Here is a 61206-nt window from a genome sequence, read left to right as displayed (position 1 = left end):
AGAGAGTGCGGAAGTGCTGTGGCTGCTGTCCTGGTGAAGTTTTTGGAGAAGTGTGACCAAGTGAGCAGTTCGACCCTCCGACCCACCGTAAGTACCTTTTTGGGTCGTCTGCCTGTTTTGTACCGGTTTTGGAATCGCCACCCCCGAGCGAAAAACCGTGTCACCGTCACCGCGTTTTTTTTGTCACCGTCGAAAGTCGACACCGTCGTGCACGCGTCGTTACCGTCACCGCGCTCCCCTCCCGGGTCGCCGTACCGTCTTCGCGCGATTTCCAGGTTCAAGGTCGCCGCCCCCAGAGCCACGAGGAGCCCGGCCTGAAGGAAGTCGCCGCCCAGGAGGAACGACCGTGCCGGGCATTTAATTATTTTTATTTATTTGTCTGTAGTTATTTAAGTTGTTTAGCCGTAAGTTTTATTATTTTAGAACGTGTAGCTGGTGGCAGGGAATAAACCCTATTTTTGTTATAACACATCCTCGCCGTTTTATTTCTTATTTTCGAGTTTTCGCGGCGGCTCATCACCTGAATTCCGTGTCTCCGGCTTTAGAGCACCCCGGCGCTCCCTCCCCCGGAGAGGGAGCTGGCGCCCGAGCGACCGTCGCTCCTGACCGAAGGCGCCACCCCCGGCGGCGTGAAGGTAGCCGCATAAGCTTGGTCGACCAGACGTGTTTCTGATATCAGCGATACTAGTCGACCCAAAGCTTGGCACTCAAGTACGCTGCCACCCCATACGTTATCGGCGAGATTCCGGACCGTCACCGGACCGCCCGTCCCGTCCCATCCGGAATTTCGTCGCAATGTTTAAAATGGAAAATTTGTATAAGGGAAAATATAAGCCCCGCCCACCCGCCCTGTCTCAATTCTGATGATTTTGTTTATTCGTCGTGAGCCGAGGGGCGAAGCTTAATTGTAAAATCCTTATTTTTCTACCAGAAATTACTATATGAAATATGTTCTTAAGTAATCGTGTTATATAAAGAAAACTAAATGTATTTTATTAATTAAAAAGGAGAACCAAAAGAGAGGCTCCACCTATCTGTCTGGATCTCAACCGTGATGAATTTTTCATTCGTTGTCAGACCGAGGGGCGGAATATAGGAATAACTGCAAAATCGATATTTCCCTATACAAATTCATCATTTTAAACATGTTTTAAGTTTTTTGTTGTGAAAAGATAGTCGAACGTCACCCCAACGGTGTGCCAACTTTCAACGGTTACATCAACGGATGATATAAACGACGCGCAACTTCGCTGCGACAACGTCAACGTCAGCGGCAAGTTTATAAATCGACTTAATCGATAACACCGATTGTTATTGTGGTATTTTGCTTTGTTATATACATAGATGTTTATTTTTATAAGATTGTTGAAACATGTAGAAGTAGGTATCACGTAAACGAGTAACGAAATTTCAGTAAAATAGTTGATTTACTTAGTTTGTTCGTTTTCTTTAGTATTGTTAATACGTATTCAAAAACCCACTCTATGGCGTTTTCCCCTACAGTCTGTAATAAGTCTATTTATTCCACAACAACTAGTCCAACTGTTTAGTGGAACTTTATATTCAACTATTCAATTGTTAAGGGAGGTATCATGAATGCTTGCCTTGTATAGGCCAGTGCCGAAGCCTTTGAAAATGGTAAAAAGTGAAAAAAAATTAGAACAGGATGATACCAATTAGAAAAGGAAGAAAATATAACAAAAATAAAAGGAAAAATAATTTGCGGGTGATCTGAGGTCGGGAAGGTGTAGAGGGTTAGAGGGTGAGCTTTTAAGCGTAGAAAACGGTTTATCACGATTTCCGGCAAAACTACAAGTCCTATCGCAAAAAGTTGGGTAGCAAAGTTGTAGGTAATAAAAAGATCTACAACTTTTGTATGTACACTTTCTTTACATAACCTCAAAATTTTGCGGAAAATGCAAATAACCGAGTTTTTGATTTTTTATTATGTCCCACAAAAAAAAATTCACGAAATTTGGTGAAAATTTACGTATTTATGTCCCAAACTCACTGTATTTTTTTTTATTCAAAATATTTATTTTCTTCCCTTATTTTGATTTAATATCGAAAAACCACCCTAATTTTCAATCGAAAATTCAAACGTCAAAATATTTGCTTTTTTAAAAAATCGGTGTGCTTTTTGTTCGATGAAATCTCTACTTTCTGATGGTGTAAAAAAAAATACATTACTATGGCAAATTTTCGCAGAAAATGCAAAAAAAAACGAGAAAACTCGACTTCAAAAATTTGTTTTGTAATTATTATGTAAAATTTGGTGCTATTTATAAAAATGTACACGTTAATTACTCGAAAAACGTAAGATTCCATGCTACATTGATAAATTAGAAAATTGCAAATCGAAATATACTAATATAATTAACAACCAAATAAGTTAATAAACTTAATACTTTATAAGACATCTACAATATTTTGTTAAGTTGAAGGATAATTTTTAAATTATATGCATAGGTGCCTATTTATTGCTATTTTAAGATAACTTATATACCTGAATGGTTTACGGAAAATTTTAGCCCACCAGAAGAATGAACAACATCGTTTATAACACGTTCAGGCTGAGCTACTTGAAGAGAATCGTGACAAATTGACTTATTTAAAAGACATTTTTGGAATCTACAGTCACAAGGATTTTCCTGTACCTACCTGAACAAGCAGAAGAAGAGACTGATGCTGGCATAATTAAGATCTCAATAGAAACTGCCAGAGATACTAATAAAACTGTCATAGTTGTGGGTCAAGATATTGATCTTTTGGTCCTTTTGAATCAATTGAATTCAAATAATTGACATTTATTTTCTCAAACCAGGTTCTGGAAATGTAAAAGATCTATTTTTCACGTCCAATAGTTTCAAATATGAATCTTTCAAAAATATCGTTGCATTTCTGTATTGTTTTTCTGGTTGCGATACAACATCTGGGTTTGCCGGAAAAGGAAAGAAAAACATCGTAAATTCATTGTCTTCTAATTAGTCCAGTCATTTTAGGATAAAAAAGGGATCAATCTCGGAATGAGAGATAATAAGCTGAATTTTTGTATAAACCTTAATTTTGGCGTTTTAAAAGTTGTGTCAAAAGTCTCATAAAATCTCGTGTCTGCGTCGTAAGTTATTCAAGGCCAAAGATGAAGAAAAACAGTTTTTTGCGATTATCTCGGTTTCTATTGCTCCAGTGATGTTAACATTCATTATCATAATTGTAGAGCACAAAATTTGGGACAAATTTTATTTGAAACATTTTTTCATGCGCTCAATCGTTTTTGAGATAGAGAGCAGTGAGCGCGCAGCGCTCATCCATACGTACTGTAATGCAATCAACCGTGAATATCTATGAACGCTACCTTGAATTTTGAAAAATTTGTATTATTTATCAATTAATACATTGTATTTAAACATTTTACATAATTTCAACATATTCATTGAATAATACTTACCTACCTTGTGTAATTAAAAACGCTTTTAATGAAATATTTATTGTAAATCTCAATTTATTTATATCCTTAAAATGCGTAAGGTTTTAAATACTTATTTTTCTATCATGATTATAACTGGAAGGTCTGGAAACAACGATTTAGGGCACCGAAGATGATAACGATGAAACAGAAATTCCCGAACATCCAGAAGATGACGGTGAAGAAGAAGAAAATTAATACTTTTGTTCTTTAAATTATTAAAGATTTCTAGATTTTCACTGCAATTTAATTTCAATCGTAAGAAATGTACAGGTACTGAACAAAGATAAAATTAAAATACATTAACTCGTTTTACTTCCTTAAATTTTTACTTTGAAAAAATTAATATAACTTTTAGATATATAATAATATAACAAGTATAATATATTATCTAATATATAAAAACTTACACATTTGAAAGATAAAGTACTTAATTATTTTTCTACTTAAAATCTACTTTCACTAAATTAAGATATACATACAATAAGTATTTCATTTAAAGAGTTTTTAATTCCACAAAGTAGGTAAGTATCATTGTATTGAAAATATGTAAAATGTTATTAAATGCAATGTATTAACTGATAAATAATACAAATTATTCAAAATTAAAGGTAGTATTCACAGATATTCACGGTAGATTGCAATACAGTACGTATGGATGAGCGCTGCGCGCTCACTGCCCTCTATCTCAAAAACGATTGAGCGCATAAAAAAATGTTTCAAATAAAATTTGTCCCAAATTTTGTGCTCTACAATTATGATAATAAATGTTAACATCATTGGAGCAATAGAAACCGAGATAATCACAAAAAACTGTTTTTCTTCACCTTTGACCTTGAATAACTTACGACGCAGACACGAGATTTTATGAGACTTTTGAGACAACTTTTAGAACGCTAAAATGAAGGTATATACGAAAATTCAGCTTATTATCTCTCATTCCGAGGTTGATCGCTAATTTGACTGGACTAAATATATAAAATTCGTGTCACAGTGCGTGTAACCAAACTCCTCCGAAACGGTTTGACCGATTTTCATGAAATTTTCTGTCTATATTCGGTAGGTCTGAGAATAGGTCGTAAACTATTTTTTATACCCCTAGGTGATAAGGGTGGCTCACCCAAAATTTTATTTTTCGGCCAAAATTTTTTATTTTTATTTTTTTAAGATTTGGCTTCAAAAAATACATATAACCCTAAATTTTCACCCTTCTACCATCAACCCCCATTTTGTAGTAACGATATTCATATCTTTACTTTCATCCACAGATACCTACGCAATAGGGTTCAAGATGGCTGTTGAATATAATCCGTACGTATTGCCGTACGATAAATTTTTATGTATAATTTATAATTTAATTTAATTATAATTTATTTATTTATTTTAATTTAATTTTTTATTTAACTACTAAAATATTCACTAGAAATAATTTATATGGCAAAATAACGTTTGCTGGGTCTACTAGTTAGACGATAAATATTTGTCAAATTTGACCAATATTTTTTATAAAATACATGCAAACAAAGAAAATATCGCAAAAAATGGATTATAATTAATCAAATATACGTATTTATAAATGTAAAAATGACAATATAACACTAAATCAATTAAGATTTCGAAAATCAATTGGCAAGAATTAAATCATATTTCATATTGACAAATCTCCCACCAACAGAAGGCGTTTGTTTAATGGATTTTCAATTTTTTAGTTTATCAATGTAACATGGAATCTTACTTTTTTCGAGTAATTAAAGTGTAAGTTTTAATAAATACCTCAAAATTTTAGATGATTAAAAAAAAAATTCGAATTCGAGTTTTTTCGTTTTTTTGGATTTTCTGTAAAAATTTGCCATAGTAAAGTATACTTTTTTTTACACCATCATAAAGTGGAGATTTCAACGAACAAAAAGCACAACGATTTTTTTAAAAAAGCAAACATTTTGACGTGAGAATTTTCGATTAAAAATTAGGGTGGTTTTTCAAAATAAGGGAGAAAAATAAATATTTTGAATAAAAAAATTATAGTGAGTTTGGGACATAAATAGGTAAGTTTTCACCAAATTTCGTGAAAAAAAAACTTTATTGTGGGAGATAAAAATAAAAAACCAAAGCTCGGTTATTTGCACTTTTCGCATAAATTGTGAGGTGTTATTTAACTTGTTTCGATAGGACTTGTAGTTTTGCCGGAAATCGTGATAAACCGTTTTCTACCCTCTTCCACTTCCCGACCTCAGATTAGATTTTATTTTTGTTATATTTTCTTCCTTTTCCAATGGGTATCATTCTGTTCTAAATTTTTTTGTTCTCAAAAATTATCGGTCCTGGCCTATGTAATAAATGAAATAAAATCAAATTATACAGAAATAAGAATTTGCTGTTTCTTTAAGATAGGCAGCAGAGGCATTCGATTGGAATTATTGGTTGCCTACCTAAACTCAAATTATATTACAAATACGAGTATGGCAGAGTGCGTAATCATTAATCATCACAACAAATCAGGACATTTTCAGAGTCAACTTGATGTACGATTTTTTTATAAACATCTTCTATTTTAAACCATTTATTTTGGACATTTAATGTATATTTTAAATCAGATATGTTATGGAGTAATTTAGTAATGTTGTCTTAATATAGGTAGGTATGTACATGTTTTCTCTTGTTCTTCAAATGAGCCCCATGTATTTTATCATATTTTCAGACTTGTCTCTAAGGTGGTTTTCTTTTGATATCAGGGTTTTAGGTGGCCATTTGAACGATAAAAATAAAATATTGTAAAATTGTGTGCAGAGTTCCAAATCGCTATATACATCAGCGAGTTGAGAATTTGCGTGCCAGTTATTTATTGATCAAAAGATCTTTTTTAATAAGAAAAATATATGCAGCTGGTTCACTTAAAATAAAACGAATTCTACACGAGACGGCGAATTTTTCTGGTAAATAATTCACGGTTGGAACATCCTATATTATGAAAAAAAATCTCAACAGTATTCACTATTAGACAACACAAAATACATGTAGGATCGATAAAAGTAAAAATAATGGTAAATGTATAAAAATTGCTAAAAAGTGATATTGCTTTGTTGTAGAACCGTACGAGGATAACATATTTAAATATTTTTATAAAACGATATATATGATTTAATTAATAGAAAGTATTTCAAAAGCGAAGATTTCAGTTTTTAAAAAACCAAATTCATTTTAGTATTTAAAATATTCTTTCGTTACAAAGCTAGTACCCCTATGTCGCGCAAACTGAGTCACCCAAATCAAGTGCGATGGTGGTGTAATGGTCAGCATAGTTGCCTTCCAAGCAGTTGATCCGGGTTCGATTCCCGGCCATCGCAACTTTTTTTTTTTTCAATTTTCTTACCTTGTATTCCACCGAACCACCACAAAATCACGTGGGATATAATAACTAAGCCCATCTTTAAAATCTGCAACTAAAGCACTGGACGCCCCCAACTTTTCCCCAAGAAAAGTAACATTAACACTCTCCACGTCCTGCAATACAAAAACAATTAAAAAATATTAAATAATAATAACATAAATTTTAATTAGATTCACTCACGTCTGCAAATTCTTGTCTTAATAGAGCCAAATCGAGCGAAAAAATTCCCCTCTCCTCGCCTCCCGTGACGTATAAAACATCCTCCTTCCTCGAAAAAGCGATAAATTTTGTGGAAACCGACAAAATACTGTCTTGTGGTTCCAAACGAATCCTCCACCATTTAAACTCGTTTATGGAAAAAACCAACAAGTCTGACAACCCATCGAAACTTATGTAGCCTCTAGCTCCATTTAATTTAGGACTATTATCCACTACAAGGCAGCTGAATTTTCTCCCAGTCTCTTCAGGTGCATCCAGGGAATAATTAACCCTTTGGAATAAATTATAAATTACGATTTTGGCGGGGCACTCGATGCTGCCCTTGTCCAGAACCCACAGTCTGGGTCTCATCGGCTCCATGTCTACAGAAATCACGTCCTGGAGGTGTTCACAGTTTTTCCACGTTTGTGACTCCAGGAAAAACGGTGTTCTTCTGCGGGAAAGCGTTGTAAATCGTGTCGCTCTGCAATCGTACATACCCGAAGAAAACTGGTTGTTCGTTGTACCATGAAGCTTCCACCAGTGTTGGATTTGTGTTGTTGTTGTAGCAAGAACTTCGTGGGAGGGCCAAAAAAGCACGATTTCCGTACACAGCGATACTTGATACATAATAATTCGAAGAAATGTTGTAGTTGGTTAAATCCCAGCCAAAACTTAGAAATGTAACCGCGTTGAAAGAACACAACAATAGTAGAGGGTCTCGCATATTCGATGACTTAATAGGAACGAGTGAATTTGCTTTTGTCATATTTTGCTTAGTAAGGTGTGATTCGTGCTTACGCAGGAAAAACGCATGTAAAAGTTTTTATTCATTTTATTTTATTTTTCTGGTAGAATTACATACTAGCATAATCTATAACCAGACTTTTTGGAATTTGTGAAGTTTCAAAGTTGGTGATATGTAGACAGGTATGTTGAAAAGTCTGTACCAAGTTGCCCGTCAAGTATTTGGCAACATTGCTGTTGAATATGTTCTAGATTGTCTGCGTTATTTGGATTGGACTTTATATTCGTCTCGTCGATTAAATCCTGGGTAGATTCATCAACTGTCGTAGGTTTATTAACTTTCGCAGGTTTATTAACGGTCGTAGCTTTCAAAATAATGTCGACCGCGTTCCATATTTTCCAGACTTTTTCCAAATTTGGATTCCCCCTCTTTTCTAAGAATGCTTTCAATATCTCTCTACATTCTTCATCTTTTAAACAAAATTCAATTTTCTCGGCAAATTTACCCAGCTCGTCTTTTGTCCATTTTCGTGATCCCATCTAGAATTAAAAAAAGCAACAATATTTTAGGTATTCGAATGTAGAAAACAGTACATTATCACAGAGTTAAAAGCGGAGAGTTAAAATTAAGGCGAACTAAGAAGTCACTAGTACCGAATTGTATTAGGTACATAGCTTGATGGTCTGGAATTCTGCAAGTTTTTACTTACCTTTCTTTGACAAACTGTAAACTGCTATACGTCCTGAATGACTGAAATTTCTACTACTATGCCCAGTATATAAGTGAAAATTCCAAGATCAAACGATTAGGTGGATTAAGTAGATTAAATACCTATTGCTACAATGGACCAGATTAAATCAAATTTAAGGACGCATTGCATCATCGATTGTGTAATTCCTTTATGGTTTCTTTATTTTTACTTCCCGAACTTAAGATAAGGACGTATTGTAATCGGGTCCATATGTTTTGTTTTGTTTTTGTTTTTTTTTTTGTATTTTATTATTAGTATTATACTACACGTGTCGGAATTGACATACGTGTCCTTGTTGAAATAATATGTATTGGTCGGAAAATTTTCAGTTGGAAACACCCACTAATACAACCTTACTTTATCAATTCATTCATATTTTTGGAGCAATCGTTAATCCATTTCATATCAAGTGTGTTTTCATAACATAATGAAATGGCGAAATATTGTATGTTGTGCAACCGGTCATACTTTGCAAGTGGAGTTCTTGTTTAAAAAAAAAATGTTGAAAGTGACATTCAGTTTTTCAAATTGTCAAAAGAAAAAGAAAGTATTCAGTTTATTAACTGATATCTAAAATTTAACAATACGGGCTGTATAGTGAAACAATGTTTAATGTAATTAATAATAACTAGACCTGGGATTTTATGAAAAGTGCATATCCCGTATTTCTTGCATATTTTACATTAATTATTATTTTCGTTATTTGGCTATTTTTTTTCTGACCACTGTGATTCGACAAGGTTTTCCCGTTTAATTCTCAAGCACCTTAAACCTAAATCCGCTTATCTGACCCTCGAGGTCGTTATTTTAATGATAGTTTTAAAATTTTCATTGTTAATTAAAGTTTAGGACCGGAAAAAGGTACTTTACTATATCCATGTAATTAAACTAATCCCCTTACTAAAATTTTCTTGGAAAAATATTAAAATGTTTCTATTATTATAGATATAATTGTGTTTTTGTTTTTTTTTGTTTCGGATTTCATCAAAAAAATGTTTCCACTTCTAAACGAGTTTATTAGTAAAGTTAAAAATTGCCCAATGTACCACTCCCTCCTGAACCAGTTGTGACCCGATGGGGTCCATGGTTGGAGGCGGCTACTTTTTACGCGGATCACTTTGAAAACATAAAACTGTGTTGTGCTTTACAAATGAGTAAGAAAATTATTGTTTCTAGAGAACTGAAATAAATATCAATTGACATTCATAAAAGCAAATTTTAGTTTTGTGTCAAAAATAATTGTAAATTTAGAACAACACAATTTACCTCTATGTGAGCCTGTAAATTTAATTAATCATTTTGAAGACGTGTGTAAAAATGTTGGCGGCGAAATTGGAAAAGTAGTGCTCGGAAAATTCGATTCAGTTGTAGCAAAAAATCCTGGGTTCCTGTGATTAAAAAAATTGTAAATATTTTTATTATGTTTAATACATTTATCACTGTATTTAAAAATGCGCCAATAACGTCTGCAGTTGCCGAAAGTTGCGTATTTTTTGGTAAAATTTTTGCAAGGTTTCTCTGGATAAATTCCTAAGGCTGTTAATAACAATAACAGACATTGTCACCCTAGGTGCGTATATTTGATTCGAACCTAAAAAAGTCCCTGTATCTTACATATTTTTGAAATCATTTTCATTACCCTCTCTGCTGGTGTCGGTGCCTGTAGCGAGTGTACAAAATAAAATGTGTATTTGGGGCAGGCCTTCATTTTAATGTGCCGTTTTATTTCTAACGGTAATTATTATTTTCGGAGACTAAGTAGGCAACCCAATATACTTTATAGCATGGGCGGTTTCATCATTACAATCTTAAATGCAGTCGAGTTCACAGATAATTAGTAAAAAGTTAAATTTCGCAAAGTAAAATTTTGTAATTTTTCGTACAACAAGCATGGACTTTTTATCGAAGTAACCTTGTATTAATTTTGTTGCATAGTGACACCTTTGCTGTTGTTCTCATTTTTAGTTTTTTTTCTGCATTATTATTATTGTGTTCGCAGCTTAATTTTTTAATTTTACTAAGCATGTTTTCTTTTCTTACTCTTTTACTCATAATTCCTGCTTTTATAATTTTTGAAGTAACACTTATTCTTCTTTCTTTTTTTCATTTGCTAGATCTGACTTCACTTCACTTTAAACCAAAACCTTCTTTAAAAAATACATTCATTCATTATTAGGACGTTATAAACTGCATAAATTACTAGCTCATTAACATCGTTTTCTGAAGTTATGAAGTAAATACAAAATACATGCATGCACGATGCATTTTGTTTAATAAACAATGGGAAGTCCGGAAAAATCCTGACCTGTTTGCTCTTGCAATTCACAATAACAATGACAAGCCAATTTATAGTTGTAATTTTTTAAATTCATACTAACACGTGTATGTAAAAACTTACAAATTAATTTCACCTATGAATTAAAGTAAGATTTCTATAGTAAAATCTCATGATTAGAGAGCAAAACAAAGAAAGATGCACTAATTAATAATTTAATAATACACAACAATTTCATTAAATTGGCTAAAAAAGTCACACCAAAAATACATTTTCTCAGTTTTTTTAAACAAATAAAATATAAGTACGATAGAAAAATTGGTTGAATACTCTAGACACTTTAATTTGACATTTGTAGTTTAAATCGACAGTGGCGCCTCACAAGTCAGAAATGGCTTCATTTCTGACCGCTTACGTGTCACGGCTGACTGCTTTGTTTTTAACTATGGTTACTACTTTTTTTTTGTTCTAATAATTAATGAAGAACTGAGGAGCACCTTATTTACTTACCCTGCATGTATCACTAAAATGAATAAACTATCGCCATCCTTGCAAATATTTATTGATTTTACCAGAGGAAATTGAAAAAAAGCTTATAAATTTATATAACAAAGAATAGAAAATTGATTCAATAATGGGTTACCTTAACAGTGTGCCATCGGTCGAAAATAAGAAAATAATGGGTTCTTCAATTACCGTGGGTTACTGGTGTAATTTATGTTAATAAATAGTTTTGCAACTTTCTTTTCTAAAAATCTCTCTTTACTGCATTAGTGCGGTAATAGATTTCTTTACCGCACTTATGCGGTAAAAAATAACTTTACAATACTAAACAAAAACCTGTAATCTGACACCTTACAGAGTAAAAGTGGATAAAGATTATTAGAATTGACTATAGTTGTTATAGATTAGAAGTTCTATTCGTCATATTATTATTATTATTATTAAGACCCACCACTGACCCGGAAATAACCGGCATTCAGGCAAGACTTCTATCATTACGGGTAGTAAGACCAAGTAATGATATGCATTGATTAGGTTAACAAAACAACTTTCAAGATTCTAGAATTACAGCATACAAATTAGTCTGCTATTATTCTCTAATCTCACCCCATCCCCAAAAGTCTAGCGTAACTACCGATCATTTATCCGCGCATCACATGAAAAGTGACCTAAACTACTCTGACCTACTGGTGCTAATCTAATCTGACTGACATGATCAGACTGTTCAAGAAACTTACGAACAATATGACATGTTCCTAACAAAACAGCTTTTTGAATTTTGATAATTATTATTGAATCATTCAAATGCAAAGACTTTAAATTCTCAACTAAGCTATTTGGAACTACACCTACATTAGAGATAACTAGTGGTAGAATTGAAATTTTCTTAAGATTCAACATGGATTTCATTTCTATCGATAATTGTAGATATTTTGAAATCTTGGTGTCGTATGTTTGAATAATGTTGTTTGTGTTAGGAATAGCAACGTTAATGAGAATGGCTTCGTTCGTGTGTTTTTTGATAAGTACGATGTCTGGTCTGTTAGCTGTAATGTTTAAGTCTGTAAGTATTGTGCGATCCCAGTATAATTTGTATTTGTTATTTTCAAGGAACGGAGATGGAATGTAAGTGTAATAGGGTGTCGTATCTTCGATTAAGTTCATGAGTGTTGATAATTCTTTATGAATGATTCTGGCTGCGTTGTCGTGTCTAGCTTTGTAATCAGTTTGTGCTAGGATGCTGCAGGAAGAGATTATGTGCTTGATCGTTTCAGGTTTTGCTTTGCAGAGGCGACAGCAGTCGTTTCTTATGTTCGGATCTTTGATGATGTATTTTCTATAATTCTTGGTATTGATTACTTGGTCTTGTATAGCAAACACAAATCCTTCTGTTTCGGCATACAAACTTGATTTTTTTAACCAAATCAATGACATCTTCTTATTGACATGAGTTTCTTCTAAGTCTTTGTAGAATTTTCCATGTTATTAAGACCCACCACTGACCCGGAAATGACCGGCATTCAGGCAAGACTTCTATCATTACGGGTACTAAGACCAAGTAATGATATGAATTGATTAGATTAACAGAACAACTTTCGAGATTCTAGAATTACAGCATACAAATTAGTCTGCTATTATTCTCTAATCTCACCCCATCCCCAAAAGTCCAGCGTAACTACCGATCATTTATCCGCGCATCACATGAAAAGTGACCTACACTACTCGGACCTACTGGTGCTAATCTAATCTGACTGACATGATCAGACTGTTCAAGAAACTTACGAACAATATGACATGTTCCTAACAAAACAGCTTTTTGAATTTTGACAATTATTGAATCATTCAAATGCAAAGACTTTAAATTCTCAACTAAGCTATTTGGAACTACACCTACATTAGAGATAACTAGGGGTAGAATTGAAATTTTTTTAAGATTCAACATGGATTTCATTTCTATCGATAATTGTAGATATTTTGAAATCTTGGTGTCGTATGTTTGAATAATATTGTTTGTGTTAGGAATAGCAATGTCAATAAGAATGGCTTCGTTCGTGTGTTTTTTGATAAGTATGATGTCTGGTCTGTTAGCTGTAATGTTTAAGTCTGTAAGTATTGTGCGATCCCAGTATAATTTGTATTTGTTATTTTCAAGGAATGGAGACGGAATATAAGTGTAATAGGGTGTCGTATCTTCGATTAAGTTCATAAGTGTTGCTAATTCTTTGTGAATGATTTTGGCTGCGTTGTCGTGTCTAGCTTTGTAATCAGTTTGTGCTAGGATGCTGCAAGAAGAGATTATGTGCTGGATCGTTTCAGGTTTTGCTTTGCATAGGCGACAACAGTCGTTTTTTATGTTCGGATCTTTGATGATGTATTTTCTATAATTCTTGGTATTGATTACTTGGTCTTGAATAGCAAACACAAATCCTTCTGTTTCGGCATACAAACTTGATTTTTTTAACCAAATCAATGACATCTTCTTATTGACATGATTTTCTTCTAAGTCTTTGTAGAATTTTCCATGTAGTTGTTTTTGTTTTAGCCCACTTATTATTTTATCTATTGTGTGGGGGGTGTGGATTTCTTCGGTGTTCGACAGATTTAAGGGTGTGTGGTTCAAATCTGCTCTTGTGATGGTGCGAAACATTTCATTTCTTTCCGCTCGTTTCAAGAAATACTTCTTCAAATCTGAAATTTGTATCTGATATAAGTTTTCTAAGTTCTGGAAACCCCTTCCTCCATTCTGTCTTGGTAATGAGAATCTTTCAATCGACGATTTTGGGTGATGCCTTCTATACTGTGTGAAGATTTTCCTTGTTGCGATGTTTAAATTTTCAAGATCAGTTTTGGACCATTTAATGACTCCAAAAGAATATGTTAGCAGTGGAACGCAGAATGTATTTACTGCTTTCATTAAATTTTTTCCATTTAACTGTGTCTTCAATATTAATTTTAATCTTGCTACGTATTGATCTTTCAACTGTGTTTTCGTTTTGGTATGATTGATGTGGGAGGATTGACAGAAACCCAGATATTTGTATGTATCGTTTCGTTCTTGGGCTTCAATTATTTCCTTATTCTGTGTTATATGTGGTACTTGGTGAAACACGCCTTTTCTGATTGCTTGGGTCTTACATTTCTCAATACCAAAGGACATACCAATATCACCGGAAAATTGTTCAGTCAGATTTAATAGGTTTGTTAACTGATTTTGTGTACTTGCATATATTTTTATGTCATCCATATACAGCAAGTGACTTATTCTGTTTTCTCTTTGTTTGTTAATTCTTATATTGAACCCATAATTACAGCTGTTCAGGATATCGGAGAGGGGATTTATTGCTAAGCAGAACCATAACGGGCTAAGAGAATCGCCTTGAAAAATTCCTCTTCGGATCATTATTGGGTCTGACTGAATTGTTTGTTCATTTAAGGTTATTTGGAGTGTGGTCTTCCAAAATTCCATGGAACATTTGAGAAAAGTGCAGATTTTAGTATCAATCTTGTATAATTCCAGAATTTTGCATAGCCAGGAATGAGGGACAGAATCGTAAGCTTTCTTATAATCAATAAAAGCAGTATATATGTTTCGGTTTTCTTTTCTAGCTTGTTCACAGATGATGGAATCTATGATTAATTGCTCTTTGCAGCCAAAGGATCCTTTAATACATCCTTTCTGTTCTTCATTAATGATGTCAGAGTTAAAACAGTGTTGATAAATTTTTTGTGTAATGCATGAGGTTAATATTTTATAGATTGTCGGTAAACATGTGATAGGTCTGTATTTTGATGGATTTTTTGTGTCGTTATCTTTAGGTTTTAGGTGTGTTACACCATGACATAAGAATGTTGGAAAGGAGGATGGGTCAAGAAGGAACTGATTTAAGTGATGTAGTAAATGAATATGTACACAATTTAATTTTTTTATCCAAAAATTATGAATTTTGTCTGGTCCTGGTGATTTCCAGTTGTGTGTCTTATTGATAGTATTTATTAATTCGGCAAGTGTTATCTGATGATCATTCATTGGTGTAATTGTGGATAGTTTATTATGTATATGAGGAATCCATTTGGCAGATTGGTTAAATTCAAATTCTTGAGACCAAAGTTTTGACCAAAATGTTGTTACATCTTGTGAACTTGGTAGTTCACCGGATAATTGAGTTTTGCTTGAATTAGTTAAATGTTGATAGAATAGTTTTTCGTTGTTTAAAAATTTTGTGTTATGAATTTTTCTGAGATGTGATTGTTTGTATCTTTTAAGTCTTTTGCTATATAAGGAAAGCTTTTGTAATAGTGTATCTTTAATTTCGGATAGTGTTGTGTTGTACTCATTGTAATCAGTTTGATGAAAATTATTGTTGGTCAGTATCGAATGCATACATGTCATGATGTGTGGTGTTTTAACTCCTCTAAGGTACTGTGTTATTTGACCCAGTTGTCTTCTAATGTTATTAATTTTATAATTTAACCGTGTTTCCCAATGAGGGGTGGAGGGTATACGATTGTTGTTTGTATTTATTATGTTATCTTTACATGTGTTAATTTGAATACAAGTTAAAGCTGCACAGTAGATAATTGTATGAAGTTTTTCAAAAGAGATCGAGTTTGTGAGATATTTTGGTAAAATGAAGGAGTTCATTATTTCTACAATTGCCAGAAACTTTTTAGAATAACACTGGCGGGGAAGTGATTGTCTATCATTTGGTTTTAATTTAGAACATGTTTCGAAAGTTAATTTAAATTGGTCTTCAATTTCATTTTGGAAATTAATGTGAAATTTAAAATTTTTGTTTACAGTTTTGATTAATGTGTCTTCTGTGTTGTAGTACGTGTTTTGTAGATTATCTGTGATGTTAATTTGGTTTTGGATTGTTCTTGATAAATTGTTAAGTGATTTGTCAGTTAATGTGTTGGTAATTTGTGTTATGGTTGTGATCTTATTTTGAGGTGTTTTGTTTAATAAATCTTTAGTAAATCTGTCAGTTCGTGTCTCTGGTGTATTTGATATACTACTGTTACTATTTTGTGGTATAATTGGGATCTTATTTTGAGATGTTGTTTTTGACAAATTGGTGACAGATGTGTCAGTCAGTAATGTATTTGGTACTGTGTTGTTGATATCTTCAGGAAGTGGATTAATGGTTTTAGAAAGTTCATTTTTTAATTGTTCTAGAGTAAGTTGAGGTATGTAGTTATTTTTAACTATTGCTCTACGTTGATCTGCTAAATTTTGAATGGTAACTGGAAAATTTGGGTACTCACGGCTGAAGGCTTCGTGTAGAGCTGTACGATAATTACTTACATCAGTTTCATTGTTTGTAATTTTATAATATAAGCGCATAATATGTAAATTCATGTCTAGAGACCATTTTTTACGCTTTTTCGGTTCTTCTCGTCTTCTAATGGTCTGAGGCTGATTTGTCTGAGAAACATTAGAGACTAATACGTTGTTAATTGTCCTTGTGGTAGTATTTCCCGAGGTGATGCCACTTGCTCCATCGACCTCTTCGGAGACTGCAGTAATAGGTGTTCGTCGGATTTCGAGTTGAACATTCTCCGTTGTAGGCGAAACAATTTGGTTTAGACTCATTTTTTAGTTGGAAATGTCAGCGTTGACAGTTGATTATGAAAAAAGGAAATTAAGTGCAAATATCGAGTTAAATGGGTGGTTTTAATAGTAAATACAGTACCTTGCACTATTATGAGTCCTTTTGAGTCAAATAAAGGTATTGAATCGAGTTTTATCCAAAGATTCCGCCTTGTTAAGAAATTTACGAACAACCAAAGGTCACTCTTTTTTTTTTTTTTTTTTTTTTTTTTTTTTTTTTTTTTTTTTATTATTAAGACCCACCACTGACCCGGAAATGACCGGCATTCAGGCAAGACTTCTATCATTACGGGTACTAAGACCAAGTAATGATATGCATTGATTAGATTAACAGAACAACTTTCGAGATTCTAGAATTACAGCATACAAATTAGTCTGCTATTATTCTCTAATCTCACCCCATCCCCAAAAGTCCAGCGTAACTACCGACCATTTATCCGCGCATCACATGAAAAGTGACCTACACTACTCTGACCTACTGGTGCTAATCTAATCTGACTGACATGATCAGACTGTTCAAGAAACTTACGAACAATATGACATGTTCCTAACAAAACAGCTTTTTGAATTTTGACAATTATTGAATCATTCAAATGCAAAGACTTTAAATTCTCAACTAAGCTATTTGGAACTACACCTACATTAGAGATAACTAGGGGTAGAATTGAAATTTTTTTAAGATTCAACATGGATTTCATTTCTATCGATAATTGTAGATATTTTGAAATCTTGGTGTCGTATGTTTGAATAATGTTGTTTGTGTTAGGAATAGCAATGTCAATGAGAATGGCTTCGTTCGTGTGTTTTTTGATAAGTATGATGTCTGGTCTGTTAGCTGTAATGTTTAAGTCTGTAAGTATTGTGCGATCCCAGTATAATTTGTATTTGTTATTTTCAAGGAATGGAGACGGAATGTAAGTGTAATATGGTGTCGTATCTTCGATTAAGTTCATAAGTGTTGCTAATTCTTTGTGAATGATTTTGGCTGCGTTGTCGTGTCTAGCTTTGTAATCAGTTTGTGCTAGGATGCTGCAAGAAGAGATTATGTGCTGGATCGTTTCAGGTTTTGCTTTGCATAGGCGACAGCAGTCGTTTTTTATGTTCGGATCTTTGATGATGTATTTTCTATAATTCTTGGTATTGATTACTTGGTCTTGAATAGCAAACACAAATCCTTCTGTTTCGGCATACAAACTTGATTTTTTTAACCAAATCAATGACATCTTCTTATTGACATGATTTTCTTCTAAGTCTTTGTAGAATTTTCCATGCAGTTGTTTTTGTTTTAGCCCACTTATTATTTTATCTATTGTTTGGGGGGTGTGGATTTCTTCGGTGTTCGACAGATTTAAGGGTGTGTGGTTCAAATCTGCTCTTGTGATGGTGCGAAACATTTCATTTCTTTCCGCTCGTTTCAAGAAATACTTCTTCAAATCTGAGATTTGTCTCTGATATTATTATTATTATTATTATTATTAATATTAATAATATTATTATTAAGTGAATATTCTACAGGGTCAGACCCCAATTATAGAATATTTTATAGTCTAACCAAAGTATCCTAAAGTTTACTGTAATCAAAACCACGTACTTCTCTAAGCGATGATGAAAAGAGATCTACTTCACGATGGAACACATTACCGATTCTGCACATGGTAAACATCGGGGAAAACTTAGCAATATCCGTTCTTGGAACTGGCAAATAAAACAGATCATAATAACGGGACAGGACACTGCGCGAACTCACATTAAATGTAATTTGTGATAATATGATGGGACAATCTACACCATTATTAAGAAGTTTAAATAGAAAAACCATGTAAAATTTTTTACACGTATTCAAAAAGCTGGTAAAATTATATCTATTTAATAAATCCTGCTGAGGCATACCAATTGGAGGATACACTCCGTCTTCCCGATAAGACAAATACTTCAAAAATTTGCGGATGATACGTTCCAAATTAATGACATAAATGTTATGATGGGGGCACCAGATTAAACATGCATAATATAATTTGCTTTCCAAAAAGGATTTAAAAAGGCGTGTGATGGTGTGAGCATTTTGAAAATCTCTAGCATTTCTTATTATAAAACCCATCGTTTTCATGCAATCAGAGATAAGTTTATTAATGTGGCTTGCAAATGACAATTTGGGATCAAAAATAACACCAAGGTCAGAAATTGTTTCCGGTCTGCTCAATATAATTGCATCTAACGCATAGTTAAAAAGAAGTATCTTCTTTTTCAAAGAATATGACATCGCACGACACTTCTCTTTATTTAAAACTAGCTTATTCAAATCACACCATGTTGTATTTTTATTCAGATTTAACTGGAGTTTAATGCAGTCTTCTACTGTAGCAATTTTGTTAAATATTTTAACATCGTCTGCATAAAGAGAATAGCTTACATTCAACTCAGCAGTTATGTCATCAATAAACAGTAAGAAAAGAAGAGGGCCTAGGACAGAACCCTGCGGCACACCTGATGTAACATTTATACAGCCAGAATTATGTCCAAAACAATGAACATATTGTTTCCTACTTTGCAGATACGAGGCAAACAAGTGAATCAAATTAGGTGTAAAACCACGCGAATATAACTTTTTAATCAAAACACCATGGTCCAGCCTATCAAAAGCCCGACTGAAATCAAGATATATAACATCAGTTTGTAACTCGTTGTCAATGGAATTTGCAATAAAGCCTGTGATATCAAAAAGATTTGTAGTCGTAGACCGACCTTGGATGAACCCATGTTGATGCTGTGAAATGGAATGTGATACTTGAGGATATAACTGATTGTAAATAATTGCTTCAAAAACTTTACTAAAGTTATTTATGATTGAAACAGGTCGATAGTTTTCAACAGCACTACGACTCTTGCCCTTATAAACTGGAATTATCTTAGAAACCTTGAATTGATCTGGATACGTTTCAGTAGAAATACTTAAATTAAAAAGAATTGATAATGGTTCAGCTAAAACAGATGCACAATCCTTGATAACAAACGCCGGTATGCCGTCAGGACCCTGAACATTGTTAGATTTAAGTTTATTAAGAACCGCTAGTACTTTATTTTCGTCAGTCTTGTGCAAACTCACACAGAACCCCATATGATCAGATTCGAATTCATCCACCCTGCAGGTCGAAGTTGGAATATATATAGATTCATAAAATCGGGCAAAGGCATTAACTATATTTTCTAGTCCTGATATAGTAGTATCATCCAAGGTCATACAAGCTGGAATGCCGGTGCCGCGTCTTTTATACCGTATATATTGCCAAAATTTAGTTGGATCAGTGTTAATTCGATTTTCAGCCTCATCAACAAATTTTTTGTGAGCCGCTAATGTCTCTCGCTTAATTTCACGCCTTAGTTCTTTAAAAATCAACTCATCAGCAGGATTTCCATACTTCAAGTATTTTTTCCTTGTCTTATTTTTTAAACGAATTTTACTGATAAGTTGTGGGGTAAACCAAATAGGGTAGGCGTACTTCTTTTTTTTATATTTTGGCACATATCATATGTAACTACCAGTGTTGGGGACAGATACTTTTAAAAGTATCTAGATTGTAGATTCAGATATAGATATATGGAAGATAACAGTATCTAGATACAGATTGTTTTCGATTTTTTCGAAATGTATCTAGATACAGATACAAGAAAACAGATACTTTTTGAAGCTTTAGCGAATAAAATAACTGTAAACATGTTTATGTATTTTTTTATGTATTGTTTAATGATTTTTTTAAAATTAACAACATTTCGAACGTATTGTCACCTAAATTATTTCTTCTTGGTGTCAGAAGTTGGTTTTCGCTACTAAACACCCGTTCCAAAGGTGCAGAAGAAGGGATTGTGGTATTAAATTTAAAAAATAAACATTTTACTGTAGCATAGTTATTATAGACTGAAAAATCTTTTCTTTTTTCCTGCAAATAGGCCATCGCTTCACTATTTGATGTGTCGCAAATTGTGCAATATTTATTACGTACGCTTACAAAGAATTTTTTTTGTTTTTATTCCCATACTACAGTGTCCAAATTGTGTTTGAGTATATCTAATAATTATCTCCAGCATTAAAATTAATATTTCAAAAGAATACCGGAAATGATTATTCTGTGCTGAAGGTCTGTTGTCGGCAACCTGTCATAAATTATTATTCTTCAATATCGACTTACGATGTTTTTATGACCATGTCCGGTAATCGTCTATCCCGGTGCGGCAGGTATATACATTTTAGGAAGAATTGCTGGTTCCGTTTAAGGCAAAATAAGTACAGTTTCTTAGAAAGGTATTTAAACTCTTTATAGGATCAAAGGCTGCCTGGCAGGCCGGAATCACCAGAGTGCAACTTTAAATTTTTAGATTTTTGTTGAAACTCATTTTATTTTAATTTCGTTTCACGATTTCTGAGAAAATATCACGATAAATTATTCTACCGAGGGTTGTAAAAATATTAATTTTATTGCCCAAGATAATTACACTTAAACATAATTGGCACATTCTAGGGCAAAACGGACCTGCCAAGCCCGCCTCGCGTTAGGTCCAACAATGAAAAATTGAAGAAATGACACATGTGGCAACAGGAAAAGAGGCTACATTTGTCTGAAAAATAAAGGTATAAAACAGTAACAAATATGCGATTTATGCGAGAGAAATGTATGTATTGAACATTCGATTAGTCGATTACAGAACTAATTTGTGCTAATTGAAAAAATTAATCATTATGTAACACGCAATTATTATTTTCTAAAAATAATAACATACCTTAAACAAATATTTTTACTATTACAATTACTCTTTTTTAATAACACAAATACAACCAGCGGGCCTACCGGACCCGGGTTGCTCTGGTACACAGATAAAATGCATTGCCCCGATAAGCGTAAAACGCAGTGAATAGTGAATTGTGGTTTATGGTTTTTAAAATATCATCTTACCATGGCTTAGATTTATTACCCCTCAGGATTAGGTATATTTAAAGATGTATAAGTACTGAAGGCTACAATGTAGGAAATGATGGTATTTAAAATATGAAAATTTCTGTGACAGAACACTATAAGTGGACCTCTTACCTCTATTTTTGTTTATGTGACCAAAATCACCACCATGAAGTATCAAAAATTACTACTAGTATAACTCAACTAATAACTACTGAAAAAAAAGTGAAATAAAAAAATGTATCTGTATCTGCGGCATTAATTTTGTATCTAGATACAGATATTTTGTACTTAGATTCGATACTAGATACCCAAAAATGCATCTAGATACTTTATTTAGATACAAGTGTCTAGATACTGCCCAACACTGTTAATGAGGAATTGAGTAGCACCTTACTCAATCACCCGGCATGTATCACTAAAATTAAATTGAATAAACTATCGCCATCCTTGCAAATATTAATTAATTTTACCAGAGGAAATTAAAAAAAAAAACTTAGAAATTTATATTACAAATAATATAAAATTGCAGCAATTAAATAATGGGTTCTTCAATTACTGTAGGTTACTGTGTAATTTATGTTAATAAATAGATCTGCAAAATAACTTTACAACACTAAACAAAAACCTGTAATCTGACACCTTACAGAGTGAAAGTGGATAAGGATTATTAGAATTGACTATAGTTGTTATGGATTAGAAGTTCTGTTCCTCATATGTCAAATCACAAGGTTTTGGAATTCCAATGTGAACTACTTTGCCTAAGAAGAAGTATTGCTTGTGCACGAGAAGTAAACTGTAAACTGCAAATTCATCGCAAAATTGAACTTGAACAAAAAAAGAGGTGGTGCTTAAGAAGATTTATTGCCGTAATTTAAAAATTTGCAAGTTATTCCTAATTGTTTTTGTTTGGTCAGTCTCTCAACAAAAAAAATTGCCAAACAAGGGACCACTACAAAATCTAGTGTTAAAGATGCAATGAATAGAGACTGCCTTTAAGACAAATCGATAACATGATTCGACATAATAACTTCCAATCACAGTGTAACAACTACTACAAACAAAACTAATAACTTTATTTTTAACTAGCTGACCCCGTGAACTTCGTTTCACCTACAATTTAATTTTGAATCTGCAAAACCGAATGCTTTGAAATCTTAGATATGTTTTAAACATATGATAGGCATAATAAATTTTTATTCAAAATATATTTACTTATCCCCTCCAAAAATTTGATGACGTCAGCCCAAAATTTTGCCAAATGAATCCTATCTAAAATGTCCAAAATAGGATGAGACTATACTTGTGATTTATCATTCCATGCATATTTTTTAGTTTTGCTTATAGGGGGTGTCTCAAAAAAAATAATCACTGAGTCAATTTATTTTATTGATTGAATCAAGAATTGCAAAACTGAATTTTGAAATATTGCAGACGATATTGAAGTTACTGTTTGACATGGTAGGTTGTTAATGAAAATATATCTGTATATCAAGCGCAAAAACTTGATGACGTCATCTCAAGATTTTCCCGAATAAATCTAAAATGTGCAAAATATCATCAGTATATTTTCGTAATTTATCGTTGCATTCATATTTTTTGGATTTGCTTTTACAGTGACTCAAAAAAATATTTGAATCAGTCAATTTATTTTAGTGAATAACTCAAGAGTTGCCGAAATGAATACTTTGAGATCTTGCAGACGTTTTAAAGTTATTGTAAGCATGGTAAATTGTTAAGAATATATATTTATTCCCCCCAAAAAATTGATGGAATGGTTCACTCGATTTTCGCAGATAATTTTGGGAATACAATACAGTTATTTTTAGTATTACACTGCACCAATCCAAGGTGGTATACGTGTTGATCGTAAATGTTGTAAATGTATTTTCATCACAAAATTGTGTGAAGAAAATACTCAACTCGAAAATGCTGAATATGTTTCATTATACTTTTGGTGCGAAGGAAGTTCTGTCGAAACAACGTTCGATCAATTTTTTTTTTGATATAAATAAAATTCGGTAGATGCTCGAAATACGAAGTATCTACTCGAATATCAAATCAAAATATTTTTAGTTTTTCTAGATGATGCTAATACTTCAGTAGGTAACAGTTGATGCTCAAGTAGCATCTCGATACAACAAAAAAGGAAAACAGTGACAGTGTTCAACCATCAAGGCAAAAATCGAGCCACCAAAATATAAGTTAGTATGGTGTAGACACCTTGAGATGGGAATCTCTATGGCCAGTGTTAGAAAAAACGCACTGCACAATCTATGCATAAATAAAAGTTAACTACCTGAAAAGTTTTCGATATTCCCGCTCCTAATGTGTTTTTCAAACCGAATGCATCTTTTGACGACGTTCCACGTTCATGAAAGTCGCCATATTTAGTCAAAATTCACACTTACAACGATTCTACTCGTTTTCTAAGCTGCTTTACAGACAGCTCAGTAATTTGCCACGCCGATGCTCATTTTTAGATTAAATGCTCGCAAAACGCGTAGATGTTCAATTTGTGTCCAGGGACATACAGTGTTTCTAAGTAGGTACTCACTACATAGAGTAGATGCTCAGGTATATAAGAGTAATAATGAACTAGGTCCTTCGTACTTCGAATATGAGTATCTACTAAGTTTTATTCATACCACCCAATGTCTCGCTTCAATGTTTGATTATGTCGATTATGAGCACAACGCTGATCAACCATATCCGAATTATCCATGAAATAAATCATTGCGGTTTGCACCTGATGTAGTTCGTTGCACATTTGATAGACTTCGTGGACCTATGTCAGCTTGTCGTCTTCTCGGCATTGTAATGAACTTCATAAAACGACACAGAATTATTTTCGCAGTCAATCAAATCTGTAAATTTTGTCTTGAGAATTTTAAAATATTGAAAACTTCAAATTAAATCCTCGAATAACGGTAAAGTTTGAGGTTTTGTCGAAACCAACAAAGTGAATATAGGTAAATAGAATGGCAGATCAAAATTAATAAGAAACTTTCGCAATGTGTAACTAAATTCACTTTAACCAAGACTGTTCTTAAAATAAACGACGTTTTTTTTTTACGAAAAAACAAAGAACGATTTGAAATGCAATATACTTTTCACAATCGCACGGAAGAAATAGTTTTGTATGACACGTCAGTTAGACGACAGGTCCGTCAGGAACGCCAACTATTGAAATTAATTCGAAGTGGCGATTCCCATACAAAATTTTTTGATTTTTTTTTATTTTTAGCTGTTCGTTTAAGTTTTCCCTATTTTTTTATTTATAAACCATCCCCGTAATATAAAAAATACTTCAAATCGGTCAAGCCGTTTTTGAGTTTTAGCGAGACTAACAGGAACAGCAATTGATTTTTATTATATAGAAGGTTAAAAAATGGGGGTTGGTGGTAGAAAGGTGAAAATTTAGGGTTATATCTATTTTTTGATGCCAAATCTTAAAAAAAAAATTGTCCAAAAAATAAACAAAAATTTTTTAGGGTGGGCCACCCTTATCACTTAGGGGATAAAAAATAGTTTACAACCTATTCTCAGACCTACCGAATATACATACAAAATTTCATATAAATCGGTCAACCCGTTTCGGAGGAGTTCGATTGCAAAGGCTGTGACGCGAGAATTTTATACATAAAGCATCATTATTTTAGAACAAATTTCATTACCATAAAAAAGGTTATACTGAGTCGACTTTAAAAGATAGACATATGCTGTGGCGGTCTTTTCTTTAGAACTTTTAGAGGGGAACAATTTCATCATACACAGTGTTGGGCAGTATCTAGATACTTGTATCAAAAAAAAGTATCTAGATACATTTTTGGGTATCTAGTATCTGTATCTAGATACTAGATTAAGCACAAAATATATGTATCTACTCGTAGATACAAAATTAATGGCGCAGATACAGATACATTTTTTATTTCACTTTTTTTTCAGTAGTTATTAGTTGAGTTATACTAGTAGTAATTTTTGATACTTTATGTTGGTGATTTTGATCACATAAACAAAAATAGAGGTAAGAGGTCCACTAATAGTGTTCTGTCAGGGAAATTTTCATATTTTAAATACCATCATTTCCTACATTGTAGCCTTCAGTACTTGTACATCTTTAAATATAATCCTGAGGGGTAATAAATCTAAGCCATGGTAAGATGGTATTTTAAAAACTATAAACCACAATTCACTATTCACTGCGTTTTACGCTTATCGGGGCAATGCATTTTATCTGTGTATCTGGGCAACCCGGGTCCGGTAGGCCCGCTGGTTGTATTTGTGTTATTAAATAAGAGTAATTTTAATAGTAAAAATATTTGTTTAAAGTATGTTATTCTTTTTAGAAAATAATAATTGCGTGTTACATAATGATTAATTTTTTCAATTAGCACAAATTAGTTTTGTAATCGACTAATCGAATGTTCAATACATACATTTCTCTCGCATAAATCGCATATTTGTTACTGTTTTATACCTTTATTTTTCAGACAAATGTAGCATCTTTTTCTTTTGCCACATGTGTTATTTCTTGACTTTTTCATTGTTGGACCTAACGCGAGGCGGGCTTGGCAGGTCCGTTTTGCCCTAGAATGTGCCGATTATGTTTAAGTGTAAATCTTGGGCAATAAAATTGATATTTTTACAACCCTCGGTAGAATAATTTTTCGTAATATATTCTCAGAAATCGTGAAACGAGATTAAAATAAAATGAGTTTCAACAAAAATCTGAAAATTTAAAGTTGCACTCTGGTGATTCCGGCCTGCCAGGCAGCCTTTGATCCTATAAGGGGTTTAAATACCACCTTTCTAAGAAATTGTACTTATTTTGCCTTAAACGGAACCAGCAATTCTTCCTAAAATGTATATACCTAACGCACCGGGATAGACGATTACCGAACATGGCCATAAAAACATCGTAAGCCGGTATTGAAGAATAATAATTTATGACAGGTTGCCGACAACACACCTTCAGCACAGAATAATCATTTCCCGTATTCTTTTGAAACATTAATTTTAATGCTGGAGATAATTATTAGATATACTCAAACACAATTTGGACACTGTAGTATGGGAATAAAAACAAAAAAAAATTCTTTTTAAGCGTACGTAATAAATATTTGCAGCAAAAAAGAAAAGATTTTTCAGTCTTTAATAACTATGCTACAGTAAAATGTTTATTTTTTAAATTTAATACCACAATCCCCTCTTCTGCACCTTTGGAACGGGTGTTTAGTAGCGGAAACCAAATTCTGACACCAAGAAGGAATAATTTAGGTGACAATACGTTCGAAATGTTGTTAATTTTAAAAAATTCATTAAACAATACATAAAAAAATACATAAACATGTTTTCAGTTATTTTATTCGCCAAAGCTTCAAAAAGTATCTTGTATCTGTATCTAGATACATTTCGAAAAAATCGAAAACAATCTGTATCTATATAGATACTTTTATCTTCCATATATCTGTATCTGTATATAGATACTTTTAAAAGTATCTCTCCCCAACACTGATCATACATGATTTTTACGTAACTTTAACCGTTTAAGCAACGTAAGCACGGAAGCTGTCAAAGGACGAATAATTTTCTCGTTTTTCCGAAATTTTCATTGCTACTTCGCTCCTCTTGATCGTAGCGTGATGTTATATTGCCTATATGTGGATACAATAAATGGACTATCCAACACAAAAAGATTTTTTGAATTCGAACCAGTAATGTCTGAGATTAGCGCATTCACCCAAACAAACTCTTCAGCTTTATAATATACGTATAGATTCCATAAAAATATTGTATTATTTTTTAACTAATATTATAGTCGTATATAAATCGAAAAAAGCAACAATATTAGATTTGTACAGTCTGTATGACACAAAATTATCGTTGTAAAACGTTACATTGTATCACAATAAATGAGTTCTAATTAAGAAAAATGACAAAACGTTTCCTGACATTCGTTCATAAATTATTCAGCGTATCCGTTATTCATAAAAGGGACTTCCGTACGCACTTTAAGAACACCTCGCTTTCTAGTACGACGCAACCATGACACCCGACAACAGCCAAATCAAACTTGTTTTCAAAAATCAAACGATTTTTTTGACCGGGGCAACAGGATTTCTGGGCAAAGTCATGATCGCTAAACTATTGAGAGACTGTGAAGATATTAAAAAGATCTACATTCTGCTACGATCCAAAAAAGGGAAGAACAGTGAGCAACGCTTTGAAGAAATTTTTGAGCAACCTGTGAGTATTGACAGTTTTCTGAAAATTCTGTACATTCTGTTCAGTGTTTTGAGTTCTTAAAATCAAAAACTAGCAACTGGAAGGAAAAAGTTTCGGTGGTTGAAGGGGATTGTGAGCAACCTTTCTTAGGAATAAGCGACGATAATTTGAAAATTTTGAAGAATGAAGTTAATTTTATTATCCATCTTGCGGCAAATGTAAGGTTTGATCAGAGCCTGAAAAAAGCTGCTAACAATGTTAAATGTACTGCAGATCTTTTGGAATTGAGTAAGGACATAGTTAATTTAAAGGTAGCATGCTTTTACAGATATTTTTGAAAAATGTAACTTTTGAGTTTCAAGTGTTTCGTTCTTGTATCGACAGCTTATTCCAATTCCATACATTCTCACATTAAGGAAGAGATATACGATCCGCCCATACAGCCCGAACTTTTGTTGAGTATGGTAAATGGCCTAGACGAGAGTGTTTTGACAAATTTAACTCCCGCGTAAGTGTCTTTCAGTCGTTAATTTAAAGGTTGCTTAGGTTTCCTGTTTTCGTTTTGAAACAAGTTTTGCCTTCTATTTACAAATGCAACTTTTTTTTAGATTATTATCAAAGAAATGGGCGAACACTTACGTCTACAGCAAATGCATTTCTGAATATTTAATGAAAAATGCAACCAAACATTTTCCAGCTGCTATAGTTCGGCCATCAATTGGTAAATGACGTTCGTGTGTTAAAGTAGTAACCAAATCTTAATTGATATTATAGTGATGAATTCAGTAAGAGAACCAGAATCAGGGTGGATTGACAACATATATGGGCCCATTGGTTTAGTGATAGGAGTAGCTCTTGGTATCATTAGAACTTTGCATGGAGATGATAAGGTGTCGGCACATGTCGTACCAGTGGATTACGTTTGTAATTGTATTTTAGCAGCTGCGTGGAAAACCACAAAAGAAAGAAAATCTAATACTAAAGTTTTTAATTACATTGGATTTCAAAGGAAGCAGCTTAAATGGGGTATATGTATATTGGGTGCGTAAATAAAAATCTGGTCAAAAGTTTTAAGCTTTTGTGTTGTAGAGGAAATTCTAAAAAAATGGATTTATTCGGACAGACAAATATATTTTGATCAAAAAATTTACCATGCTCACGATAAATTTAAAACGTTGGCAAGATTTCAAAAAATTCGGTTTTGGGTAAAAATTCAACATAGAGGGAACACATGCGGGACTATGTTATTTTATACACATTGAAACTCACCTACTATGTTAACTAATTTTTAGGTGATGCCATCACATTGTTGGTAAGAGTGCTTAGATTGCATGATATTCATAATGTACGTATAAAATTTCACAACAATCGGTCCCGTAGTTTCGGAGTTATCCGTCTAACAATAATTGACACAGTGGCAGACAGACAGACAGACAGACTGATAGACAGACAGAAATGTGAGACCCATTTTGTCGTTCTCTTGGGGTCCCGACACTTCGAGAACATATGAAAGTCATCCAGTGAACTCGATTACAATACTTTCTTAGCTAAAACAATAAAATAGGACGCAGCCCTTTAGACCAAATTTTTAATTAGACACCGGCTACCTATATTTTGCACAAATTAGACATTTTATTTTAGGACAGTTTGGTTCCTACATGAATTCTTTGTACTGGAGAATGCCCCCCCAGGATTTAATTTGGTATAGTGATGGCAAACACCACGGAAAACTGTATAACCAGATTCACACGTTCCTGTTGCACACGATTCCAGCATACCTTATTGATGCCTTTCTGTATTGTATAGGAAAACCAACCATGTAATTTTTTTTAAGTAACCTACTTAATTCTCAATTTTATGTGTAATTTTAGTGCTGTCAAGGCCTACGCCAAAATCGATAAAGTTCTTAACCTTCTGTCGTATTTTTCTACCAAGAATTTTGATTTTGATGAACATAACGTGCAAGATTTGTGGACGGAAATGAACGAAGACGACAAAATGTTTTTTAATTTCTCAATGGAAAAGTTACAGTGGAAAAATTATTTTTACACCTGTGTTGTAGGATTCAGGCGCTACATCACAAAAGATCCAGCTATCGTCAGTACAAAAACATACGTAAAATTGTTCACTTTTATGATAGCTCATTATCTAGTTATCGCAATTTTCTATTATTTGTTATATAAATTTGTTATGTTTTTTTTTAATTTCTTCTGGTTAAATTAATAGATTTTGATATGTATAACAGCGACAACGTACAAGTTTATTTTCTTACTCTGAACTGGAATGCCTCTCTCAATGATTGGTACCCTCTGTCCTCATGTTTTTGCTGATAAAAATAGAGAGACAAAACCAAAGAATTTTTAAAATTCTCGATTTTTCTTTTTTTAATTGTTCAACAAAAGGACAAATTTATTCAAACTGAAGTTTTGAAAAACCGAAAAATTGTAACACTGAAACATCAAAAAACAAAACAATTAAAAATCGAGAAATTGAAAAAATCAACAAAAAGAAACAATTTTTCAGTTTTTCGGTATAAAATTTTTCAAATTCTCAATTTTTAGTTGTTTATTTGCTCGATTTTTCATTTTTTAATTCTTCAACACAAGGACAAATTTATTCAAACCGAAATTTTGAAAAATTTTAAAATATAAAAAATCATAAAATTGTAACATTGAAACGTCTAAAAATTACAAAATTGAAAAATCAAAAAATTTAAAAACTGAGAAGTCGAAGAATCGAAAAAATAAAAAAAAATTGAAAAAACCGAAAAAATGATAATCAAAAATTGAAAAATGAAACTTGAAATGAAAAAATTGAGAAATTGAATTGGAAAAATCGGAAAATTAAAACATTGAAACCTGAAAACCCTGATTAATTAAAAATCGAGAAAGTGAAAAATTAAAAAATCAAAATCCAAAAATTTTAAGGTGAAAACCGGAAAACTAAAAAGTTAAATAATTGTAAAAACGAAACACGGAAATATTAAAAAATTGTAACATCGAAAAAGCGGAACAGTTGAAAAATCGAAGAATTGAAAAATACAGAACCTGAAAAATCGGATAATGGAAAGTCAAGAATTGAATAATAAAATAATGAATAATAAAAACCCGAATAATTATTTGAAAAAAAGTGAAAAATTAAAAATCGGCGAATTTAAAAATTCTAAATTTGAAAAAAAAAAATTAAAAATGGAAAAATTGAAGAAATGAAAAATTGAAAATCGAAAATTGAAAAACCAAACTTGAAACATCAAAAAATTGAAAAAATTGGCAAACTGAAAATTGGATAACGAAAACTGCAATTAAAAAAGGGAACAATTGAGAAAAAGATAGAAATTGTAAAATCGAAAATTTGTAACATTGAAACCTAAAAAAGTGATAAATTAAAAATCGAGGAATTGAAAAATGGAGAAATCAAAAAATGTGAAAACGAAACACGGAAAAATCGAAAAATCGAAAAAATGTAAAATTCAAATATGTAGAATTTAAAAACCGAACAACGAAAAATCGAGAAATCGAAACTCCTAAATTTAAAAAATCGGATAACTGAAAAATCGAAACATCGAAAAACCGAGAAATCGAAAAATCAAAAGATCAGTCGAAAAGTCGAACAACTTAGAAACCGAAATAGGCCAAAATCGAAAAATCGAAAAGTTAAACATTGAACAATTTATAAATTGACAAATTGACAATCAAAATGTCGAAACATCCAAATCTCGATAAATCAAGAAATCAAAAAACTTCAAAATTCGAAAAATTGAAAAATTGAGAGATTGAAAGACCAAAAGAACGAGAAATTGAAAAGTGATGAAGTCGAAAAATCGAAAAATAGAAAAATCGACAAACAAAAAGTTAAAAGTTGAAAAACTGGAAAAGCGGAAAAATCAGAAAACGAAAAATTGAAAAACTTATAAATCGAAAACCTGAACAATCACATCTCGATAAATCGAAAGATTAAGAAATACTGAAAAATTAAAATATCAAAAGATTGAAAAATCTAAAATTTAAAAATCCAAAAATTGAAAAATCGAAAAAGTAAAAAGGTGGACACATCGAAAAATCCAGAAGTCAAAAATAGAAAAGCCGAAGAATTGAAATATTGCAAAATCCTAAAACTGAAATATATAAAAACTGAAAAATCGAAAAATCAAAAAAGTGAAGTCGAAAAATAGAAACCTTAAAAAAATCGAAAAATTGAAAAATCAAAAACCTGAAAAATCAAAAATTTTAAAAATTGAATAACAGGATAATCGAAACACTCGGAGGTCAAGAAATGGGAAAATCAAAATATGTATCGATTAATTGAAAAATCGAAAAATTGAGAGTTTATAAAAGTCAAATTTGAAAAAGTAAAAAAAATTGAAAATTTGACAAAATGACAATTGAAAAACAGAAAATCTAAAACCGTGAAGTCGAAAAATCAAAAAATTAAAAAATTGAAACATTTGAAAAATTCGAAAACTTGTAAAGAAAGGAAATATCGAAGAACTGAAATGAAAAATCGAGAAATCGAAAAATCTAAAATTTAAAAAAACATCTAAAATTTAAAAAACGAAAAATTGAAAAATCGAATAAGTAAAAAAATTGACACATAGAATAATCCAGGAGTCAAAAATCGAAAAGTCGAAGAATCGAAATATTGAAAAATCCTAAAACTGAAATATCGAAAAACTGAAAAATGAAAGAAAAACTAAAAATGGGAAACTAAATCGGGAAGTCAAAATATTCAAAAATCGAAAAATTTAAAACGACAATTGAAAACAGAAAAATCTACAACCGGGAAGTCGAAAAATCGAAAGATTAAGCAAACGAAAAAGTAAAAAAATCGGCACATCGAAAACTCCAGAAGCCAAAAATCGAAAAGTCGCAGAATCGAAATATTGAAAAATCCCAAAATTGAAATATCGAAAAACTGAAAAATGAAAGAAAAACTGAAAAATGAAAAACCAGGAAAATCCGAAAACTGAAATATCCAAAAAACGGAGAACCTAAAAAGTTGAAAAATTGAGCAAGCGTGAATTCCAAAAAGTGACCTCGAAAAATCGAAACCTTAAAAAACTAAAAAATGAAAAATCAAAAACCTGAAAAATCGAAAAACTAAAAAATTGAAGAACAGGAAAGTCGAAACCCTCGAAAGTCAAGAAATGGGAAAATCAAAACATCGATTAATTGAAAAATCGAAAAATTTGACAGTTTATAAATGTCAAATTTGAAAAATTGAAAAATCGAAAATTTGAAAAAACGACAATTGAAAAACAGAAAATCTAAAACCGGGAAGACGAAAAATCGATAGATTAAGAAATCAAAACATTTGAAAAATTCGAAAACTTGAAAAATTGAAATATCGAAGAACTGAAATGAAAAATCGCGAAATCGGAAAATCTACAATTTTAAATATTGAAAAATTAAAATATCAAAAAACTGAAAAATCTAAAGTTTAAAAATCGAAAAATTGAAAAAACGACAATTGAAAAACAGAAAATCTAAAACCGGGAATTCGAAAAATCGAAAGATTAAGAAATCGAAATATCTGAAAAATTGAAATATGGAACAAATGAAATGAAAAATCTAGAAACCGAAAAATCAAAAATTTTAAATATTGAAAAATTAAAATACCAAAAAACTGAGAAATCTAAAATTTAAAAATCGAAAAAGTAAAAAGTCGACACATCGAAAAATTCAGAAGTCAAAATTGGAAAAGTCGAAGAACAGAAATATTGAAAAATCCCAAAACTGAAATATCGAAAAACTGAAAAATGAAAGAAAAACTGACGAATCGAAAAATTGAAAAATCCCAAAACTGAGAATCTAAAGAATCGAAAAATTGAGAATCAAAAAAGTGAAGTCGAAATATCGAAATCTTAAAAGAATCGAAAAATTGAAAAATCAAAAACCGGCAAAATCGTAAGATCGAAAAATTGAATAACAAGTAAACTGAAAAATCCCAAAACTGAAATGTCCAAAAACTGAGAAATTAAAAAATTGAAAGATTGAGAAATCGAAAAATCAAAAAAGTGAAGTTGCAAAATCGAAACCTGAAAAAATAGAAAAATTGAAAAACCAAAAAACCTGAAAAATCAATTAATTGAAAAATCGACAAATAAAGAGTTTATGGAAGTTAACAATTGAAAAATCGTAAAATTGAAGAGAAAAACTGAAAACCGAGAAATAGAAAAATTGAAAAAAATCCAAAAAATTGAATAATAAATAGGGGTAAACTGAAAAGTCCCTTTGTAATTCGTGTGATCTGAATTAAAGTGAAGGAAACAGTAAGCAGCTTGTAATACTCTGGTAAATCTAGTGTCAATTTGTCCAAAGTAAAACGCGTCGTTAAAAATATTATGATATTTTGCCAACAAAAGTCGAGGAGTCCTCAACCGTCATTTAATTTAAACTATGACGCTTCTCTATGTTCTCTGGTTATGTTGAAACATCGGTCGAAAATAAGAAAATATTTAATGGGTCTTTCAGTTACTGTGGGTTTAACAAATTCTGTTCCCCATATGTTAAATCATGCTATCAATTTGTCTTAAGGGCTATTGGAATTCCAATGTAAAATAATTTGTTGTTTTCTTATCGTTTACGGGTTAACATGATACGACATGGAGAGTAGAACTTCCAATCACAGTGTAACAACTACTACAGACAGCTCTAATAACTACCTGCATGCACAATGCATTTTCTTTTATTAAACAATGAAAGTGTGGAAAAATCCTGACCTGTATGCTCTTGCAATTCATGATAACAAATTAACAATAACATAAATTTACATACAACGCAATTGTATGTAAAAACTACAAATTAATTTCACTTAACTATTAATTAAAGTAAGAAGTATTTAGTAAAATCTCATGATTAGAGAGCAAAGCAGAGAAATATGCACTGATAAACAAATAATTTAACATTAAAGTACACCAATTTTACTAAATGGGCTAACAAAACTCACAACAAAGGTACACTTTCTCAGTTTTAACAAATAAAATATACGAGAGAAAAGTTGGTTGCATAGTCTAGATACCTTAACACACCTTAATTAGACATTTATAGTTTAAATATTCACTCACCTTGTATGTATCACTAAAATTAAAATGAATAAACTACAGCCATTCTTGCAAATATTTATTGATTTTACCAGAGGAAATTTAAAAAAACCCTAATAAATTTATATAACAAATAATAGAAAATTGCAACAATTAAATAATGGGCTACCATAAAAGTGAATACTTTTACATATGTTTTTGTGCTGGCGACAGGCGGTTCCTTTGTAATGTAAAGCTTGAATCCTAGAGCACAGTTGTAAAAATACTTTTCCCAATGTAAGTCTTCCATTGAGAAATTGAACAACGTTTTGTCGTCATCGCTCATCTCCGTCCACAAATCTTGTACGTTATCTTCATCAAAATCAAAATTGTGAGTAGTAAAATATGATATAAGCATGAGAACTTTATCGATTTTTGCGTAGGTTTTCACAGCACTAAAATTACACGTAAGATTGGGGTTTAAGGAGGTAATTTTAGAATAATTTACATGGTTGGCTTTCCTATACAGTACAAAACAGCATCAATAAGGTACGCTGGAATTGTGTGCAACAAAAAAGTGTATATCTGGTGATATAGTTTGCCGTGGTTTTTGGCGACTCTGTACCAAATTAATTTCTGAGAGGGCACTTTCCAGTACAACGAATTCATGCAGGAAGAAAACTGCCCTGAAATAAAATTGTTTATAGCTACCAAGTTTAAGTATCAACTATATATACCCCAGTTGAGCTGTCTTCTTTTAAACCCAATGTAATTAAAAACTTTAGTAACCGATTTTTTTTCTATTGAGGTTTTCCACGTAGCAGCTAAAATACAGTTACAAACGTAATCCACTGGTACGACATGTGCTAACACGTTATTGTCGCTGTAGATAGTTCTGATTATACCAAGAGCTGCACCTATCACCAAGCCAATAGGCCCATAGATGTTGTCAATCCACCCTACTTCTGGTTCTTTAACTGAATTCATCACTATAACATCATTTAAAATTTGGTTAGTGTTTTAATACGGGAACGTCATTTACCAATTGATGGCCTAACTATAGTGGTTGGAAAATTTTTCGCTGCACCTTTCATTAAATGTTCAGAAATGCATTTGCTGTATACGTAAGTGTTCGCCCATTTCTTTCGTAATAATCTTCAAAAAAAAAAATTGAATTTATAAATAGAAGCGAAAAATGGATTCAAAACAAAATTAGACTTCTTAATGTAACGTACGTAACCTTTAAATCAAGGACTAACAAGCACTTACGCGGGTGTTAAATTTGTCAAAACACTCTCATCTAGACCATTCACCATACTGAACAAAAGTTCGGGCTGTATGGGCGGATCGTATATTTCTTCCTTAATGTGAGAATATATACAATTGGAATAAGCTGTCGATACAAGAACGAAACACTAGAAACTGAAAAGTTACATTTTTCGAAAATATATGTAAAAGCACGTTACCTTTAAATTAACTATGTCCTTACTCAATTCCAGAAGATCTGCAGTAGATTTAACATTGTTAGCAGCCTTTTTCAGACTCTGATCAAACCTTACATTCGCTGCAAGATGGATAACAAAATTAACTTCATTCTTCAAAATTTTCAAATTATCGTCGCTTATTCCTAAGAAAGGTTCCTCACAGTCCCCTTCAATTAGCGAAACTTTTTCCTTCCAGTTGCTAGTTTTGGATTTTAACAACTCAAAACACTGAATGGAATATACAAAATTTAAACAAAACTGTGAATACTCACAGGCTGCTCAAAAATTTCTTCAAAGCGTTGCTCACTGTTCTTCCCTTTTTTGGGTCGTAGCAGCATGTAGATCCTCTTAATATCTTCACAGTCTGTTAGTAGTTTTGCGATCATGACTTTGCCCAGAAACCCCGTTGCCCCAGTCAAGAAAATCGTTTGGTTTTTGAAAACAAGTTTGATTTGGCTGTTCTCGTGTGTCATGGTTGCGTCCTACTAAAGAGAGCGATGTGTTCTTAAAGTGTACGAAATTCTCTTTTTAAAAAACGGATATGGTGAATAATTTATGATTGAATATAAAGGAACCTTTTGTCGTTTTTTCTTAATTATAACTCGTTTATTTTCATACAATGTAACGTTTTGCAACGATAAATTATGTCGAGTTATACAGACTAGACTGTACAAATCTAATTCCCGTGTACTTAAAAGCGTCGTCATGATTGCTTGATATATTTAAGGCGAAAGAATAATGCGGAAATAGTTACACAGCAGGTTTTGCTGACGTATTTCAGTCGAAAAATTCAAAGTCATTCTCATTATGTTGTATATATTCCAAGTTAAAATATGTGTATACTTCTCATTAAAACGATGCTGACATTAGTAAGATTTTCTAAACTTACTGCATTTTTGAAGAATTGTTCAGCTGGTTATTCAGCTGAAAATCTTTAGTATTTCCGAAGAAGCATTTAATACATTTTTTGAGCACGGCTACCTCCTCATGAAAGTGTGTGGTTTTTCTTATTTGCTAAAAAAGTTCGTTATAAAAATTTGGTTTTAGGAAGTTGCAAAATTTTTAAGTGCCACTTCACCTACTCTCCCAAATTATGTTTGAGATGCTTCTGTTGGAAATAGTATTAAGCATTGGCGATGCATTTCGGCACACAGTCAATTTTCATAATAACCTAAAATGTTTCATTTAATTTAAAATTACACAACAAAATTATGAATACCACTAAACGAACCTTTTTTATATCGTCAAAATGATCGCAATAATATATTACCGCTTCAGTCCATGAACCCCGTCTTGTCAGAACAGGTTCTGGAGGCAATGAGCAATCCAGAATTTGAACTTTACCGAAAGCTTGGATCCTCAAATGAGCTTTAAGAAATACTTTCTTTACGCTACTAAACTTAAGGTGTGGGCCAAACATATTGTTACATGGATTAAGTTGGGATAAAATATTTCCAGATGTTTGTCACATTTAGTCATGTATGCAGCGCCATCCGTTAGTAGCAGTTTTAGTTTTTCTTATTTGATTTCCGTTGGCCATAATATACCTGTATTATTATATTTGAAATAAAATTATCATTTCAGAAATTGGGTCACAGACCAAATTTAAGTTCAGTTTACATCAGATTAGGTAACCTTACCACATAGCAATATTACAAATTTGCTTTAATTGTGGAACAATATTAATGCAACTTTTTTTAATAAGTAATAGAATTATCTAACACTCTAACACACTAACACACTAATACTCATTGATAAAACGTTCCATTGTTATATTATTGGTTTTTTCCAATATTTCCGAAAGAAGTAACTGTGGTCTACCAGATAATTTTCCCACTACAATGTTTGCAACGTATTGCGCATTAGAATTTGTGGTTTCATCTACAGCTATGCAAGTATCTGAATCCCAATACCTATTCTAATTCTATTAATCACCTACACAAGTACAATGTAAAATAACTAAATAAATAAAATAGATGTTTTTTATGATGCGAATTTATGGAATTAATTTCACAACTAGTTTTCACATCTGAATTGTGCAACATTCATAATTTATACTTACAATTTTTTCACAGATTTCACAAAACAATTCACCGTTTTCCATTTGAAAAACGTCTTTGTTTTTCGTTTATTCTTTTAACTTGTTTTTAAAGACGGTTTGACCTTGGGTATTTTAAAAATGGCAGAAAACACTATTAAACAATTTTTAAAACACTATTATACCTTTAAAGTTCACTTTACAAAAACCGAACACGAACTAATTGATATAGGAAGAGAACTCGAAAAGAGAGTTGTAGAAGGGCTTGGTGTATTTAACATATTTTCCTGGAAAAGCAAGGGACTGCTTGGGGTTGGATTAACTTTCTATATAGTCCCGAAAATATTGAATAAATAAATGATTTATTGTCAAATAGACAGACACATATCCAGTGATAGGACACAAAAATTAACCTAATCTACACAGTTGTTAAGACTGGGAAGAAAATTAAAGATTATACATATAACAGTATACCTATGCATAAATAACAAAAATTGGTCTAAAGAGTTTAGACAGTACTTCCCTCGCTGTCGGAAACTTGACGACTGCATGCCTATTGTGTTTTTTTTCTTATTACATTTTTGTAGTGGGAATTTAAAAAAAAATGCGATGACGTCATCAACATTTTTGCAAGGACACGTATATCAGTTGGGATAGATGTAGTGTAATACTAAGAATAAAATTATTATATTCTCAAATTTTCGGGAAAATGAATTGGGTCGTTTTGAATATTGATTTGTAATAATCAATAAAATAACGAAACAATTTACTCACGTATACGTATCAGAGGCAACTGAAAATCGTGTACGTATAAACATTCTTAATTTAAGATGACAGGCGTAACAGCATACGTGAGAGTCAAACAGAGAAACTGTAAACAAAACGACCATCGGTTTTATTGCTTCGACTTCGGCTTATTATATAAAACATTGGGTTTTATTTTAATTCTTGACGGTGAAATTCACAATTGGTTGATTATAAACATGTCTATTTCACATTCGCGGAACCAAGTGAGCGCATAAAACAAATGCAGGTCTGTAATGTTAAAGTCGATGTAAATAAGCGCGCTACCCTTATGTTTCAACCGAGTTTTTCCTTTAACAAATTTTGTGTCTACCAAATTGGGTTGGTTGGGGTGTAATACTAATAATAAGTGTTGCCTTTAATTCAATCAATAAAATAAATTGACTTCATTAATTTTTTTGAACCACCTCTTAAGAAAATCTAAAAAATATGAATGGAATGATAAATCACAAGTACAAACTCATCATATTTTTTGCATTTTAGATAGGATTTATTCAGCAAAATTTAAGGGTTACGTCATCAATTTTTTTAGGAGGGATGAACAAATACATTTTGAACAAAAGTTTACCATGCTTATAATAACTTTAAAATAGTCCCAAGGTTTCAAAGCATTCGGTTTTGTAATTCCTGATTAAATCGATAAAATAAATTCACGCTTTCATTAATTTTTTTGAGTCACCCTGCATATGCAAATCCAAAAATATGAATGGAATGATAAATCACAAGTACAGACGCATCATATTTTGTACATTTTAGATACGATTTATCCGGCAAACTTTTAAGCTGACGTCATCAGTTTTTTGTAGAAGATAACCAAATATATTTTGTAGTTCCTGATTAAATCAATAAAATATATTTACGCATTCATTAATTTTTTTGAGTCACTCTGTATATGCAAATCCAAAAAATATGAATGGAGTGATAAATGACAAGTACAGGCTCATCATATTTTGTACATTTTAGATATGATTTATTCGGCAAACTTTCGAGCTGACGTCATCAAGTTTTTGGAGGGGATAAGCAAATATATTTTGACTAAACATTTATTATGCTCTTTATAACCTTAAAACATCTGCAAGATGTCAGAGCATTCCGTTTTGTAGTTCCTGACTAAATCAATAAAATATATTTACGCATTCATTAATTTTTTTGAGTCACTCTGTATGTGCAAATCCAAAAAATATGAATGGAGTGATAAATGACAAGTACAGGCTCATCATATTTTGTACATTTTAGATATGATTTATTCGGCAAACTTTCGAGCTGACGTCATCAAGTTTTTGGAGGGGATAAGCAAATATATTTTGACTAAACATTATGCTCTTTATAACCTTAAAACATCTGCAAGATGTCAGAGCATTCCGTTTTGTAGTTCCTGATTAAATCAATAAAATATATTTACGCATTCATTAATTTTTTTGAGTCACCCTGTATATGCAAATCCAAAAAATACGAATGGAGTGATAGATCACAAGTACAGACTCACCATATTTTGTACATTTTAGATATGATTTATTCCACAAACTTTTGAGCTGACGTCATCAAGTTTTTGGAGGGGATAAGCAAATATTTTTTGACTAAAGATTTATGATGCTCTTTATAGCCTTAAAATATCTGCAACATTTCAAAGCATTCTGGTTAGCAGATTAAAAATTAAATTTCAAAATGTTGTTTTATAATTTTGATTTTTTTTCCAAAAATCTGGACGTTTCGGGTGTAAAGTCGATTCAGAGTTGTAAACTACATGTGTAGGACTATGTTATTTTATACAATTGAAAACCCATTTACTATGTACAATTTTGAAGTGACGTCATCGCATTAGTGGTGGGGATGATTAGACAAATTTTGGTTAGCGTTTTACCATCTACATGATATTCTTAATATAAGTACAAAATTTCACAACAATCGGTCGAGTACTTTCGGAGATTATCTGTCTAATAAAAATCCGGGACGGCAGACGGACAGACGGACAGACGGACGGACAGACGGACGGACAGACGGACAGACAGACGGAAATGGGAGACCTATTTCTTCGTCATCTAGGGGTCATGAAAGATCGAGAAAACGTAAAAGTAGAGAGTCGGCCGACGGACTCGATTACAATACTTCCTTTGCTTACGCTCGGGAAGTAAAAATTAGCAAAACCATTTACAATAAATAGTTTCTGGGGTTTTATAAACATTGATCCATTCAGTACTTTAATATATGTAGAACAAAAGCAGAAAGTAGAAGGGTGAGGTGAAAAAAAACTTGTGACTTTCGACACTTTACCAACTCCAAGCTCTAGGTCATACATGTCAAGAAGCGCCCAAAATTACATTTTTTTTTTTACATATAGGCTAAAAGGAGCATCCTGACCAGATGGCGCACTTGTAAGTACGTACAATGTAAAATATATTTACAGCGGATGAATAACGGGAAAAGTGGCCTCTCAAGAACATGCGTAACTTGAAGTGTTTATGTTTATATATCGAACGAATGCCATGTAGAAATTTGTTTGATTTGAATGAGTGAATGAGGTCGCCTCAAAACAAAGGACTAAAACTATTAATAAGCCTCAATCGATCAAAATTTTCGGAATATTATAACAATGCGGATTAAACAACAAACAAATATAGCAATAATAAACAAAAACTAGATAAGATTAAACCACAAGTATAGGTGTGTATTATTTCATAGCAAATGTCATCAAATTGTTGATGGGCTGATTAGTCAAATTTTCGACAGGCCGACGAACGAAAACAGAACACCCATTGTTTAGTACTCTTCCGCTTATGACTAGAGAGCGGATTTCTATGTTTAATGTTTTTTGTGCAAAATGTAAGCACTTCAAAACTTGTTTATATCTGTAACTATGATACAATTTGGAGTCATTTGACACATTTTTTTTTATGCTTATTTGCTTTTTTTTCAATTTTATGCATATTAAAACTTATATGCTTATTTAATGCTTTTTTCGACGAATATAAGTTTTAATGCATATTTTGTTCAAATGCCGTAGTTACAGAATTTAGCGAAGATTCTTCTCAGTCGATTAAAGATTACATAAATATTTTGGAAAACAAAGATTTGCGACAAGATCTAGCTCTTCTAAGAAGCAATTATCAATTCGTATGTGAGGTAATAGAAAAGTTAGAAAAACCCAACATGTTGTTGGTAGATGTCATAAACTTAGTGAAAGAATTTAAACAACAAGCAATCGCAGTAAAAGGTGATATTGGTACTAGAGTATCTCAAAAACTTGACCAAGTGTTAAATAAAAATGCAGGTTTCGGTGTTCTATCCGACGTTACTCGTGTTTTAAAAGGCCAGAAGGTCGAAAATTTGGAGTTAGATTCAACATTAGTTGGTGTGTGGATGGATGTTGAACGCACATTTTCCAATTTTAAACACATTTTAAATGATCGGCGAAAAAATTTTACAGTGGACAACTTGGAACATATTACAATCATAAATTGTTTTAAAGAAAACTGAAATACGTGTGTAAAATATAAAGTCTATGTTAGGAAACATAGATGGAGTGCGTGTTCTGCGGTAGTCTGCGCAACTGCGCCAGCGATGACGTAGGCATGACGAAGACGAACGTCACACTAATGGCTGGTCGGTTGTCCGCGCGCGTGTGTCTAAGTTCACTGTAATGTATATTTACTTGTGTTTGTATAGGAATAAATGTGTTAACTGTTGTTCGTGTTTTCGCTCCACGTGCCTCATATAACTAACAGTCTAGGATTATTGCAATAATATTTTATCCAAAGTTCTAAGAAGTATTCTTTGATTTGTAATATGATTATGTTTTTAATGCTTTTTTGCTTAAAATAAAACTTTTTTATTGAAAATGTGCTTATTTAAGCGCTTATTCTTAATTTTTTTGTGCTTATAAATCCGCTCTCTACTTATGACACATCGAAAAAATATGAAAGCGGCCAGTCGCCCGATTGAGTCCTTTACAATACCTCCTTAGCTACGCTTGTTTTTAAATTAATATACAATACACGAAAGAGTAACAATATCTAAAAAAAGCCACATTTCGTCGTTATTAAAAACGAAATTTTTGTTAGTTACTCTCGTATTAACATTACGTTTTCATGTAAATGCACATAAAATACCTGCATACATACACGCATTTCCTTTTATTTATAAAAACTATCGCTTTACATACAATGGAAAATATGGAAAATTTTGAACTTTTTGCTCTTGCAATGATAAGCGAAACACAATAAAGACTTAACTTCTAGTTTTCTAGGGTTTTAAAAAAAAGAAAGGGTTAATTTACATACAACAAAAATCTAAAATCTAATTTCAGTTTTAATTGTAAAATTTCTGTAAAATAATCACGCAATTAAAGATTAAGCAATTACTAATTAAATATAAGATATTGTATGAAAATATAATTACAAACGTAATCCACTAAAATTAAAATTTCATTAGTAAAATCTCATGATTAGAGAGTAAAACAGAGTTAAGATGCTCTAATAAATAATATATACTACTCCTAATATACTTATTATAACAATTTTATTGTTACTATAAAAAAGGTTATTATCACACAGACGTACAAAAAATTCAAATTAGAGCTCTTGTCAAATTCTATATGTATTATGAGTATCGTGTAGATGGTACAACGCTAAACAAAATTTGGATAATCATTTCCAACCACAATTATTTGACTTCCGCTCATTATGTTGCATAATTAACATTACCGATTTTATTTGATATAATATGCTCCTATAGTTTTGGTTTACGAATATATCTTGATTTTGTTTAATAGTACTATTCTTTTTAATTGTTTAAACCTTTAAACGTTCTTTACCCAGATAGAACGTGACGATCATATTGCAGGTTTAGCTTAGTGGTAGACTGTCTGCTCGACAGTTCCGAGGTTGACGGGTTGAAACCACCGGGAGCACAATAACTCTCTAATTTATTCTTGATCAAATTAAGAACGAGTCATAAACACTTCAAGTTGTTTTACTTTTCCAGCGTAAGCTAAGGACGTATAGTAATGGAATCCATGGGGTAATTTGTTACTTTGAACATATTTTCTCGACGTTTCATGACCCCTAGACCTAGACAAGTTATAATTAACCAAATATGAACTGGAACATTGAAAATCAAAATAAAAGGCAATGTTTTATGTAATAAGCAGAAGAGCAATAAAAAAGTCTGGCCAATTCAAGCGGACTCACTTCATTTTCCAAAAAATTTGAGAATACAATACTATTATTATTAGTATTATACTGCATTTATCCAAACTGAACTTTCGAAGTCGAAGTAATCTTCGATCAATTTTTGAAATATGTTCACTCTAGAACTGAAGGATAAGGTATTGGCAATGAAATATTTAAAACAAGATTCTTTTAAATTAAAAAAATATATATTTTCGTTATTATTAGGATGTAAATAAATTACCTTATCATAGAACATAACATTTTCCGTAGTAATCAAGTAAGTAAATATTTAACTGTAAAATATGTAAAGGACAGTGGCGGCTCGTGATTTTTTTTTTCGAGGACGCCACTGTTGTATGATTATTTTTATAAATTTGTGCATTATTAAGAATGTACCTTGCTGTTTCCAGTTTCACTGCACAAATTCAACGCAAAAATTAAACGTTTGAGAAATAATATTTTTATGCACTTTGATTAGGATTGACGATATATACCGATCAAATAATTTAGCTCTACTCAACGTCATCGTTAAAAATACATCTCTTCGAAAATAACTGTTCAATAATAATATTCAGAAATTTTGTATAAATATCTACCAACCACAATACATATAAAAATTGGTGTCGAAAACTGTGAAATTTGTTGCATATTTTAATCATATTTAAGACCCACCACTGACCCGGAAAAGACCGGCATTCAGACAAGACTTACTATCATTACAAATACAGAGGCTAAGATAATAATTTTATGCATTGAGAATTGCTTTTAAAACTTACCTGACCATAGATTGTCCCCGCAAGTCTTGCGATACCAAACACTCAATTATTAAGGATCATAAAATTATTATGTATTTATTTAAGAGACTCTCTATTTTAATGGAATCCCTCTTTCCTTTTTAGAAGCAAAGTCTTTTTCTATTGAAATTATTGCTAAATCTTGCAAACGATCCTGACTAACTGTATTGCGTGTGTACGTTTTTAAACGTTTTAAGGCAGAAAAACTTCGCTCAACTGAAGGCAGATGTTACAGGAATTGTAACAATAATACATAAAAGTTTATACATTTCGCTTATACATGTATGAAGATCATTAACTACTATAAAATTTGACGTTTCTATCAAGGATGCACAATCTCCTAGAATAGATGGATCATCATAAACAGCACGCAGCTGACTTTCTAATTTACTCTTCTCAAAAACGTCGTAAAGTGTTAGTTATATGAGGCACGTGGAACGAAAACACGAACAACTGTTAACACATTTATTATACAAACACAAGTAAATATACATTACAGTGAACTTAGACACACGCGCGCGGACAACCGACCAGCCATTAGTGTGACGTTCATCTTCGTCATAGCTACGTCATTGCTGGCGCAGTCGCGCAGACTACCGCCGAACACGCGCTCCATCTATGTTTCCTAACATAAAGTTCACAAAGATTACCAATTAATTGAATGGGAAAACCTTTCGCAAAAGTTTGAAATTTTTCAAAATTTAGCAACTCAAAAAACTGTAAATTTTCAATCTCTAGGAACCTTACTTTTATCTGATCAATAATAATTTGTAATATTTGATCAAATTTTTCTTTATAAATAGTTTTTGGTTCATCATAAAATCTAGCTCTTTTTGTTGGTGGTTCAAGATTATCGTAAGGTTTCCAAAAATTGTATTAAAGTGTGTTTCCTCTTTTTGAAATCCCATTAGTATATCCTCTGAAAGGCAATTCCTGTAACGCTAAATACAATACAATATTTGTTAAACATTTCAAGATCTCACGATTTTCGGTAACTTTTTGATTATAATTTCCTATTTCAATTTTCCTGGCATTGTAATAATAATAATAATAATAATAAGGCTTTATTCCTAACAGGTTTACACCCAATAACAAGGAAAACTAAAACTTAGGCTCAAATCAACCGCAAACAGTAAATAAATAATATACAATTCCAAAGTCAGTGAACTTAAGTATAACATAAGGCATTATTAATAATAAGAGCTCCCACAAAACTACAAACTATAAATCTTACTACTTACTAATACAAAAAAAGGATTTGATTATAACCGATAGCGAATCGTAATGTATATCGCAATGAGTCGATATTTCATTAAACTTATTACACATAACAACTACTGGAGATTTACGTAATACGTTTGTCTTATATGGTGGACTATAAAAAATTTGAGATTGGCGTGAATTAATACGAGGTACGACCAAGTTAAATTTATCCAGAAGGCTCGGACAATCTATTTTGTTGTTAAATAAATTAAAAACAAATTTAATGACAATAATATTGCGCCGATCCTGGAGAGCTAGAAATTCAAACCTACTCAGAAGTGCAGCATGATCACACCCCCTTTCAGGATAAACTTTATCTACACAATAACATAAAAATTTGAGAAATTTACGCTGAACAGCTTCGATATTTTTAACATGCACATCATATAAGGGATACCAAATTATAGCACCATATTTCAATCTAGATCTAATAAGCGCAAAATATAAATTACATAAAGTTCTTATATTTGAGAACTCGCTACAATTTCTGTAAACAAAACCATACATCCTAAAAGAATTTGCTATTACATCATCTATATGTTTCACAAAATGGAATTTAGAATCAAACGTAATGCCAAAATCTTTAAAATTGTCACAACGATGTAACTCAGTATTGGCTATGGTGTAAGGAAATATACTAGGATTAAGTTTTCTTGTATAGGACACAATGAAACATTTGTCTTGGTTAAGAGATAAACGATTACGAATACACCATTGCAAAATAATCTGAATATTAGCTTGAAGAGTCACGCTATCGTTAATATTTTTAATGTCCATAAACAACTTGAGGTCATCCGCATATAAAAGTTTCTCGCATGATAGACCATCCACAATATCATTAACAAACAGAAGAAACAATAATGGACCTAAGTTCGACCCTTGCGGCACACCAGAGGTAGGAGAAAATGGTTGTGAATAAAAGTTACGATATTTAACGACTTGGACTCTGTTCGTTAGATATGAACGGAAAAAGTTGATCAGAGGAGTGGAAAATCCAAACTGTTGTAATTTAGCAATCAAGACATAATGATCAATTTGGTCAAATGCTTTACGAAAATCCGTGTAAATAGTGTCAACTTGACCCCTATTATCAAGACAAACAGAAACATATTGAGAGAAACACGCCAGGTTTGTAATCGTAGATCTACCCTGAAAAAAACCATGTTGATATTCAGTTATATGAGATTTGACAGCAGAATAAATGTATTTATACAGAACAGTCTCAAATGTTTTTGCAAAATTACATAACAAACTAATGGGTCTATACTTATCAATATCAGAGACATCACCTGCTTTGAATACCGGGCAGATACAAGTCTTTTTCCAACAATCAGGCATTTTACATTGCTTTAATATGAGATTAAAGATTTTTAGCAAGGGATGGGCAAAGATACATGCACAGTCACTCAGGAGGAAACTAGGAATGGCATCCAACCCAGCAGTACAAGAATTCTTTGACTTTTTCAAGGCTAGAAAAACATCATTTTCAGTTAGAGAATCAATAGAGACAAATAGTTGACTCGACTTGTCAGAGGCAAAAGAGGGACATAGATCATCATTGGAGGCAATGTATACACTATTAAAGTACTCACCAAACGCGTTTACAATTTCCTCTGGTGAAGTAAGTTGTGAATCATTAAAATGCATCACCCCAGGAATCCTAGTACCCCCCTTTTTAGATTGAACAAATGCCCAAAACGATTTAGGGTCCGTTGAGATATTGTTCTCAATTCTGTGAATATATTCTTTGTACGACGCCTTAATAAGATGCTTACACCGAGAACGATACAATTTAAATAAATTCCTGTAAATAATAATCAGTGTTGCGTTTTCTATACAGCCTGTGACAAGCATCCTTTGCCTTAATAGTTGCAATTATTTCCTGATTGAACCAGGGAGGCCAGGAGTGACTATTACGTTTGGGCACCGATTTTGGAACAGTAAGAAGAAAAATTTCATGAAGCTTATCATAGAAAAGTGAGCATGCTTTATCAACATCAATGTTAGCCTCTAAAAAGTCCCAATTGGTTGACCCAAGCAAATCATATAGCAATCGAAAGTCAGCTTTTTTGAAGTTGAATTGATTAGTCATATCATTTAATGGAAATTCACGTAATGGAGTCTCTAAAACCGTAAGTATGGATAAAGAAGGGTGATGATCGTCGGCATCAACAAGATCAAAATCTGCACTATCAACCTGGCATTTCAAGTTAGACAGAACTAAGTCCAAGATGCGTTGCCGCGTATTTTGTATTGTGTTGAACTGTGATAGAATATTAAATTGTAAAAAGTTGTTAAGAGAAGCCGTGAATTGATTTGAAATGCCTAGTGAAAAATCAGGCACGTTAAAGTCCCCTAATATAAGCAACTTACAGAATTTAAAATCTTCAATAGCATTTAAAGTGTCAAGAAATAAATCAAACTCCTGAAATGACGTTTGCGGTGGCATGTACACTGAAAGAATAATTAGGCTCTGACCCTTGAGCAGCAGTTTGACACCTACAACATCAACATTGGGAATATTTTCATAAATAGCTGATAGATCTAATGATAGTGTTTTAAAACATGCTCGAACAGCAATTAAAACACCTCCACCGCGTGAAACTGCTAACACTCGAAAATTTCTATCTTTTCGAAAAACAGTGAAATAAGAGGGAAATAATTCACTATTGACAATGTCGCTAGTAAGCCATGTTTCACTTAACACTATTACATCAAAATCATTCTGTGAACAAATAGAATTATAGAAATCACTAACTTTAGATCGTAGTCCTCTCACATTCTGATAGAAGCAGCGAAGTGTATTAAGTTTGTTGTTACTGGGTGTATTCTTCAGTTTAAAGAAACAATTTTCGGTGAACCCTTCACATATCGTATTTTCAGATCCTTTTCACCAGTTGCAATCCTAGCATCGAGTTGCTGTTTAAGCTGTTTATACGCTTCAATTTGTTTCGCAGTACGGTCAAAAGATAAAGAAATAGCACCGAAACTTGGATTACCGTTGAGCTTCTTGGCTTCACGGATAAACTTATGAACATCAGACTCATCACCAAAAGTGACCTTGATAGGTCTGGTTTTTGAATTGTGGGGCAAAAATCTTCCTAGTCTCTGCAATTTAAACTCAGGAACAGCAGGATCAGCTTTAATTGATTCCAGAACACTATTTACAGCAGATAGATCTAAATCAGTGCGTTGACTATTGTTGAGGGAACTAGACTGTTCCGGCACATTATCGAGCATATTAACAATATTGTTTGATTTGCCTAACATCTGATATTTTACATGCGCGGAAATGTGTTCTGCTGAGCAAGAGTGGCGACTAATAGCTCTTGACAAATTTTTTAAGTCAGAAAATCCATTTTTTACCCAGTTTTGATCTTCGGCGTTAACTTTACCAAAAAGAATACAAAACCAACAAAACAACTTATTATTATAAATACTACCAGTTAACCATTCACATTTATTATACCAATCTTTAGTAAACGAACGACACTTGGATCCATCCTTAATTCAGTGATGAAAAAGAGTTGGTTAACAACAGTGGCGTAAATAGCACCCCCGCAGACTCTGCAATGCGGGGGGCGCAGCGCCAAAAGGGGCGCAGACCATAACGTAACCGATATATTTTTTTAAAATGTGCAAACGAGTCAGTACATATTTATATTGCTTTTTAAATTTGGTGTATGGGGGCGCTCAGTATAAACTGCCTCCCCTAACGAGCCGCCACTGGTAAAGGATATATATTCTTTTTATTTACAAAATGATCGTTTCACATACAATAGGAGATACGGAAAAATCTTGACCTGTTTGCTCTAGATACTCAATAATAATAGAAAAACAATAAAGTGTTAATTTCTAGTGAAAATAGAGCAAGGTGCACAAATACAATACACTGTTGTCTATGTAGAAAAAAACTGAGATATTACTAGTTAAAAATTATAAATAGTACAACAATTTTATTATTACTACAAAGATGATATTTTTGTTTATCAATCCACAAATCCAAAACTATCCATAAAATTGATAGCATGATTTGATATACGGAGAGAACTTTCGTTCACAGTATAACAGCTATTTCATACAACACTAATTATCTTTATTTTAATTTTATTCCAAACAACGACAAAAGGTTTTCTACATACATTAATAAATTATTCAGCATGCCATCCATTATAAAAAAAAGAGAATACCTTACGTACTCCTCGTTGTCTTCAGTAAGACGCAACCATGACACCCGACAACAGTCAAATCAAACTTGCTTTTAAAAACCAAACGATTTTCTTGACTGGGGCAACAGGGTTTGTAGGCAAAGTCATGATTGCAAAATTACTAACAGACTGTGAAGACATTAAAAAGATCTACATGCTGCTACGGTCCAAAAAAGGGAAGAACAGTGAGCAACGCTTTGAAGAAATTTTTGAGCAGCCTGTGAGTATTAACAGTTTTCATTAAATTTTGTATATTCTGTTCAGTGTTTCGAGTTCTTAAAATCCAAAAGTAGCAACTGGAAGGAAAAAGTTTCGCTGGTTGAAGGTGACTGTGAAGAACCCTTGTTAGGAATAAGCGACGATAATTTGAAAATGTTAAAAAATGAGGTTAATTTTGTTATCCATCTTGCGGCGAATGTAAGGTTTGATCAGAGCCTGAAAAAAGCTGCTAACAATGTTAAATGTACTGCAGATCTTTTGGAATTGAGTAAAGGCATAGCTAATTTAAAGGTAGCGTGCTTTTACATATATTTTTGAAAAGTGTAATTTTTGAGTTTCAAGTGTTTCGTTCTTGTATCGACAGCTTATTCCAATTGTATAAATTCTCACATTAAGGAAGAGATATATGATCCGCCCATCCAGCCCGAGCTTTTATTCAGTATGGCAAATGGTCTAGATGAGAGTGTTTTGACAAATTTAACTCCCGCGTAAGTGTCTTTCAGTCGTGAATTTAAAGGTTGCGTACGTTTCCTGTTTGTGTTTTGAAATAATTGTTCGCTTGTATTTACAAATGCAATTTTTTTGAAGATTATTATTAAAAAAATGGCCGAACACTTATGTCTACAGCAAATGCATTTCTGAATATTTAATGAAAAATGCAGCCAAACATTTTCCAGCTACTATAGTTCGGCCATCAGTTGGTAAATGACGTTCGCCTATTAAAATAGTAACCAGATCTTAATTGATGTTATAGTGATGAATTCAGTTAAAGAACCAGAACCAGGGTGGATTGACAACATATATGGGCCCATTGGCTTATCGATAGGAGTAGCTCTTGGTATAATTAGAACTTTGCATGGAGATGATAAGGTGTCGGCACATGTCGTACCAGTGGATTACGTTTGTAATTGTATTTTAGCAGCTACGTGGAAAACCGCAAAAGAAAAAAAATCTAATACTACAGTTTTTAATTACATTGGGTTTAAAAGGAAACAGATTAACTGGGGTATATTAAGATTATATCGGGTGCCTAAATAAAAATCGGGTCAAGAGTGTTATGTCGCCAGCTTTTGTTTTGTAATAGCAATTGTAACAAATATTAATGGTATTTATACAATTTAAAATCTTACATGATGTTCATTATATACGACACAGACAACGGACAGGCAGACATACAAACAGACGGAAACCGGGGACCCAATTTCGTGCTCTAGGACCACTCCATTACCATACTTCTTTAGCTTAGCTTACGGTCGGGAAGTAAAAACAATAAAATGGGACTCAGCCGTCTTGACCAGATATTTAATTAGACACCCATACTTAAATTTTGTAGATATGAGAAATTTGATTTCAGGACAATTTTCGTCCTACATGATCTCATTGTACTGGAGAATGCCCCTCCAGGATTTAATTTGGTATAGTGGTGCCAAAAACAGTGGAAAACTGTCTAACCAGATTCACACGTTTTTGTTGCATACGATTCCAGCATACCTTATTGATGCATTTCTGTATTGTATAGGAAAACCAACCATGTAAATTTTTTTAAATAATCTACTTAATTAATAATTACGGATATTACGTGTAATTTTAGGGCTGTCAAGGCTTACGCAAAAATCGATAAAGTTCTCAAGCTTATATCGTATTTTTCTACCCACAATTTTGATTTTGATGAGGATAACGTACAAGATTTGTGGACGGAGATGAGTGAAGACGATAAAATGTTGTTCAATTTCTCAATGGAAAAGTTACAGTGGAAAAATTATTTTGAGACGTGTGGTCTAGGATTCAGGCGCTACATCACAAAGGACCCACCTATCGCCAGCACAAGAACATATGTAAAATTATTCACGTTTATGATAGCCCATTATTTAGTTATCGCAATTTTCTATTATTTGATATATAAATTTTTTATGTTTTTTTTTAATTTCTTCTACTAAAATGAATAAATATTTGCAAGACTAGCGATAATTTACCGTTTTAATTACTAGTTCTGTAAATCAAAATATACTGAATACTTTAAAATTTTGCAGACGTTTTAAAGTCATTGTAAGCATGGTAAATTGTTAATCAAAATAAATCTGTTTATTTCCCCCAAAAAATTGATGACGTTGTCTCAAAATTTTGTCGAATAAATTCTACCCGAAATGTGCAAATATGATGAGTTTTTACTTGTGATTCATCATAGCATTCAAATTCTTTATTGAACAAATTAAGAATGATTCACCCCATTTTCCCGAAAATGTGAAAATACATACATATTTATTTAATAAGAATTATAATAATGGTATTCAGAACATTTTCTCGATTGTAGTTTACTAGTTAATTGTTTTGATTCTCTGTTTTGAGGGGACGAACTGATTCAGATCAAGCTAATTTCTACGTGACATTCTTCCGATGTATCAACAAAAACACTTTCAAGTTGTTTTTCTTCTCGAGGATAATCTAAGGACGTACAGTAATGGTATTTGGTAGTTTCAAATTTTCTCGGATCTATAGGGATGCTTGTTTTTATTGTTTCTAATTTGGTTCTTACAAAAATACAATTTCGTCTTCGGCTGACCGTTTGCAACTCTGGTCACTTCCGCCCTTTCCGTTAATTTATGGCAGCCACCTACATCTGGGATACCATAAGGAGTTCGCGGCGCAGATGGGTACAGTGTTTTACAAAACGTTTTGTTTTCACTCCCCCATTCTTTTCTGTTCGTTCAGTAGCTTAAAAGTGTACTGTTTTTCGAATTTTACAGTGTGTTAAAAATTAAAAATTCCATAATTCAGTTTGCATCGAATTATATATTATCATTTTTGGAATCAACAGTGTTTAAGATATTTAAATAATTATTTTCGTTTTGTTAAATGTTAATAATACAACTTATTCATTAGATATTTAATTAAATAAAATGTCTGAGCGCAAATATCTCAGTGGAAGCCAAAAGAGAAAACTTAAGCTTCAACATGAACAGGAACTAGCAAAATGTCGAAAAGTCACAAGTTTTTTTACACCTCAACCTTCTACTACCACTTCAAATAACTCAACTCGTGAAAATGAAGTTATTTTGAAAAGTGTAAAAAATTCTGCTGGAACTTCATGCAACTTCATACCACCGTCACCGATACAGTCAATGAAAACATGATTAAGGATGAGGCTAAACAAATCGTAAGTGATATATTTAACGATAAATTTAAAGATATAGCGTGATGTCTGAATTTTATCAAAAAAATTGAAGAACCGAAACATTGCAAAATCTCAGAACTGAAATACTGAAAAACTGAAAAATGGAAGGAAAACTGAAAAATCGAAAAAGTGAAAAAATTCAAAACTGAAATCTTGAAAAACTGAAAAATGGAAAGAAAACTGAAGAATCGGAAAAGTGAAAAAATCCAAAACTGAAACATTGAAAAATCCAGAAATCGAAAAATTGAAAAATCACAATTGAAGAAAGAATTGAAAAATCAAGAAATAGAGAAATGGGAAAATCAAAAAATCAGTTAATCGAAAAATTGAAAAATCGAAAAATTTTGAAACGTCAAAAATTGAAAACTGAAAAATAAAAAAATTTAAAAATCGTAAAACTGAAATATCGTAAAGTTAATAAATTGAAAAACTGAAAATTTTTGAAAAAAAATCGTATCAAAAACTAAAAATTAAAAAATTGAGAAATTGAACAATCAAAAAATCAAAACACTGAAATCCCAGTAAGTTGATAAATACGAAAATTTAAAAAACAAAAATTTTAAAAATCCAAGAATTGAACAACAAAAAAAATCTAAGCCCGAAAACTCAGAAATTGAATGATCGAGAACAAAAAATCTAAAATTTAAAAATTCGGCAAATTGAAAAATCATGGAACTGAAAAATCGAAAAGTTGAGATAGTGAGAAATCTAAAAACCTAAAACTTTAAAAACTGAAAATTTAAAATATCGAAAAATTTAAAAACCGAGAAAACACAATATCAAAAATTTGAAAAATTGAAGAAACGAAATATTGCAAAATTCCAAAGCTGAACTATTGAAAAACCTAAAAACGGAAGGAAAATTAAAGAATCGAAACAGTGAAAAAAATCCCAAACTGAAACATTGAAAAATTGAGAAACGGAAAAATGGGAAAATCAAAAAAATTGGTCTAAAGAGTTTTGACAGTACTTCCCTCGCTATCGGAAACGTGACGACTGCATGCCTATTATGTTCTTTTTCGCATTAGATTTCAAAGCATTCGGTTTTGTAGTTCCTGATTAAATCAATAAAATAAATTTGCGCATTCATTAATTTTTGGGGTCATCCTGTATATGCAAATCCAAAAAACATGAATGGAATGATAAATCACAAGAGACTCATCATATTTTATACAATTTAGATAGGATTTATTCAGCAAAATTTTGAGGTGACGTCATCAATTTTTTAGAGGGGATAAGTAAATATATTGTGATTAAAACGGTCTTGGTTTAATAACAAAAAAATATTATTCGTCTATAAAACAAGCTCGTCTTAGACAAAGTATTCGTAAAAAAAATATGTCGTAAAAAAATGTACGTATGCTGGTCCCGACTGCGATTATGGTTTAAATATTTTTTAGAAAATCCTGTCATGGATGTAGAAACATTTGTGACAGCCAAAGAGGTTTTTTTGAGAAAATTATCTTTGAATTTAGACCAAATTGAAATAGGCACTAGGCAACAGGCACATTTGGGCAAAAGAAAGAGAAATTACGGTTACGGCTTCAAATTTTGGACGTATTTACAAACTTAGACCGACTACAGCAATAGCTAAAACTGTGGAGTCTCTGTTGTACAGTACATTTAGAGGTAATAGTCATACATACTATGGACAGCAAAGTGAGGAAAAAGCTGTCAAGTGTTTTGAAATTAAAATAAAAATATAAAAACTGAACGGTGTGGCTTGTTTATTTCAAAACAATTTCCTTACTTGGCTGCTAGTCCAGACAGGGTTCTAGAGGATAGGAGTGCATTAGTCGAAATTAAATGCCCTTCAAAATCGCAAGATTTGTCTCCCGAAGAAGCGGTTAGAAAAAAAAATCAAATTTTGTACATTGACAGACAGAGAATTGAAACTAAAAAAAAATCATGATTACTACTTTCAAGTCCAGGGACAAATGCTTGTTACGGGTATTTCACAAGTTTATTTGACACCCAAAGGATTTAAATATAGAAAAAATTTATAAAGACGAAGAAATATATGTAAAAACTTGGCAGATTTTACTTTGGCGCATTATTGCCCGAAATAATTGATTCAAGAAGAAAGAGGAACCTGCGTTTGTGAGAGATTTTTTTAAAAAATTTTTATGTAGTTTAATAATTTATTAGGACTACATTTTTCATCACCAAGACTTGGATATTTTTATTATAAATATATTTTGAAAATGATACTGGGCGTGGGGCTTTTTAAAAACACCTCCTTTCTGGGATAAGTAGTAGATACACTTAGCTACTTATACGTGTTAAACAAAAGCTGTATTTTGTATATTTTTTATTATTATTATAAATATGTTTATTAGTTTTATTAATTAACAAAGCAAAATATATATTAACAATAATATTACAATGAATTTTTAGTAATCATGTGTACTGAATTCAGGATCCTGAGTGGAGTAAAAATATTATAGTTCCCCAGTTTTAATTCGGTTTTATAATAGTACCTCATTGCGTAAAAGTTAATTTCCTTAACGATAGATTACTACGGCCGGTCCTGGCGTCTTTTTATAAAACTGAGTTCCTTGCCATAAATTAGAAAAATCAGCCCAGAACTCTAACAATCAGTTTATGGTAGAGCAGGCGATAAGGGTTTTACCTGGAAAGTCGCTTCCGTAAATTTTAGTGGCGCTCCTATCGGCAAAGTACTGAACTAACTGCTCAAATTCTGTCGAATTGATACCCATTTTTTTCAGTAATGGTTAGTTTTTGTTAAAAACTCTGCTAACCAATAGATCATTAATTTTCCTCTGATATTCCTGTTAAAATTATTCGACGTATTTTGCATTAATTTGTGGTATATTTTGATTTTAATAAACACATTATTATTTAAACAAATTGTACCACTAACAAACATTTAATGACTCTGCGCCCTGTAAAAAGTGATGTTTTATCCATGTGCGAATTTTCAAGCGATTCTATGATGGTTGTGACTCAAAAAACTTGAAAAGAAAACATACAATGGTGCTTTTTTTACGATATTTCTCAGCCATATTTTTTTAGTTGATTGAACTGGTCTCTGTGCTCTAGAATATGAAAAAAGCTGCAGTTTGATATATGATACATCTATATTAATATCATTTTTTCATACAAAAAGCCAAAAAAATGTTATACCTCGTCTAGCTAGTCCCCTTAATCATCAGATCTCAGCAGAGTCCGCACGTATCGTAGGTGATACTCTTATGGAGCATTCGCACATTTATTTTAACTTGTTTTTTTACCGGACAAACGTCATTTACTGAAAGTTTATCAGTGAGTGCATCGTAGTGAGGAAGGTTAGGATGCCATTTATCGATAAAAAATGTAAGTAAACAATATTTGCATGTTTTTACATGTCCAAATGATTGTTATGATGTTAGTTAACTAAGTAAATGTGCAATTGTGATTAACTTTCCTGCAATTTACTCTGGGGATGCTACATTTCTAGAAGTATCAGTGACAATACTTCGGGTCTGTAGTCGTAGGTACATTTTGATTTTTTTTTGAGATTTTGCCAAGTGCTTCTGATCAGCAAAATTCTTATTGTTATAGGACCTTTGACCGCAAGCGAACTGCAGCAGCTTGCTGATGACTTAGATCTTGATCAATCTGATGTAGATGATAATCTACTTGATCCATTGGATCAAGATGACTTTGTGGAGAATCTGATTTATGAAAAAAATGAACGACAAGAAGATATTCTTCAGCCTGACGATGAGTTCAACTCTTCAGATGATGAACCATTAGCTCGTTTGATTCCGCCCTCTTCCAAAAAATGTAGACTGTAGACTACGACGATGAAATCAAAGACCCTTCAGTATATTTTCAGAAATATATTGATGACACTTTCGCCAAATGTAAATCTTGTGACATTTACTTATGTTGTAGTCTTGAAAAAAAATTGTTTTCTGAAATTTCATCAATAAATTTTTTTTTGATGTATAATTTTTGTATAAACATAGACCCAAAATATCAAATACGATACCACAATTTTTGGAAAAAATATCAAAAATTTTGTCTAAGTAGATAGATGAAAACTTTCTTTAAGTAAAAAAGGTCACAAAATCACCAAAATTAATTTTGAAATTACTCTCACATTGACCTGGGTCTGAAGAGCCTAAGGAAATTAACAAGTTCGCGGATTATGTACCATGTGCAGCTCACTCTTTAAATTTGGTAGGAGTCGAAGCTGCAAGTGTCGTACCCGATGTAATCAACTATTTTGGGGTTATACAACTGTACGTGTTTTTTTCGACTTCACCTCACCAGTGGAATTTGTTAAATCAACATGCAAAACTGCCACTTTCAGTTAAAAGTTTGAGTCAAACTAGATGGTCTAGTCGATACGACGCTGTTCACGCGTTAAAAACAAGTTATAGCTTAATTGTAACCATATTAGAATCTATTTTATTAATGATAATTTAGAAAAAAACGACTGCAAGATGGGAGCGAAAAAAATATTAGGTAAGCTATACAAACTCGAAACCGCTATATTGACTGTCGTCTGGAAAGAACTTCTTGAAAGAATTAACAACGCCAGTAAAAAGTTACAATAACCTGGATTAGATTTATGCGAAGTATTTCTTTGAATGAATATGTGATTAGAATTTACAAACATATTTTATTTTTAAAATTTTTAACTAAGCAAGAGTTTGAATAGTGTATTTTTCGATATATGAGTAGTAATAGATAAACTAAGTATGACCCTTGGTGTAGTAAAATTTAATTAGTGGGTCTTGCTATTTAATTATCAAACGTTTTTAAATAAATTCTTATTACCTATAAAACTAAAAGATGAAATTAAATTTTAGATTTTTGTTGTACATCGGCTTAAATTGACCACCTTTTTGTTATTTTTAAAAATTAGAAAATTGAAAATTAGCTCGTTATTGTTTTTCGCTTATCATTGAATGGCAAGGGCAAACAGGTCAAGTTGATTTTTCATATTTGCCATTGTATGTATGCAGGTATTTTATATGCATTTACGTAAAAACATAATGTTAATGCGACGGTAAATGTGCATTTTTGTTAGATATTGTTACCACGCTCTTCATTATCACGCTTTTATTAGCTTGGGTTGTATGTATGTATGTAACGGAATCTGAGCTTAATTTTCATCGGTTTCTAAAAGTCTGATCATCTTGAAACTTTGCACACGTCTCAAGGATCGATGACAATGCAATAATTTGATAACAGTTTCCCATTATCCTTATTAGAACCGCCAGGATCCTCGATCCTACGGAGACCACTGAGTGGTTCTTTCTAGAAAAATCTAAATAAGTAATTAATTCCCCAATTTATGAATTTGTCGCAGACTAAAAAATGAAAAATAAATAATAGTTTAAAAAACTAAAAAAACACGCTTTTATTGCTAATCGAACTAAAAACTAGAAAATAATTTTTAATGGCAGAGTTTAATATTACAGTAGTAGAAGATCAAACAATCAATCATAATAAATCACCTCAAATTAAAATTATAATAAAATTTAAGTTATTAACAGAATAATTCAATTCAGAGTAAAAAGCGTGGGGTGCATTTTACTGCGGTTCATAACTATCCTCTCATAGATAGTTGCCAATAGAATGATTGTAATATTTAAAATATCAAGCACCCCACGCGCTTTTTACTCTGAATTGAATTATTCTGTTAATAACTTAAATTTTATTATAATTTTAATTTGAGGTGATTTATTATGATTGATTGTTTGATCTTCTACTACTGTAATATTAAACTCTGCCATTAAAAATTATTTTCTAGTTTTTAGTTCGATTAGCAATAAAAGCGTGTTTTTTTAGTTTTTTAAACTATTATTTATTTTTAAAAACTTCCCGAGCGTAGCTAAGGAAGTATTAAAATCGAGTTCGTCGGCCGATTGGCTGCTTTCATATTTTTTCGATGTGTCATAACCCCTAAAATAGGACAAAACGGATCCCCTGTTTCCGTCTCTCTGTCTGTCTGTATGTCCTCCGTTTGTCCAAAATTTGTCTAATCACCAAGAATTTAATGAAATTAATCAGTCTCTCATTTTCCCGAAAATCTGAGAATACGCACGTCTTTACAATAATAAAATAGTGATAAAATAAGAATTATAATAATAATATCGTAATTATCGTACAGCTCTACACGAAGCCGTGAGTACCCAAATTTTCCAGTTACTATTCAAAATTTAGCAGATCAACGTAGAGCTGTAGTTAAAAATAACTACATACCTCAACTTACTCTAGAACAATTAAAAAATGAAGTTTCCAAACTTCCTGAAGATATCAACAACACACCACCAAATACATTACTGACTGACACATCTGTCACCAATTTGTCAAAAACAACATCTCAAAATAAGATAACAATTATACCACAAAATAGTAACATTAGTCTATCAAATACACCAGAGACACCGACTGACACATTTACTAAAGATTTATTAAACAAAACACCTCAAAATAAGATCACAACCATAACACAAATTACAAACACACTATCAAACAGATCCCAGACATTCACTGACAAATCACTTAACAATTTATCAAGAACAATCCAAAACGAAATTAACATCACAGATAAATAATCTACAAAACACGTACTACAACAACGAAGACACATTAATCAAAACTGTAAACAACAATTTTAAATTTCACATTAATTTCCAAAATGAAATTGAAGACCAATTTAAATTAACTTTCGAAACATGTTCCAAATTGAAACCAAATGATAGACATTCACTTCCTCGCCAGTGTTATTCTAAAAAGTTTCTAGCAATTGTAGAAATAATGAACTCCTTCATTTTACCAAAATATCTCACAAACTCGATCTCTTTTGAAAAACTTCATACAATTATCTACTGTGCAGCTTTAACTTGTATTCAAATTAACACATGTAAAGATAACATAATAAATACAAACACCAATAATATA

The 61206-nt window shown here is 32.0% G+C and overlaps 3 protein-coding genes, 1 long non-coding RNA gene and 1 other non-coding gene across 5 annotated transcripts; 3 read left to right on the top strand and 2 right to left on the bottom strand.

Annotated features, from left to right (window-relative positions):
* The first annotated feature begins 6738 nt into the window (after positions 1-6738).
* On the top strand, positions 6739-6810 carry Trnag-ucc (transfer RNA glycine (anticodon UCC)). Its single transcript has one exon. It is a non-coding gene; the product is annotated as a tRNA-Gly (tRNA).
* A 21108-nt stretch (positions 6811-27918) lies between these two features.
* On the top strand, positions 27919-30338 carry LOC135123799 (fatty acyl-CoA reductase wat-like). Its single transcript, XM_064048676.1, has 7 exons — positions 27919-28136; positions 28181-28426; positions 28478-28623; positions 28724-28836; positions 28890-29156; positions 29757-29934; positions 29987-30338. The coding sequence occupies exons 1-7, from the start codon at positions 27936-27938 to the stop codon at positions 30336-30338; spliced, it is 1503 nt and encodes a 500-aa protein (XP_063904746.1). The 5' UTR covers positions 27919-27935.
* A 5093-nt stretch (positions 30339-35431) lies between these two features.
* On the bottom strand, positions 35432-36010 carry LOC135123055 (uncharacterized). The gene is made up of 3 exons (XR_010279535.1): positions 35871-36010; positions 35642-35819; positions 35432-35588 (listed from the first exon to the last, which is right to left on the bottom strand). It is a non-coding gene; the product is annotated as an uncharacterized LOC135123055 (long non-coding RNA).
* On the bottom strand, positions 36008-37132 carry LOC135123798 (fatty acyl-CoA reductase wat-like). Its single transcript, XM_064048675.1, has 6 exons — positions 36890-37132; positions 36600-36845; positions 36403-36548; positions 36176-36288; positions 36058-36122; positions 36008-36016 (listed from the first exon to the last, which is right to left on the bottom strand). The coding sequence occupies exons 1-6, from the start codon at positions 37088-37090 to the stop codon at positions 36008-36010; spliced, it is 780 nt and encodes a 259-aa protein (XP_063904745.1). The 5' UTR covers positions 37091-37132.
* A 13772-nt stretch (positions 37133-50904) lies between these two features.
* On the top strand, positions 50905-51429 carry LOC135123797 (fatty acyl-CoA reductase wat-like). The gene is made up of 2 exons (XM_064048674.1): positions 50905-51112; positions 51157-51429. Exons 1-2 carry the CDS (start codon positions 50912-50914, stop codon positions 51427-51429), a joined length of 474 nt encoding a protein of 157 aa, XP_063904744.1. The 5' UTR covers positions 50905-50911.
* The last annotated feature ends 9777 nt before the right edge of the window (positions 51430-61206 follow it).

Source organism: Zophobas morio, unplaced genomic scaffold (genome assembly GCF_036711695.1).
Source record: "Zophobas morio isolate AGI-343-1 ecotype UQ-CSIRO unplaced genomic scaffold, CSIRO_AGI_Zmor_V1 ptg000006l, whole genome shotgun sequence".
NCBI lineage: Eukaryota > Metazoa > Arthropoda > Insecta > Coleoptera > Tenebrionidae > Zophobas > Zophobas morio.
The sequence above is the reverse complement of the archived record's forward strand: the minus strand, read 5'-3'. Positions and strand labels throughout refer to the sequence as shown.

What these genes read in the sequence shown, in the direction of transcription:
- LOC135123799 (XM_064048676.1), top strand. Translation starts at nt 27,936, where the DNA reads ATGACACCCGACAACAGCCAAATCAAACTTGTTTTCAAAAATCAAACG. An exon ending in TTGACAAATTTAACTCCCGC is followed by an intron (nt 28,624 to 28,723) that starts GTAAGTGTCTTT and finishes ACTTTTTTTTAG; the next exon opens with ATTATTATCAAAGAAATGGG. An exon ending in TGTATAGGAAAACCAACCAT is followed by an intron (nt 29,935 to 29,986) that starts GTAATTTTTTTT and finishes GTGTAATTTTAG; the next exon opens with TGCTGTCAAGGCCTACGCCA.
- LOC135123797 (XM_064048674.1), top strand. Translation starts at nt 50,912, where the DNA reads ATGACACCCGACAACAGTCAAATCAAACTTGCTTTTAAAAACCAAACG. An exon ending in AAGAAATTTTTGAGCAGCCT is followed by an intron (nt 51,113 to 51,156) that starts GTGAGTATTAAC and finishes TATTCTGTTCAG; the next exon opens with TGTTTCGAGTTCTTAAAATC.
- LOC135123798 (XM_064048675.1), bottom strand. Translation starts at nt 37,090, where the DNA reads ATGACACACGAGAACAGCCAAATCAAACTTGTTTTCAAAAACCAAACG. An exon ending in AAGAAATTTTTGAGCAGCCT is followed by an intron (nt 36,846 to 36,889) that starts GTGAGTATTCAC and finishes TATTCCATTCAG; the next exon opens with TGTTTTGAGTTGTTAAAATC. An exon ending in TTGACAAATTTAACACCCGC is followed by an intron (nt 36,289 to 36,402) that starts GTAAGTGCTTGT and finishes TTTTTTTTGAAG; the next exon opens with ATTATTACGAAAGAAATGGG.